The 56,878-nt window shown below is 40.2% G+C and overlaps 2 protein-coding genes and 2 long non-coding RNA genes across 9 annotated transcripts; 2 read left to right on the forward strand and 2 right to left on the reverse strand.

Moving 5' to 3' along the window:
* Positions 1-1,918: 1,918 nt before the first annotated feature.
* Positions 1,919-23,062, reverse strand: LOC143100699 (zinc-binding protein A33-like). Of its 2 annotated transcripts, none has more exons than XM_076264105.1 (7): positions 22,676-23,062; positions 6,912-7,352; positions 6,703-6,789; positions 4,177-4,407; positions 3,469-3,491; positions 3,265-3,383; positions 1,919-2,960 (listed from the first exon to the last, which is right to left on the reverse strand). In XM_076264105.1, exons 2-7 carry the CDS (start codon positions 7,311-7,313, stop codon positions 2,344-2,346), a joined length of 1,479 nt encoding a protein of 492 aa, XP_076120220.1. In that variant the 5' UTR covers positions 7,314-7,352; positions 22,676-23,062; the 3' UTR covers positions 1,919-2,343. The 2 variants fall into 2 exon arrangements, with proteins under 2 accessions (XP_076120220.1, XP_076120221.1); XM_076264106.1 differs by lacking the exon at positions 22,676-23,062 and adding an exon at positions 22,507-22,633.
* Positions 23,063-25,144: 2,082 nt separating this feature from the next.
* LOC143100700 (uncharacterized) lies at positions 25,145-29,733 on the reverse strand. Its single transcript, XR_012981921.1, has 6 exons — positions 29,620-29,733; positions 28,251-28,344; positions 27,637-27,709; positions 27,001-27,115; positions 26,033-26,124; positions 25,145-25,936 (listed from the first exon to the last, which is right to left on the reverse strand). It is a non-coding gene; the product is annotated as an uncharacterized LOC143100700 (long non-coding RNA).
* A 3,169-nt stretch (positions 29,734-32,902) lies between these two features.
* On the forward strand, positions 32,903-42,694 carry LOC143100702 (RLA class II histocompatibility antigen, DP beta chain-like). 5 transcript variants are annotated; one of them, XM_076264107.1, is made up of 6 exons: positions 32,903-33,152; positions 34,605-34,713; positions 34,944-35,274; positions 39,135-39,392; positions 39,488-39,769; positions 39,902-42,694. In XM_076264107.1, exons 3-6 carry the CDS (start codon positions 35,151-35,153, stop codon positions 40,225-40,227), a joined length of 990 nt encoding a protein of 329 aa, XP_076120222.1. In that variant the 5' UTR covers positions 32,903-33,152; positions 34,605-34,713; positions 34,944-35,150; the 3' UTR covers positions 40,228-42,694. The 5 variants fall into 5 exon arrangements, with proteins under 5 accessions (XP_076120222.1, XP_076120227.1, XP_076120224.1 ...); XM_076264112.1 differs by lacking the exon at positions 34,944-35,274; XM_076264109.1 differs by lacking the exon at positions 34,605-34,713.
* A 5,121-nt stretch (positions 42,695-47,815) lies between these two features.
* Positions 47,816-48,767, forward strand: LOC143099744 (uncharacterized). The gene is made up of 2 exons (XR_012981732.1): positions 47,816-47,976; positions 48,659-48,767. It is a non-coding gene; the product is annotated as an uncharacterized LOC143099744 (long non-coding RNA).
* The last annotated feature ends 8,111 nt before the right edge of the window (positions 48,768-56,878 follow it).

The following is a 56,878-nucleotide window of genomic DNA, read 5'->3' on the forward strand; positions in this document are numbered from 1 at the left end:
GCCGCATAGCAGCTAAAAGCTGCTTCACCATGTTTAGTTCTAGGTTTTTCACCTGGGACTGAGGACGAGAAGTTGTGTACTGCTGAAGCATGTCTGACAGGTATTTAGGTCCTGCTCCATTTCCTGATTTATAAACAAGCAATAGTGCTTTAAAGTCGATTGACTTACTGGAAGCCAGTGCAAGGACTTAAGAATTGGAGTAATGTGGTCAGTTCTTTTAGTTTTTGTTAGAATCCTATAGCTGCTGCATTTTGTATCACCTGAAGCTGTTTAATAGTCTTTTTTGGAAGGCCTATGAACAGTCCATTGCAGTAATCAACCCTGCTGGAGATAAATGCATGAATGACTTTTTCTAAGTCATGTTTTGACATCAGCCCTCTGAGTTTGGCAATATTTTTGAGGTGGTAAAAAGCTGATTTAGTTATCGCTTTCATGTGGCTGTTGAAATTTAGATCACTGTCAATTAATACACCAATATTTTTAACAGTATCCTTTGCCTTCAACCCTTTTGTGTCAAGGAGAGTGGCAACCCTAAGTCTTTCCTCCTTTTTACCAAATATAATTACTTTTTTATTTTTTTCTTTGTTCAGCTGAAGAAAATTTTGAGACACCCAGGTGTTGATTTGTTCTATACACTGACACATAGATTCAAGAGGACCATAGTTGTTTGGTGACAGAGCTAAGTAAATTTGTGATATTATGATTATGAAATCAAATTATTTTGGATGATTTGTCCAAGTGGGAGCATATAGAGGTTGAATAATAGTGGCCCCAAGATCGACCCTGGGGAACACCACAGGTCAAGGACGTTGGTGTTGAGGTACAGTTTCCGATGGCAACAAAGAAGCTCCTTTCTTGTAGATATGATTTTAGCCAGCTGATAACTATGCCTGTAAATCCAACCCAGTGTTCTAGTCTGTGTAGTAAAATATTGTGATCAACAGTGTCAAATGCTGCACTAAGGTCCAGTAGCACTAGGACTGATGTTTTACCTGAATCTGTGTTGAGGCGTATGTTATTGGAAACTTTAATGAGAGCTGTTTCAGTGCTGTGATTTGCCCGAAAACCAGAAGTGGCTTTACAACAGCTGTTTTCAGTGACTTAGGAAAAGTGCCAGACAGCCAGGCAGCAGTGACTAATCTGAAATAGTTCATTTATACATTAAATACATGGTCAGGCTGCTTTTGCACAGATTTCTGCATCAATGTGGCGCGGTATGTGGCACTGCTGAGGTGTTAATTCCCAGTTTGCAACAAGTATGCTAATATGGCTTCATAGTACATTTCTGAAACCACCTGAAATCTGAGAACAGCTGTCCTTTGTTATGGACAGATACCCCTCAAAGGAGTTGATAGTGAGTGCTGTCAAATGTACCTGTTGTGTCACTGCATCCCTGCTGGCCAGTCAGAGGCAGTCTGTTTTGCTCGAGATGGTTCCAATTGGAATGGAACAAACCATACATATGTAGTAATAAGAGCTGGTTGGATTCTCTACATGGTTATGGTATTTAGAAGACGTTTTTACAGTATTCCACCAACAGATGGCAGTAGATAGATAGATAGATGGATACTTTATTGATCCCCAAGAGGAAATTCAAGTATTCAGTATTTCAATATGTTGGAGGTGACTGCACCAGTGAGGAGTTATGTACCTGCATGAGTGAGTATACGTGTACCCTATGCGTGTGTGTGAGTGAGTATATGTGTGGGGTTGGATTTCATATGTTTGTTTCCCTTGGTGATGTTCATTCTATATCTGCAGGTTCTACCCATGGACCATCACGGGTGTACGACTACGACCACTTCATGTTAGTTAGTATTGCCTATATGTGATCATGACCATGATTAGTGTGGCTTCTGTAAGGCAGCCTACTGGAACATGGCTAACACCATATTGAAAGACATGTTTATTTCAGCAGTAATTGATGACTGGATATAGTCTCACATTTTTATATGAATATCAACATTTTTAAAAACATATTTTTAACAATTTTATTTAGTTTAATAATTGTGTGACATTTTAATAGTTGAAAAGTTGTGGGTTCAATTCCCGGCTTTCACTACTGTGTCCTTGATCAAGGCACTTAACCCGAGTTAGAATGGCCCTTGTAATAGAATTAACAAGTTCCTTTGGATAAAATCGTCTTCTAAATGAATAAATGTAATTGTATTTCTAAATACATAAATGACAAAGGTTCATAATTAAATAGCTCATTCAACATCATGTGAATATATCACTGTGATCTATGCTCATTAACACACTGGATAGAACAAAATTGGGCATAAGAATGAACGACCCTGTTATAGACTATAATAATGTGTGTGACATAACAGCATTTTGTAATCAGTAACCTTGACTCAGGGTGCCTTTGCCTTTGCCTTTGCGTTTTGCTTTTGTTGCTCTTTGTTGTGCCTTAGCCCCCAAAAGGTAGGGAACCTTTGCTTTAACAGACACCTTCACAGGTAAGATGGTCAGAGGAGTAACAGTACTGAGATATGGAAACACTTTCTCAGTGAAAGTGCGTGTAACAGTGTGTAGGTGTGTGTTATTATCAGGGTCAGAGAATGACAGCTCTCCTCTGTCCCAGTCCAGCTGCACTCTGATCCTCTGGGGTTTCTGCTTCACTCTCAGGAGAGTTGGGGCCTGTGGTGGAGCACGTGCTCTATATTTACCATCTTTATAACACAGAAACCACCGTCCACTCATGGAGGTAAAGTCTCCCTTCCTCTGGAGAGACTCTGTCATCACACCCACACTCCACTGTGTGTTCTCTCCAACTTCCACATCCCAGCAGTGAGTCCCTGAGTTAAAGCCCTCAGAGCCCAAGACATAGGCATAGAGATCAAATCTCTCTGGGTTATCAGGAAGCTGCTGCTCCTCATCACCTTGTCTCACACTAGTCAGATCCTCAGACAGGATGAGATTTGGGTGTGCAGTGTTGGGATCCAGAGTCACAGGAGCTGCACAGAGAAAGAACATGGTCTGAATAAAAAGAGAACGAGAACACACACACACACACACACACAAACACGCACACCACGCATGCACATCACACACATTTTAGTTATTGAAGTGAAGTGGTCATGTTCATGAAGAGTTATGGGCTGCCACCAAAAAATAATTACTTTATTCATTGTGTGTGTGTGTGTATACAAATATGTGTGTGTGTGTACAGGTGTGTGTATGTGAAAGAGTACATGTACCAGTGTGTTTGCATGCGGGTGTCCTCCACTCACTCACACAAACACACACACACACACTCACTGTACTGAGCAATCTCCTGCATCTTCTCCCAGACTCTGAACTTCAGGTTGCCCAGGTGCTTTGCCACATTGATCAGAGCTCCTGAAACCCTCTCTGGATCCTGCAGTGTGCACTGGGCTCTGGAATAACATTCAGGAGTCAGTGCTGCTGTGGATTTGGGTTCAGAACCACAGAGAAGAGAGAGACTGGAGGCAGATCACTCACCTTTCCACTGTGCTCTTGTAGTTCTGGAAAAATATAAAGAGTGAAATGTAATAAAGAAAAACTTTTCACAAAATGTTTCACATATAACTCTCTCTAGGTTTCTCATGGTCACCAAGTACTGTCCTTCAAAAAAACAAAAAAAACATGCTACCTAGCTCGAGCCTGCAGCCAACAGCTAGAGCATAATTTTGAAGATGCCTCCTACTGTAGCTGCCAGGTTGCTACAAAAAATTCTATGACACAGAGCTTAAACTAAAACATGTTTTTGTGACAAAACTGGGAGTAGAGAGCAAATATTTGGAACTATTTGTACCTATTAAGAAGTGTGTGAACAACCTTGATTTTTTTCAGCCAAATCTGTGACGGTCGAGTGGGGAGATTCGTACGCTTGGAATGACCCATTTGGTACATTCGGTACACATTTGTATTTAAGCCCTGTGCCTAAAGGGTATGAATATGTGTGCCTTTACACTCCTAACAGTATCTGGTTAAAACAATCAATCAGTGAGGCAAACAAGTCAGAAATAAGTGGACAGATCATATTGAATACAGTATGTGGTCAATAAAATGATGTGTAGAATAATGGCAAATAGACATATTGTTAGTGTGAGCAGGTCACATTAACAAATATAACCACACAACCATTACTGTAAATCAGTAATCAGATGTTTAGATCTAAGTCACTTCTTGACAGTGGATGGTTCTTACCTGCAGGAATGTGACGTCATCAGCTCCCATCTCCTCCTCTATAGCTCTGATTGTGTCTGAAAGAGATGAGATCTCTCTGGTCATCTTCTCAATCTTCTCCTTCATCAACTTAGTCTTCTGCTCCTCTTCCTCCCTCAGTGTAGCTATCCTGGCTGCCTCTTCATCTCGTAGAAACTGGTGAAGCTTCTCAAACTCCTCCTTGATCTGCCTCTCAGTGTGTAGGGCCTGAGTCTGAATAAAAACAATTCATGTTTTTTTATTTACAAAAAGCTTTTGTGTAGTGATTACCTGTGAGGTTGAATACACTCCAAGCAGCAGTGAGACAGGAGAAGCCATAAGCAAAACAATACAATTCCAACAATACAATTTCAGACAAACTGACATACAGTGTGGCATCAAAAGTGCGTAGAAGAGTACTGAAAATGATGCAAGTTCATGATAAAAGTCCCCACGATGGCCAATAGGATGGCAATGCGAAGAGAAGCTAACAGACCACTTGCAACATTTTATGAAAGACATGCATGAGTAGCACAAAATCTATTGCCAATGACAGCAATAGTTCAAGTTTTTGTACTGGTCAATATCAGACCTCAAAATACAAATCCTATCATTCCAGCTATCATTCCGACTTGGAACACTAAATTATTTTGTTCCAACTTGGAGCACTAAACCAGAGCATGTTTACGGCGAGTCTGTTCACCTCCTAATAAAGGTGCAGTCAGCGATTACGCATGACGTCACATTTGCTCATGTTAGCATAACCCTAGCAAAGGCCTTTAGAGGCTAATATGCATTCAAAGCTCTGCTGCTAGGATCCTGAAGTGTGAGAATACGAACACATCACCCCACGTCCTCCCCTCACTCCACTGGCTTCCCGCCTCTGCTGGGATTGTATATAAGGTCTCCCTTCTCACTCACCAGTGCATACACGGCAATTCACACACCTTAAAGATCTCCTCACCCCACTACACAACACTATCCCTCCGTACATAGCTTATTCTTTCACACGAATGTACAGGCTTTTGTGGGCGTTTGAGTGCAGTAACCAGGTACGCCATGCTGTTGGAGGTGCAAACAAACGCTGCATCGCCATTGAGATCACATAGTAAGGGATAGCTCAATGGTTATGAAAGTATTTTGTTGTGTTTAGTTGTATAATTAAAGCAGTTTTTATAGCTATCCATGTGTGTTCACTTCTGGCTCCTTAGCTATTTGAGGTCTTTAGAACACTAAACATATCAGAGGTGCAAAATGTTGAGTTACTCCAGTCTAGATTTTTTGATGTTAATCTCTCCTTGTCTATCCAGTTTGAAGTTAACTGATGGTCAAATCAACCAAAAATCCGATATTGTTTGCGCCTCCAAGTGGTCTGTGACGTAAGCTTATGTGAAAGAGCGACCCACATTTTCAGGTCGGTGTGGGTCTTTATTAGCCTGGCGAGCCAGACCCACATTAAAATGTAGGGTCTGGGCACTCACCGTTCGCAGTGCTCAGTCCGAGGGGCGGGATAATCAGTTGTCTTTCAAATTCCCTCTGCACGCAATAGGACGCAATAGGATATTTGTTTTCAAGTAGCAGGGAATTCAAGCCAAACCGTTGCAACTCTGCCATCAATCATTATGTTAAGCCCACCAAACGACTCTATACACGATTTCAATGCCTGATTAAGTTTCGATTTCTGGAGCTCACAAGCCAACGGAGAGTTGCTAGACTAGCCCTGGCAGCAAATGTAATTTGCTAGGGGCGCGTCTAGATTTCTAGGCTAGGTCTTTATTGCAGTTCCTTGAAAAACTAGCATCTTAGTATATTTATCACTTGATTAGCACACGTTATGGCAGAAAAATAGCCTGGCTGGCGCCACCACTTCTCAATGAGACGTGGTCTGGAAACCAAACGTTAATTTTCTCGTATTTGAAAAAAATGCCCAGATCCGTTTATTGGGTGCCACGGATGTCTATCAAATGCGTCTGTGCATAGCTCATCATCGTCTTGCTTTCCCCCTTGTTCTGTGATTGGTTCCCTATCTGAGGCAAAAATTAGGGCGGTAGTTTCCAGGCTGCCTTTGCAGCATGAATCAAATCGCGCGCAAGGCAGCATGGGAACACCCAGGCTAGCAGAAAAAGACTCCTTTGACTGTTTTTTTCTGCCAGCAGTTTTTTTAATCAAAAAATCCTGGCAAACTTTTCTTGTTAAAAAAAATAAGCCTAGTCTGAACATTTTCCAAGCATGTTTTGCCCTTTATAACATTACAAAAGAAAACATTTAATTAAACTATGTGAGTGGTAAGAAGAAAAAAGCCATTGATTTCAATAAATGGATTTTTCTGTAACATTTACGCAAGGACAAATACTATATGTTGGCTATGACTTGTGCACGTGGACAATGATTATAAAATGAATATCAACTGTAGTGAGCATAGGATATTATATTAAGAGTTGTTTTCTCATACTGCATTTGGGCAATTAATAGCAATTCCTCTGGACACGTGCTCACTTTGCCCAGGCGTTAATCTGTCTATGGTCTCACCTTGATGTGTTTTGCTATTTTATCACAGGTCCTTTTAGCCTCCTTGAAGTTGTTCAGTTTCTCCTCTAGTTTGATCTTGAGCTCCTCCTGGAATTAATAACAGACTTCACAGCAGAGAGCAGCATCTCTAAATGTATGTTACAGTAGCATTACTGTAAGTAAGGATTGGATCAGGAGATGGTGTTATATCATCAAGGAGAAAAACTTACCTTACGGTCCAGGGCTGCTTCATCAATAGGATGGAACTTATGGCCAGTGTGTTTTTTGGAGTCTCTACACACCAAACACACAGGCTGTTTATCATCCAGACAGAAGAGCTTGAGTTTCTCACTGTGCAGACTGCAGAGCACCTCAGACCCTGCTGAAGCTCTCTGACTTCTCTCCTTTAAGAAGATCTCACACAGGTTCCTTAAATGGAGGTTAAGAGGAGGATTATCATTTGATGATATCCTCCTGCAGAATGGGCATTCTCTGGATCCTTTGCTCTTCCAGAACTGCTGCAGACAGACTTCACAGAAGCTGTGACTGCATAACAGCAGCACAGGGTCCTTGAAGATGTCACAGCACACAGAACAGGTGAAGTCCTCTTCGGAGAAAGATTGAGATGCCATTCTTATCGGAAAATTCACTGTTTGAAGATCAGGTAATTTCTGAACAAGAAAACAAATCACAACATCCATAAGGGTAGCCTACGAAGGATAGGCCTACGGCTTCTTTTTCTGAGAAGAGTTGTGGGCTATAGACAACTTTTTCAGTTTGTTAAAACTCTGCCATCGTGTTCCAAAAGTAGGCTAGGCTAGCTGTCAAAAAACAGTGTGACGTAGTAGGGCGTTTACCGCTAGCAGTTAAACATTTCTCAACTTTAAAAACACCTCTGAGCTGTAGAAAAAGGCGATCGCGTTTTAAAAGAAGCCATGACTTTTTTGAAAACACGGTCTACTCCATAGGATTATAGCTAATTTAATAAGCACGCTGGCAGCTTTAATAAGCCTAGTCTGAATGTAGGCATTTAGGTCTCTGAAAGCAAGCCCAAAACAGGCGACCCCCCCCCCCCCCCCCTTCCGGCCCTCTAACTACAGTAGCCTAATATGAGTTTGTTACCCCTGGACTATGGTGTACAGTAGGCCTAGTCTACAGTTAGCCTACGAGTTGACACAGACGCTAAGGCTAAAATGTCCTGTCTACCCAGAGCGGTAGATAAAATAGAGTGGCGACACTCCATAGACCTCCATAACAATGGCGGAGCTTTTTCCAGGCTACTTCTGCGTTATGCTGAGCTCAAAAGTTCCTAACTTTGACATTCACGGTTTTAGCCCCATTCACTTCCATTGCTTTCTGATATTGTCAGTGGGTAGACGAAGGTACAACGTTTTTTTAATTGTCATATGTATTTCCTATACCAACTGCACTAGTACTGGTATTGTTCTTTGAAGTTTTTGTGCTGCTTGTTTAACTGATATTTAAATGTTGAACGAAATTTCAAAGCCAAAAGTTAGCCTGCAAACCTTGATGTGGAGAGAGGATAGCTTAAAGATAATACTCCTATGTCAATAATGAATTTCAGACAAAACACATTTGGTTAGCCTATTGTAGTAGGGCAACTTTAGATGATAGGTTGGTTGTCAACAGGTTTTTATTATGCTTATAATGTTATATTTTTCAAACCTGATTGCATTAGCTTACGTTAGCTAGTCAGCTCATTCACATACATAGTGTCAACGTTAGACATGCTATGAGGGGGAACACAAACTCATATTTACATTTCATTCAGCATGCAACTCTATATTTAGATGTGCTGGTTATCAATGGGTTTGTGATTAACGCTCTTCAGGTGAAAAATGGAGCAAATCTTTAAACCTGATATACTGTAGAATAGCTTGCTAGATGGCGAGTTTCATGGCGTTATGAAGTGAATCGTGGGCTGAACATGACATTAAGTAGGCTAGTGTCCACGGCTCGTGAACGAGGGGATTTCAGTTATGAATTTCAGGGGAAGTTGTTGTTGTTACTAGTACGTGGCTCTTGTGTCCCTTGCCAGCCCAGTCCTGTGCCACTGCCACTATCACTGTTCCAAACGGGAATGTGGCACGAGCGTGGTCATGGGACAGTGGCGTATGTATAGCAGCCTACAGTAGGAGTTTTTGCTCCAACTGATAAATGATTTCAGGTTTCAGTTCAGTTAGTTTTCAGTAATACATGTCATTTACATGTCGTGTTCTTGATGTAATCATTTTGATTGCTTTGTCTGCCAATTAATTTGTCAAATACATAGCGAGGGTTTACATGGAAGAGACTGATGTGACAAGGTCAGTGATCTTTTTAAGTAGGACAAATCTCTTTTTTTGGATAACTGAAAAGTGTAGTCAGGCTAATAGGGCATAGATCACTCTGAAAGTGATCCCCAACAAAATCATTCTTCATGTTGTTATTGTTATAGTTTTTGTGTGGACGTGTGGCACCCCCAACCAGCCTTGCATATGGTTGGCTGTGTATGGGTATGTAAAACTCTTGCTGGCCTCTTGCTGGAGATGGCCTCTTGCTTAGGTTTCTGCTAATGACTGAATGTGGCATGTGTGAATGTGTTGTCCCAAGTATACACTGAGTGTTACCTGCTCTGTTCTCTCCCTCCATTCTCCACTGTGCCTGTTCTGCTTATCCAGGACCAAGGATGCAGAGGACAAGAAGGGTGTGCGATATATGACTGGAATGGTCAGATAAGATAATTTTTTATGTTTGAGGTCCACACAATGGGGCCCTTACACAAAGGGAGGTGTGTTGATCCAGCATCTTCCACACCTCCCATAACACTCATGATTCCAGCCAAATGTGTTGCATTCTCCTTACCATGTCCCTCTTATAGGTGTACAGAGTATATGGAGACCCATCCCTTCCACATTGTGTCTTTTGTGTAGTTCGTCACAATTGTTGTTCAGACTTTGGAAACTGATTTTTATTTTATTTTTTGGAAACCTAAATGAGTGTCAGCCCTCCTTTTTATGTTGCAGTGTCACCATACCTTCCTCCCAGTCTTTTTTGCATTTGTTCATGTTCTTGTTTTAAACACACATTGAAAACTTCTTGAAACATGTATCAGTCATCCTTTTTATGCTGTAGTCTCACCAGCCGGCTGAAATAATAAGTTATAAGTGTTTTATTGAAACAGTTGATTGCTTATTGAGTTACAAGTGCGTTTTTTAAATAGTGGGTGTCTTATTGATCAAACTTTTCACATTTAAGTTGTTATTGATTCTTATTTGTTTATGTGTTTTTGGCATGTTTAAATGGCTTAGTCTACCAAGGCTGTGTAGTGGCCACCTTTATGCTATTGCTCCAAAATAACTGAACAGATTTAATGCATTGATCAAACTTTTACAATTTAGGCTGTTAGGCTACTGATGCTACTTATATTTATATTGATATATTTGATAGACGTTTAATGCTAGTCTTACAATGATCAAAGTTGTTTGGTAGAGGGGGAGGGGGGGCACCTTCATCTCACTAAACAAACTGAAAAGGACACTGGATCTACTGTCCATTTTCCAGGCTAATGTCCACACACAAAAAGAATACAAAATGCATAGCCTACATTTTGAGAATGTAAATAAAGTAGGCTATATGTAGCGTGATAGGCCTACAGGCAAATGTAGGAATCCGATGACAGCTCATGTCCAGCAAGGAAACAAACGTTCTTCAGAACTATCAAATATATTTTAGATCGATGTTGAGACCAATTATAGCCTACTCGCAATATGTAATTGACACTATAATGCAGTGGTCGCCAACCCGTCGATCGCGATCGACCAGTAGATCTTTAGGACTTGCCCAGTAGATCCCGAGAATAACAGGACAATTAAAAACAGTCACCAAATTCCCACATGTTCGCCAACGTTTGCAGGGCGTAGCCCATACCTGTCAACACTCCGGTTTTTCCCGGGTTTCTCCCGTATTTCAAGGTCATCTCCCAGCACCCTCCCGTTTTGTTATTTCGGAATGTCTGCTGAAAAACCGCAAAACTCCCGTAATTTGTATGGCCATCAAACTTCATTTTAAAATCATTGATCCATTCAGGTTGCCAGATTGTGTATGAAATACACCCTACACATACACGATCACTTAGTTTAAATTTCAACCGTTTTGTCATAGGCTAAAACCTGGCAACCCAAAACCCAAATAAGGAAGCGGGTGCCGACTGCGCAGCCTGAGTCTCGTCCTAAGCAAGCGGGCTAGTTGAATGGCCTACTCCAGAACTAGCTGTTGTGAAATTGTTGGGAATTTAATTGATTAACACATCACATAAACTGTTACTGAGTGTTGTTGATACACTGAACTTGTGCCCTATGAACCAAATCTGACAGCAAGCAGCTTTGGAGTTTTGGAAGTAGGCTGCAGGTGTTCCAGTTTAGATTGTGAGCAGGTTAACTTGTGATATTTGCATAAAATCCGTGAATATTCAACAAGACCCTGCCTACTTGTTAACAACGCTTTGCTCTGCCTCCGCCCTTCCAGTGCTGGAGATTCACTTTTCACAACCCTATGTGCGTGACAAAATATGAAGCAAGATCTTGCCGAAAACATGTGGGAATCGCTATGTATAATGCATGTCTGCTTAAGCATCCACACAAAATGTTGTGCAAACAGGAAATGTGTCAAAGTAAATCAGCGAAGGTTTTGTTGGGTTTCGAACATGAGTCTCACTGAGGCAAAATGTTCCAAGCAGTATAAGCACTATCACCACTACGCCACAGAGAGCAACGCTTGTCATTAGTGTATTAGACTAGTACTAGCTTACTAGCTATCCTGATGTCCAGGTTAACTGGTGATAGCCTATAACATGAGCAAACACAGCGAATGCATTCCTTGAATAATGCAGATTAATTTTGCCTCAGTAATTTTGCATCACAAAGAGTAACAAATGACCCCATCAGACGTTGCTCGTTTTTTGTGCAGAAACACACATCGTGATTATAATGCGCAAAAATTATGAAGATCACTTGGGCCTCGAACTGCTGACTAAAATAGCAAGCTAGCAGTAATAGTCCACCCTGCTAACCAATTGCACCACTGGTTATTTTGTATACATGCAATAGCATGGTGTTCCTATTAAATTAATGTAGGTCTATGTTGTCTTGTGACAGCTTATTTGTCAATCTATCCAGATATTCATTATAGCACACATCTAGGCTAAGTGAATGTTTTGCAACAGGCTGCTGAACGAGCAGTAAGTAGGCTAAACTATTTTCTAATTTAGGCTAGGTGGGAATCTGAAACAGCAACATCTGTCATCAAACTCTCCAGCTACATCAACGTTTTGTAATATATGCTACCATGATAACCATTTTGTGTCGTCAAATTAGGACCAACAAATTAAATAATATTTAACTCGGTGAAAATAAGTTTCATGTGTTCACTTCAAATCATTAGACAGCTCACTGCATAACTTCACCGAGACATGACACTAAGTTATGATAATTTTTGCACATGACTGACGTGTTTCATATTATTAACCCCCAAAACGGAATAAAGTGTTAGTGGGACATGCCAGTTTGTTGTAGTCAGTTAGGTTTTGGTATGTGAGGCAAAGATGAACCTATTTTGTTGTTTTGAGGCTTGCATATGCCCATGTTAAATTGTGATGGCACCAGTTAACATGGGCGTATATTTCTCACTTATGTTAACCTGTGTTAACTTTGACTAACAGTTCAATATATACATAGAAATCTGGCATTGATTTCAGCGGCTCGTAGTGTAGTGGTATAGATGATGTAGAATCTAATCCAATCAACTTTCTTGTCCATGCTTGGTTCGAATACCAGCTATATCGCTAGTTTTAATTTTTTCCATTCATTCAGTATGTGTCATATTTGTGGATAATGCTTAAACGGACATGTATTAGACATACACTGGTGATGTTTTCAGCGATGTCCGTTATATTGTCTCACTTGAAAACACTTCGTGAAAATGTAGCCTAATATAAATCTGCACTATCGGAGGCAGAGCAGATTAAGAAGTAGGCAGGGTCTTGTTGAATATTCACTGATTTTATGCAAATATCACCAGTTAAACTGCTCACCATCTAAACTGGAACACCGGCAGGCAGCTGGTGGATACATAACTGGCATGCGTAAGGTAATGGTAAGGTAAAAGCAGCGACCGAAATGCAGTGTTGAAACACATGTATGAAACGTATTAAATATGCAAACACAGATCCGGTATCACTGACCCCCCCCCCCCCCCCCCCGAAAAAATGTTGACAGGTATGTAGCCTACATTTCAGCGTGGGATAGGATAGCGCATGATTTATTCAAGACCTAGCCATCATAATGCGAGAAATTCCTGTATACATTTACAGTGCTGTCTGATAACGTTAATCTAATAATGGAGCAGCGTGAATGCGGGACCGGACGAACCAACTTCTGACTTGAACCGAACGTAACCCCATGCAGACACACACACGCGCACAGCACCACTTTGCAGGTGCGCTCTCTCTCTCTCTCTCTCTCTCTCTCTCGCAACAGGACTTGTCACCGCTGAAGTCAAATTATGTTAGGTGCTTCTATCAATTGCTAACTGACAGAAAACTAGATGTACCGCATAGCGGTACAAAATATGACCGCCGCTCAGTCCTGTACATCCGTTCCGCGAAAATAAATCACACTTCAATTTGTCTCCATATTTTACTCCATCCCCCACTCTTGAAACTTTTGTGTATGCTTGTTTGGCATGCCTGAGTGTGTGTGTGCGCGGCTGCACAGAGAGTAGCCTACTGGTGCTGAAAAGGTGAATAGATTGTAGAATAGCCAAAGAAGATGTAGCATTGTTATAAAACCTTCTCTAAACATCTCTAAACAATCACAAGTAGGGCAGTTCATCACAGTTCATCCATTGCAACTGGATTGATGAAAGGTCACTTACACCTGTAGGCTACATTGTATTTGGGAAAAGCAAAAGGTATCAGCATAATGTTATTTATTTATGTATTTATTTATTTATAAACAAAAACATCTCTGTCAGTTCCATGCCGTTTTCAACAGCTATCAAAAACAAAGGTCATTTTTGGATGGATGGACTTTTTGTGAATGTTTCTTCTTCTACATAAGATTTTAGTCATCTTTAGTTCATGTAATACTTTATTGTCAATGCACAAATTAAGTAACAGTAGTCTGAAACGTTATTGTTAATTCACAAATTAAGTAACAGTAGTCTGAAACGAAATGCTGTTTTACATCTAGTGGAAATAACTGACATGTCCAAATGGGCCTTGATGAAATGCGTCGCTAGACTGTTCATACACATTTTAACGGGCCAAAGTTGAAGAGCTGTTGTCCGTTATTGTTCGTGCAAATATAGGCTGATTCATGTTCCCTTGCATTGTGTAACTGAGGTCCATGGCTAGTCTGGCTTTCACCAGACCAACCTCAATCTTTTAAGAAATCAAAAAATAAATAGCGGGCAGATCACGCTGGGTTCACCAAGCCTATAGTCCATAGGCACCCGATATTGTTCACGCTCTGGCTATTCTAAATGCAAAAATGCATCAGGGAGTTATGACAAAACTGTAACTAGATCCTAATAGAAAGCTGTTAGCTTCCATAAGCTACAGGTAGGCTTATAAGGTAGGCCTATTTACAACATAAATTGTCAATAGGCTATGCTGGCGACACAAATAAAATCTCCTTTGGAAACCAATGGCTTACGCCTTACAGTATCAAGCGGACTTAAACTGCCATATCGTGGCGAAAAGTTGTAATAAAATTCACGCTCCATGAGTCACGCTCCATGAGTCAAGGAAAGCGCGAATGAAGTAGCCACTTCTAAATGGGACCCACTACACAGTAGCTTAAGGTGTGTTGCTAAAGCAGCCATAATGAAAATGAAGGTGTCATTGTTTGGATACTTCACACACACGTGCTTTTTAATTTCACAGACTACAACTACCAAGCTGGAATCAAAGCACATCGATTCCCCTCTCACACCCTGCACGGACTTATACACAAAATAAACAGGCGTCTCAGTCTCACGCATGTAGGCAAAACTGTATCAGACCGGTGTAACGTTGGTAAATCTTCCACTGCACAGAATGATTTTTGTAGCACATGCAACAAATGACAGTCGAAAGATACAATTACAGTGCTGCTATCAATTTGCTTGGTATAACCGCATTTATAGTTTTCTACAAATGCAATCAATCAAATTGGCCTCCATCACTCAACCAACGCTAACGGTAACATTACCTAGGTCCTTATTGATATTATAAGATTAACGTACCTGCAGTAAAAACCAAGCATGTCCGATAAACATCCTCAGATTTATTTCGGCTTCAAGAAGAAATGGGAATTACATTTCATGTGAACATCATCCTATCCTTATTAGACGTTCTCTGCGGTAAACTAGTCCTTGTAGGAAGTGTCCATTGTTATTCCAACCCACGTTTAACTTCCAACAAAATTACGTCTCACTGCAACGATGCGCCATCTAGTGGACAATGACTACTTATCGCCAATACTGGAAATGCAGCCATGATGATGAATATATATTTTGGCTTTCTTTTAATCCTACTGAATTTGTAATTATGTATCGGCCGTTCTAATACCGATAGTATGTGGGTGCCTGTGTGTGTGTGCATGTGTATATGTGTGCACCGCCATCTACAGGCCAATGAGTGTACAGTCACTAAATGTACACATAATCTATTTTTTTTAAGACCCCCCCATGGATGAAATTCTACGAAACTTGGCATACCCCCAGAGAATGCCAGGTCAATCATACAAATAAAATTTGGTGCAGTTCTGAACATCTTAACTGAAGATAGGGGCGATTAAAGCAGAATAATATTGCATTTTCATTTTTTACCGGGGGGGGGGTGCAAATCACAAATGAGTGATTATGGGCCAGATTGATGTGGGCCCTTGAGACCAACATACCATAAAAATTTCTTCATCCTCGGTGCCACGGTTCAGGTAGTTATTTAGGAAAAACTGCTTTTTTTGCGGTTCGGGGGCCCAGCACGGGGGGGGAGTGGACCCCGGGGACGAAACGAAATTTTTCCGTAAAAGTCTAGTGGGGCTACATACCCACCAAATTTCATGTGTCCCGGTGGTTCGGTGTCCCGGGTATCGTTGACCAAAAATTCAGGAAGTAGATGACGAAAAAAAAAAAAAAAAAAAAACTTTGACAATCCCTATATGACCGCTTCGCTAGCTTCGCTAGCGGCGGTCATAATAAAAAACAAAAGTTTAGCGATCAGGAATTTGTTCTCCATTTCAAGAATGTAATCGATTGCGGACGTGCACAGACACGGAGTGCATTGTAGGCCTAGACTTAGGTTACTTTCACTTTCTAGAGCAGTGTTTCCTAAAGTCTGGGTCGCGACCCACGGGTGGGTCGCAGAAGATTTTATTTGGGCACAATTTATGTTGTGTTATAGGCCTAACTGATACCATTTGTTATTTGATACCAGGAAAGCTAACAGTTTTCTATTAGGATGTAGTTTGTTAACCACAGTCACGGTTTTGTCATAAAAGCTCATGAAACTGGGGGACAAACGCATTGCAGAGGGGGTGCCAGCATGGATATCTACCTCTCAAATGAAACCGTTCTGTGGGGCGCCTGCCATGTACCTCGCAGTTGCAAACTGCAAGGGACATGAATCCGCCTATTTGCACGAACATTAACCAGCTCCTCAACTTTACAGATTAAAATCTAGTGACCGTGCTGTCAACTAAAGCAGACATCCATAAACTGGACATAAGGCCATTCAATTTGCATGTATAGTTTCGATTGCAGATGCAATCTTTAAAGTTAATAGCAACCTCCTCACATTCTTATTTCTGATTTAAAATGCACAACAGTGCATTACATTAGGCTACAATTTAAATGGACATTTTAAACACTATTCCTCTCGTCTACCTCGCTATAACTCCAAAGTCAAGGCGCATTCTTCCGGCTATTGCGCAAAAGCCTCTTGTTCTGATATAACGATTATACAATATAATATAATACAACAATACAATATAACGAGACAACGTGGGAGCTGTAGCGCTACAGGTATCCCTTGTATCCTCTGGTGCTCTTGGAAGGGTTAAAAGTTCATAAAGCATAAAGTGTTTTTTAATGGTTTGGCCCCTAATAATAAATGTTACATTTTTTGCATCCTACTGAGTGCCTGGACCTGGAATCTTTTTCCAAACTGCTTTAAATACAATATAACGACTTGAGTTATTTGCTGTTTACATCGGAATTGACGTCCACAGTGTTTGCAGTGTTTGCAGTTTGCAGTGTCTGCAATGCAACGTAGCCTCCAACCTTTTTTTAGAAATACAGGAACAGCTTACTATGCTGACGAATGACGACTGGGCAACATGCGAGAATTTCCCCAACTCTCGGATGCGCATTAAAACGTATCTTTTCAGTAGTCATTTCCAACTTTTCACGCTAATGGTGCTCAAAATGCAACACAACCGTGTTCAAAGCAGGATCTATCTAGATCATATAGCAATGTATGATTGGGGGAGGCATAGAGAAGTTGGAGAACCTGTGGCCTGGTGGTTGCAGGGTAGATTTGAAGTGAAATGGGTCGCGATGGTCTGTCATTTTTAAAAAGTGGGTCCCCAGAAAAAAAGTTTGGGAAACAGTGTTCTAGAGTACGCATTAATTACGTGAAAGATGCTTCATCCCCACTAACACAAAACGTCAAGGGAACGTTCGGGAACGTTAGTGTATGGTTCCCTAAAGGGTAGTTCGAACCAAACCAAAAACTAACGGTTAGGGAACGTTACCTAAGGGTTTCTTAACGTTCCTAAACGTTAAGGGAACCAACCAACCAAAACGTTCTCCTGTGGTTGCACAGTACCTTCACACAACGTTCCCGTTTAGTTGTTATTGGTTGTTTTTGGTTGTTCTGAGTGCACCCCCACGCCAGTAGGGGGAAGACGCCTGGTCTGCATTCAGAACCGATTGCAGTTTCACGTTGGATTAAACAAACAATAATACTTCGGTAAATAAAATATAACATATTTTTATAATAGTTTTCTGCTATCACTAGAATACATTCAGAACATGTTTCATTTGTTCCTGTAGCCTACCATTACCATTTTACATTCACACATTTTACATTATTTGCATTCGAGGCTTCTGATTAGGTGGCAATGACGTCAATGGTAATGCGTCTCTATTCATTCCAATTCCATGCCGTGTTAAATGTGTTATATGGCATTGTGTGATTGATTGCGCCTCTATCAGCTTTAGAAACTGGAGACTATAACAGCTATAGTCGATACTAACACAAGCTCCATTTCAGTTTTTGAAGTAACATACAAAATGTTTGCAGTCACTTGATTTAGATCCACTCAAATGATTGGTCTTATAAAATCTAAGTAAGGTAAACATCATATCAAGATAATATTTATTTTAGGCTAATATCAATTTTACTAAATAAAAAATATATACTTTTGTGCTTTTTTTTACGTATTAGGTGAACTTTAAACAAAAATCTATCAATAGAACACTTTTCACAACTAAGAAAATTCACTTCTTTCATTTCACAATTCACTTCAGTTCAATCAGACAGGCTCTCCCTTACACGTAGGCCTACCCCCACGCCAGTAGGGGGAAGACAGCGCCTCTGCTTTCAGGTGATCGATTGAAGTCTTGTCCTGACTTCCGTAAACGGGCTCTGTTTGAATTCCGTGATTCTTGAACGCCGCTGGAAGAAGTCTTGGAATGGATTACACTCGTCTTGAATTCGATCTCACGAAAGTAAGTGAAATATGTTACAGTTTCATGATGTAGGCCTAGTGGTTGTAATGCAAGAGTTTGAGGTTTAACCTTAAGTCCTTTCACTTGTAGGGCTTTGTTATATTCCGATTCTGCCAAGTTTGTAATTTACCAGAGCACATTGCTCGTTCGTCTTTGTTCTAGCTGTTCTCAACGTGTTATGTTTTGCAGCATTCTATGTTTTGTGTCATCGTGTTAACCTGCTCGCGTTGATGTTACAAATAATAGCACTAGGCTACCGTTTCTTTTAATTAGTTTTAGTGTACAGTCAGTCCTTTTAGGCAAGTCACTCGGCAGCAATGGTGTAGGCTAGTGGATATAGGCCTACTGTAAGTAGCTGGATCTAGGCTACTGTGATGTAGGCTAGTTAGCTGTAGTGGGTAGGCTATATTGTGATCAACCCCAAATTAATCCTAGTCTATTTTAAGTGGGTATACTGAGATGGTGATGCTTTTTAAGTTGGTATAACCTACTGAACAGTCCTGCATATGTAGGCTACACTAGAGCCATAGAGATGGCTATAGATAATGTCAGAGAATGTCTAATAATCTGACTCTGATAATGTATAGGCTACACTGTCGGCGGCCATTTTGTAACACAGTTGATCGGATAGACGATTCAAGTGAATAGACCTCTGAATTTTGCCTTCAAAAAGCTGAGATCCGGTAGCCTATCTTGCAATTTTTGCTATGGGAAAATAACATGGGGAGAGAATTATTGCACTCTCCCGGGGACGAAGAAGTCTGAAATGCAGACATTTTGCTCAACACACGTTTGTCCTCTGCCTTCGAGTGGTAGGCTAACTGTGATCTTCAACAGGCCTACGTTAAGACAGCAACTTAGATTTTTGCTACCCCAGACCTAACTTGCAATGTAACTTGTCATAGGTAGTTAGGTTAAATTAACACCCTGATCTCCTTATAGGCAAAGATGGCAGTTTTGGTTCCTTTTTGTAGGCGAACTTCAGAGGTCTGTTGGGAAGCATACAGGAAGGGGTGGAATGTGTGTAGTAGGCTGTACACAGCTGCCATACTGGCTTTACAAACTAAGCCCATGCATTTCTATGGATGCTGTGTCTCCCCATTAGAAATTCTCTGGGCTACAATACAAAAATCAAGTCAAAAGCTGGGCCAAATATCCAGTCAAGAAAATCTGGTTGTGTACAGATGACTGATTGCTGCAATACTATCAATAATAGTTTTCTCTATATGGAAATACTGCTTTGCTCTACTACTGGCTCACAAAAACGTTGTTCTCTTAACGTAGATTCATACACCAAAGCTATGGAAAAATGTCAGCGGCTGATGGACACTTCTAGCATTGAGGCGGAAGAAGATGCGAGCGTCCACAAAAGGCAGTGCATGGTCACGTGATGGTAAGACCTCTTAAATACAGACTACATTATTTGCACAATTCAAATATTCTTTTTGCAATCAGTGCAGATTGTATGGTCTTTTATTTCAGATGAATCCGTTCCGCAAGCAAGAAAGCATTCCAGGATGGTGCGTGTGCCTGGAAGCCCTGTCTGTAAGTTAACATTTATACATGTATTATTAAAGAAAACCAGTTGAGTCATATTTCCTACCATGGAACTACTGACATTCATGTTTATTAACCTAGTGCATATCATGTTACTGTTCTGATGTATTTGTCTCTTCCTGCCTTTTATTAGGTCAGCAGATGTCACTGCCTCCACCACCTGCATGTGAGTTTTTCTTTTTAGCGATTGTTTAATGTAACAGCATAGGTTTATCTTTTGCAAATGTCATGTGCAAGAAACCTACCATAAATTAACTGACCAATATTCATATTTACTTTCTTTTTAGATGAGTCAACACCACACAGGCAACCAGCTCATTGCCCAGAGCTGGATGGGTCTATTATAACGCCTGCCACTTCATCTTGGGACCCAGTTGAAGGTACAGTGTCTTTGAATTTTCCATTTCCACGTAAATACAATTTCATGACAAGGAACTTGAGAGTAAGTAACTTTTTTTTTGTTGTAAACAGCACAAGTGACTCATCACACAGAGGGAGGTGGCTTGGCCATGGAGACGGAAATAAGAGGTAAGAACACTCACTTAATTTGTTCACATATGCAGGTATATAATGTATTTAACAACTAAAACTAACACCATCCATTTTCCATAGCAATAAGGACAACCATTACCGCATGGCACAGCGAATGGACGCATTTGAGAAGATGGATGAGCTGCTCGTGCTCTTAAGGAGCTCCCAGTCACCTCCCTCTGCTCCAGTCGATGACATATTGCTGTCATCCTGCTCGACAGTCACTGAGCTGCAGGAGAGGAGGAACAAAATGCCCTCCCTCCAGGACTTGTACTCTGGGACCTAAGCGGGCAGAGACCATCACCAAAGACTCCACATATCCTGCACACACACTCTTTAACTTCCTCCCCTCTGGCAGGCGCTACAGATCCCTGCACACAAAAACAACCAGACACAAGAACAACTCTTTTCCCACTGCCGTCACTCTCCTGAACTGCAGATAAGTGGGGTCATCCCCACTTTGACCGTTTACCTGCCCATTACATACTTTATCATTCCAATATACGTCTTGCACTCTACATTTGCACTATTACTTTGCACTCAACAGCCCACTCCATGTGTACTTGTATTGGTATTATGTCTTTGTATATTGTGTTGGTATCTGCCACAATGTATATTGTTGTCTATTGTACAGTGTGTCTATTTGTTGAATGTAGCACCTACCAAAGTCAAATGCCTTATGTTAATATACTTAGCTAACACTAAGTCTAATTTTTATATATATATATATATATATACAGTGAGGCCTTTTATATTGTTTTTTTTGTCTTTTGATAATTTTATATTAAAGTTATAAGTTCCATCGATTTTGCCTGTTCATTCTTTCCTGCTAATATATAATAATGCATTCCTGCTCGTGCTGTTTAAAGTAATTGGTATGCAAAGGTTGCAATGTTAGGGGAGGGTTCCCTAAAGGTTGCAATATTTAGGCAAGGGAACGTTCCCTAAATGTTAGGGAACGTTATGGGAACAGTTAGGGAACGTTAGGGGAAGGTTTCTAAAGTTTGCAACGGTTAGGGAACGTTAGGGGAAGGTTTTTTAAAGTTTGCAACGGTTGGGGAACGTTAGGGGAAGGTTCTCTAAAGTTTGCAACCTTTAGATAACGTTAGGGGAACGTTCAGGGAACGTTTTATATAACCAAGCACTAACGTTTCCGGAACGTTCAGCAAACTTTCCATGGGAACCAAAACTTGCTCAAAAACTAACCTTAGGGTAACGTTTGGGAACCAAAAACTAACGTTTCCGAAACCAAAAACTATGGTTCCCAGAACGTTTTGGAAACCATAAATTGTTAGCTGGGATACCAAAACAGCGATCAAACATCAAATTCATGTAAGTAAAGACTATGTTAAAGTGTTGTTATCTCATTGACGCCTGTATAAGGGGGTGGAGGATGTGATATTTTTGACCTGATACATTTGCCTAAATAAAAGGCCTTAAATTGGAAGTATTTTAGCTTTGATTTTCTTTTGACGCTTCAAGGTAGATCTTGCCTTTGTTCAGGGCGAGGTTAAGGGATCTTGGGCTCAAAAAGGTTGGTGACCACTGATGTAGGCTACGCATGCTAACACGTAATAACACTCGTTTTTGGTTTGTTCTATCCCATTGAAATAACACAACACGCAGAGAGCTGTTTGGAACTGTTGAAACGACGTCAAAGAGTGTCGCAACTCTCTTTTTCTATGGCTCTGGGCCTACCTACCTACCAACCTGTAATGGATTATTTCAAGCGACTTTCGTTTATAATAAGCGGACTTGGCGACACAGACAACACTAGGCTACCCTGACGTCGTAGCCTACCGCAGAGTAGGCCTAGGCTACACCAGACGTGCTGTGCGTTCGAAAAAAATAGACTAGTCTTCTAAAACTATTTTTACAGTTGCAGACCCTGTAGGGCCTACAGGGTCCGCAACTGTAAAAATTACAAGTTACAGTGTAGGCCTATAGCCGGGTAATACTCACGTTTGCTCTAGCTGTTTAGGTCTACACAATTTGCTTTCACTTTCAAAATCAGATTGAGGATCCTGTTAGTTAACCTACTAAATCCACAAGGCTGACATTTCCATGTAGGCCATGCATTTGAAACATGTTTTTGATGTCAGTTGAATGTAAAGTCCAACTTGTAGCCTACCTGTTCAAAACTCACAACAATGTAGTCCTTCTGCCAGTTCGTCAGTTCTCCACTTCCTTGTTCAAGGGAGGGAATTTGAGTGCGGTAAAATTAGATTCAGATCGGATATTCAGCAGACATTCGGCTGAGTTGATTTTACTGTTACAAACGTAGGCTACGTTGTAAATCGTGTGTGGCGCATGAGATTCGGCTCCAATCCCGTTTACAAAGCTATTCATGTCACAGCCCACATTTTGTTAAAAGAAGACTTAATTTGGTGTTTGGAAGCAGCAATATCTCACTTGTAATAACACGCTAACGCAAAGCAGTAGAAACACACTGCACACATTATAAAGAATCTATTGCTATGGACTACCTTTCACAGCAGTTGGTTTTTCAAAATAAAAGTCCGACATCTCTATACAACAATTGACATAATTTTCCCATGCCAATATTGCAGGCTGTGGTGCACTTGTGGCCAAATAAATCACACCATTCTAACCCTCTTCTGGAGCTCTTCGTATCACAGCCCATATTTTTTTGGAAATAAGACTTCATTTGGTGTTTGGGGGCCCTTTGTAATATTTCACCTTCCGAGGCAACTTAGGTTGATTTATATATAGAAAAGTAGAACTTTTTTAACTAAAAAAAAACCTGTGTGAAAGGTACTGTGCAGGTATAGGTTCTTTGTCATATTTGTGCCACGCCTCAAGCCTGGGCATGTTATTACAAGTGAAATATTGCAAATGGCCATAAAGAACCACACAATTAAATTTTATAGAAGATATGTGATGTGACATGAAGATCTCTATGAGAGCGATAAAATGATGTGACCTATTTCCTGACACGTTTGACACGCTGAAATATTGGCATGTGAAAACTGTTGTTGAACAGAGAAGTAGGACTTTTACTATGAAAAACCAACTGCTGTGAAAGATATTCCATAACAATAGGTTCTCAATAACATATGGTGTGTTTCTACATTTTTGTGTTAGCGTGTTATTACAAGTAAAATATTACATATGGTCCCAAACACTAAATTAAGTTGTATTTCCAAAAAATATGGGCTGTTATACAAAGACCTCCAAAATAGGGTTAGAATGGTGTGATTTATTGAGCAACAAGTGCGCCACAGCCTGAAATATTGGCATTGGAAAATTATGTCAGTGGTTGTATAGAGAAATAGGACTTTTACTTTAAAAAAACAACTGCTGTGAAAGGTAGTCCATAGCAATAGTTTCTTTATAACATTTGCAGTGTGTTTCTACTGCTTTGCGTTAGCATGTTATTACAAGTGAAATATTTCAAGTGGTCCCTAAACACCAAATGAAGTCTTATTTCAAAACAATATGGGCTGTGATACGAAGAGCTCCAGAAGAGGGTTAGAATGGTGTGATTTATTTGGCCACAAGTGCACCACAGCCTGCAATATTGGCATGGGAAAATTATGTCAATTGTTGTATAGAGATGTCGGACTTTTATTTTGAAAAACCAACTGCTGTGAAAGGTAGTCCATAGCAATAGATTCTTTATAACGTTTGCGGCGTGTTTCTACTGTTTTGCATTAGCGTGTTATTACAAGTGAGATATTGCTGCTTCCAAACACCAAATTAAGTCTTCTTTTAACAAAATGTGGGCTGTGACATGAATAGCTCAGTAAACGAGATTGGAGCCTAGAATCTCATGCGCCACACATGACTAACAACGTACGTTTGTAACAGTAAAATCAACTCAGCCGAATGTCTGCTGAATATCCAATCTGAATCTAATTTTACCGCACTGGGAATTTGGCTGAAGAGGATTCTGATTGGCCAGTGTAGATTGAGAGAGCGAAACAGAGACAATCCTGTTGTGATGATTGACAGAGTTTCCTCACAGGCGGGATGATTTTGAATGGCCCTTAGTCTCAGGCCTACCTCTAAGTATTCTGCATGAATAAATTAACACAGTAGGCCCTACAGTTATCTGACAAGTGAAAGTGCAAAGTCCAGCCTAAACATGTGACAAAGGCTAGAGCAGACCGGACAGACCAGCTGCAGTCTGCCTGACGTGACTCGCGGGATAATTTTGTTTGCAATAAATACATTATAATGTTCATTCTTACTCATTAAAATGAGCATGATGACTGACGAAATAAATTGCTATGATGTAGGCTACACAGTAAATCGGCCAGTGTTAATTTTACTCTACGGGTGTTAATTTTAACACTATTCCAGAGTTTATATAATCCTCACTCATCAGTGTTAAAATAACACTTGCCATAGTGTTGCCATATTAACACTAGCCTAGTGTTTTATAATTAACTCTATCAGAGTTAAAATTAACTCTATTGGAGTGTATCATTAACTCCATCAGTGATTCATAATTAACTCTTATCAGAGTTTCAAAATTAACTCTATTGGAGTAATTAATTAATTAATTCGTTTCAAATATATTTATCAAAATAAACATATTAAACAAACCACAGCAAATTAATTACTTTTCTTTTTTTTATTAACATTTGCCATGATATGGCTCAAATCAATGCGCAGAGGTACAATATATATGTCAAAGTTTGGTCCATAAGCATTTTGTTGAGCAAAGGCCTTATACTCATACAAATCATTGACTAACAATAAAACAGTGTTCCTCACAATCCATAACCACATATGCATGAAAATGCTCTGCAACACTGAGTAAACATTTCATAAACAAGAAATAAAACAATATAATCAAGAGATTTTTTACAATTTGACAAACTTGTGTTTTGCTTCAAACCTATTACTAGAGATGTGCAATAATGGGCCAATTTTCCATAAGCAAGACAGATAATGCACCATGAAGTGATGTTACATGTGGGTATACCCAAAGTCCTTTTAGGCAAGTCCCTCCACTCAGCAGCCATATTGCAACACATTTTGGGCACTTATCGGGCATCTATTTCGGCAGGCTTCACAACACCAATCTTGCTCTAGCGGCAAGATCACAACACATGATTGGCACAATCAATGTCTTCACAACACACCACATGATTGGCTCAATGTATTCACATGTCCACGTTTTGTCACGGAGGGGGGTGTGATATATGTAAACAACACCATACGTTACAAACTAACCCCATGCATTTCTATGGAGGATTTTTTGAGTGCTGTCTCCTCATTAGAAAGTCTACCTCCTTAAAAAGCTCATGGTGTTCATGTATTCCAAGGCTCCCGAGCTGTTCTTGACCAAACGCTGCGACACTCGTTGCTTTAGGCGCCATGCCAGATAGCCTGTCCCTCTTCCAGCATCGTAGAAGTGTTCCTGCAAAATAATGTGGGCAAGAACTATGATTATCCAGATCAATAGTTGAACATTATTATTATATATAACCTTAAATGGAAATGAGTAAAATCTTACATAGCCATTGGTGGAGTAAGGATCCCTGAGATTAGGAAACAGTCACAATGCCGAGTGCATATCTTTTTCTTTGACTACGTACTGGTATCCTTCTAAAAACAATAGGAAAATTATATTAGATATATTCAGACAACATTACAAGCTATAAAATGGAAGAGTGATTAAACATGGATTATGGATAAAATATAGACTTAACGCTTCTTGCCACTAAAATATGCTTAAGTAATATTACATTACATTAGATTTGGCTCACATTTTTAACCAAAGCGACTAACATGGTAGCAGTTTAAGTTTTAAAGCAATTCTCTCAACAATTTAAAAACAGTAGAGTACAGTAAGAATAAGTGCATCAGTGAGTGCTGTTTTTAAACAGTTGAGTGTCAGTTCAAGACAGGTGGTAAGTACTAGGATCAGCAAGACTTGTTGTAAGTAGTGCTATGAGAGGAGATGTTCTCTAAAGAGCTGTGTCTTCAGGAGTTTTTTGAAAATGAAGCCACTGTGTAGTTGGTAATAGATATTCCTACAGCTAAGGTTCTGCCTTATAGCATTTATCAACCCCACAATCACCAGTTCAATGTTGTTTTTACATAGCAATTCTATTACCAAATACCTGGATTAAAAGACATCAATTTAGGGTTTTCTTGTCACTCTGCAGGCAGGTTGTGTGAGGCTATATGTGCACAATAATGATTTTTCATTTTATTACATTATTCACCCTATTACATGCACTCTATTTTTCTCACTCAAACAGTCAATTGTGATGTTATGTTACACTGTTCTCTCACTTTGAATGAATGGAACGATAACATTGGATCAATGTAAAAATGGCACTACCTAAGTCTGAGTAGGGATGTCCTGAGATAACCCCACCCATGGAATCCCTCTCGTTCAGTCAGAAAATAGTTCATAGTTTGACTGGACCTAACTGTTGTATACAATTAGATTAATTTATTCAAAACAAAACATACCCATGGACCAGGATATTCAGAAGATGCCTTCTTGTACAGTGTGTCAAGGTGCTCTACTATACTCCTCCATTATTTCCTCTCCCATTTAACTCTTCTCCAGAACCTCCTGGACCATCTATGCGTAAAAAAAGAAACAATAACAGTGATACACTTGTAAAGAGAAAACTTACATGCACCCTCTAAAAAGTGTAACTCCAGAGTACAAACAAGAAAGCTAAGGGGGCAGCTAGAACGTCAAAAAACAAACGCTATTTAATACCACTGTTAGTGCTCAAAATATAATTACACTTCTGTGGTTGTGTGATGAGGGTCTCTACAGACAAACAGAAGTATTGTAAACTTGTAAAGTGTACAGAGAGGTTATAACAAGACCTGTATCTGAAGGAAGCAAATTGCTTGGCTTCGTGTTCCAGTAGCATGAAATCAGTGGGATTTTGATCTTGCAGCACTAGATCTGCAAGCAGATCTGACTGAATCTAATAAACATACTTTACGTTCAGCCAGATCAGTGCAGAGCTGCAAGATTGAATGTGCCCACTGATGAGACACTACCGGAACACAAAGCTAGGCTTCTGCATTTTGGAGACGAGACAGACAAGGATTTCTCCTAGTGATATTTTAATTTTAAATGCTCACCTGTTTGGCCTTTTTCTGCTGAATCTCCTATGGCAGAGGTGTTCTCTTCTTTTGCACCAGTGGATTGATGTGCCTTGTTTGAAGAACAAGAAAAAAAAATTGGAATCTTAAAGGGCTGCTTTAAGAAATTCGGTCTCCGATTTTATTTCACTTAATTCACAAAAGACAAAATCTTTTTTTTTTTTAACCTTACCCACTTTATTTGGCGTGAACAACACGTTTCACAATTTTCTTCATCAGGTTTGAACGTGAACCTAAAGCCTTCACGCCAAATAAAGTCAACAAAATATACCCTTCAGTGTGCGATTTATACTAGTTTTTGACTTTTTAATAGTTATACTGCACACCATCAGCACCTGCAAAAGGGCTGTGCACAGGGATTTTGAACCTTGATTGATTTCAAATGTATTTCTTAAAAAGGATCATAAGGATCTGCATTAACTCCAGCCAGGATACAAAGTGTGCATGTGAAATCATTAAGAAACATGCCTATGGTCAAGCTGATTCATAGTCTAAACAAGCTAGAAAAAAGGGAAAAAAAAGCGTTGCAATATGGCCGCCGAGTGGAGGCACTTGCCTAAAAGGACTTTGGCTAAACTCACATAAAACCTCACCTTCTCGAATTAAACTTTGAAAAGAAAAACCAGGCTGCAGTTTGAGGTACTTTTTTCTCCATGGTACTGGACATTGATGAGCATTTTGCTGACCCTGTTAAAACAAAGAAAATGATTACATCAATACAAGAACAACAATGATTTGACTATCAGCAGTATATCAACTAACCAGCAAAGGACTTCTAAACTTTATTCTGACATTATTTACCACAGGTTACCAAATGTTTCAACCGCAAGTGTTTTTGTCTTAAAATATGTTTATATAATCCCTACTTTTTAAGCAACAGTAAGTTGTATTTAAGTAATAACTTAAACTCAAAACTCAACAGTAAGAAAGTATTTAAGTAATAACTTAAATAATTTTATTAGGCAGTAAACTCGTCTACATATTACCATATCCATAAAAAAACTGCTCATAATTTCAGAGAATTAACATTTCTTACTCTGCTCAGCTGTAACGTTATGCCTGATGGACTGAATATCTTTATGCACGTGCTTGCAAGCTAGTATTGAACCACAATTTCTACAAATATCTAAAATTAGTATAAGCTAGCTAACTTCTATACTCTTTGGCTTACCTGCACCCTTTATAAGTTAGGAAACAAAGAAATTGATCTAACCCAAATAAAGCCAACAGACTCTAACAGAAACGAATACCAGTGCCATACAGAGAATGGAGACTGCACCAAACCAACCAGGCTAACGGTTACCTTACACCTCTGTTTGGTAAAATGCCTAACAGTTAAACGAATGCCCTCGTGGTCTCAGCTAATGTTAGCTAGCAGCAATTTTTTTTATAAGCAAGCAATAGTGTTCAGTTCAACCAAACGTCAATGAGTCGACAGACTGTTATAATTAGTCAGTCAACAGATTCATTTGTGCCAGGTGAGCATTTGGCAGCACACTAACGTTAGATCGCTATGAACAGTGGAGTTCTGGCTGTAACTAGTTCTAATGTTAATCAGCTAGGCTACGTTAGCATGTTAGAGCTATTCCCTCAGTGGGTATTCAAATTCCAACCGCCTTTTCGAATTTCAGAAAGGACTTTAAGACGTTGTTGACTCCAATATTACATTAATGTCAGTTTACAGTTTAAGTATTACAAATTAACATAAACTTAACCATTTCAATTTGATAAGGTTATAACCCACCGAAGTTATGTTAGCTTGCTGGATGTTTTACCAATAATTTTCTGAGCTAGCTAGCGACCTTGCTACTAGCTAGCGACCAAGCTAACGTCACCAATATTTCATAGTAGGTAAAACACGTTGGTATGAAAACATATACCTGTGATGTGACATTACTTAATTGTGTATTTGTCGTAGTTTTCATGCTAGCTTACAGAAGTAGAGGGAACAAATGAATTTACCTTTTACTATCCCACGCTGTACTTCAATGGCGTCCATCTTCTTTTCAAAAATCTCAACTGAAGGACCGGAAGTGTAAATGACTCCACCCCAGAGTTCGTACATTCACACCCACTTAAAACACTTTGTTGTGAGTTTTAATTACACCGTGGGTGTACATGTTTGTTCAAACAACTCCCGAAGTTACACTAATTTACGGAAGCTTATTGCTGCCACACTAAAAGAAATAAAAAGGTTCAGTATTATGTAATTACGTGAAAAGTTTCTTGTTATAACAATATCTTTTTCATGTTTTAACAAGATATGTATCACGTTATTACATGAAATTATCACGTTATTTCATGATAATGATATTTTCACGTTATAACATGAAAATATCATGTTATTTCAAGATAGGATTTTTTCACGTTTTTACAAGATATTTATCACGTTTTTACATGAAATTATCACGTTATTTCAAAATAACAAAACTAAACGAAACAAGGCCACGAGAGCTCATGGCTGGCATAAATGATAACTAGTCGTGTCTATGAACTTGCACCCTGACTGCTATTACAGTGCTGCTTGATGAGTGTTTGTTTTTGTGCATGTGTGTATGAGTGTGTAGGCTGTGTGTGTGGTCAATTCCCAGCTGACTGAGGAGCAGCGAAGAGGGATGTGTGTGTATCGGCAGAGAGCTGCCGAAAAGGAGGCCGATAGAGAGGTTCTGTGCAGGATAGCCTGCTCACACCATAGACTGTATGGCTCACACAGCCTCATAGTTCTGCTTTATCTTCTTATCAACACAATAAATAAAACTTTCGCTAACTTGACGCAAGAGGGAGAAAGGGCTTTGATAAATATGCAAATCTTCACGCAATGTGGGTAAATGTATAGACCGCTCTGGCTCGGTAGCCTGCATGTCAGGTCATCGCTGTCATTTCTAAGGCTGTGGGGAAGGGTGAAAATATCAGTATCATATCAGTATCATGAAATAACGTGATAATTTCATGTAATAACGTGATAAATATCTTGTTAAAACGTAAAAATATCATATCTTGAAATAACATGATATTTTCATGTTATAACGTGAAAATATCAGTATCATGAAATAACATGATAATTTCATGTAATAACGTGATAAATATCTTGTTAAAACATGAAAAAGATATTGTTATAACAAGAAACTTTTCACGTAATTACATAATACTGAGACTTTTTATTTCTTTTAGTGTGGCAGCAATAAGCTTCCGTACTAATTAACACTAATGAACACTGAAAAATATGTCTCTGAAAAATTAACACTTAATAACACTGTCAATTTTACTGTGTAGTTTACAGTTTTTTTTCTGAATGCTTAAACACTAACCGTGATTCTTACAGCACAATTTATTAATTTGTATAGCAAAACCACTCACTGAGTTTGCAAAACTAAAAGCACAAACACTGCTTTGCACTCAGTTTGCAATTTTGTAACACACACTTTGTACAACTGTAGGTACAATCCACTGCACAGCACTTTTTTTGCGGAACTGTAAACACAACTCACTGCTTTACACTCAATTTCCAAATGATCAACACACTCCTAGCAAATCATGTATGGCTATTATTTACACTTTTTTGCCAACTCTGGCACACTTTCTCATGTGAAAACTGTTTTTAGATAATTAGTTCACTTTGCAATCAGCCTAAGCAGTATAAATAAGACACAGGTGATGTACAATGGGTACAATGGAGGGAGCAGGAAGAGTGAGAAGAGTAAGAATTAGAGGAGGCCAAAGAATAGGATGGTATGAATATAAAACACATCTGGCTTTTGCTTTCTCTGTGCACAAGGTAGGCTATGTCAGTTTGAGGTCATACTTTTGTTATAGTTGCACTTGAAATGGACTGCAACCAGAACAGTTATATCTCAAAGAAATAGAGGGTAGAGAACCCCAGGGATTGTGTGTGCATTGCAATTTTTCTTAAGATTTTCACAAGTTTTGCCAGGTTTAGCCTCAGTTATGAATTAAAATGTGTTTAATGCAATAAATATAAACTGTAGATATGCAACCTGGTCATTAAAATGATTACAAATGGGATTTTTCCCCAGTTTTTGTTTTCTTTTTCTCCCCCCGCCCCTTTGGCGGCCCTCAGTTAATGTTGGGTTCCAGAATTGGCCCTCACCAATCAAAACTTTGAGAACCCCTGGTGTAGACTGTCAATATGATGCAATTTGATTTAATTTCATGTTTTTTTTTAATTTTCATACTTGATCGTACAGACAAGTGCAAAGTCTCGTTGGAAAGCCCCACTTCCGCTATAAAGGTTTCATCTCGCTGCGATGAACAGTTGCGGAGCAATGTAATAGAGAAGAAAGGGTGTGTTTTTTGACGTACTTTGCGTCAATCAGGTTTTAATATTTCTTAAACTTACCGGTAACTTAAACAATTTCCTTGGAATTACTTGATCAAATTGAGTAACCACGGCATAAATCAATTTTGTAAACCGAAAGAGAAATGCTAGACTAATTCTAGACATTTCATAGAATGTGTAACCGATGTACACAATACAATCAAGTAAATCCAGTGGTTATTTTTTTCAGTGCGCACACACACACACACACACACACACACACACACACACACACACACAATGCAGCTGTAATATAGCACCACTCCTTCCCCACTCAAAGTAGAAAAACCAGTTGTCACTTGGCTTGCTGAGGTTGATTCAAGTAAACACTTCCTTGTACCCAGATCTTTGAAATGCTTGGCATTTTGTTTTATTTTTCTCTGGTAGTTTTCTGACATATGCTTAATATTGCCTTAATATTGCCTATTACTTACAGACATCCATCATTGTATCACATGTGTCATAACAATTTAGATTAGCACAGTGCAGTCAGCATTTGGATCAATTATCAGCATGTTATCATCAATCATAAGCACAATTCTGTTTGTAACCTGCCATTCCCTCTATTACATGTTAGAAAAATAATTTAGCCATTTCCCTCTTGAACTAAAACATTCATCGATCCAACAAAGGTTTATTTGTTTCCATAGATAAAGTCAAAACCCATCTCTGTTGTCAGCATGCTCTTTACATGTTAGGTAAAGTCAGAAGAAAAATCAACACCAAATGAAAGTAAACAAAATAAATCAGTGTTAAGAAAAACATCTCAACAGTTCAGGCTGAACCCAAGATCGACTTTGTAAAGCACAAAACAACACTTTCTTTTCACATCAGATGATGGCCATAGCTTTAAATTAGAATTTCACTCCACCCAGAGAGCTAACGAGAGTTTTCAGCCAATGAAATTTGTGAACTATCAGTGCAGACACACACACACACACCACACATAGTCAGACATGCAGACAGACACAAGAGGTTAAACACTTCAGACAATTCCTGACATGCTAGGACACATCTCAGATTTATTCTGGTTGTTCTTGGATGTCCGTGTGAGCCCCTATGTGTCAGGAGGCTTCTTCAGGGAAGAGGTCAACCCAGCGGACCCTGCTGTGGATAGGACTTTGCCTGCTCACCTCTCTGCCTCTCTGCTTTGGTTGCGGTGAGTTTGCACATACTGTAATACTACTAACAACAGCAGAACAGTCTTGGCCAAATACAAAGGGAAAGATTAATTAATGCATATGTTCTGATGCCGAAAGGATAAGGAAGTTAAATTTGTAGAAAAAATAATTACAATTACTACACGTTATGTATACAAAAAACAAAAACTGTTATCATACAGTTTTGCCAAATTGCTTTATTGCGATGCCAAAAGAAATAATTCAGCTAAATTTGTGTAAGAGACTTTGTTGTATTTGGGTGTAGGAGAACTTTGGAACGTTCTTTGTTCTTTGGAATTCAGTTTTTGGCTCAACAGGTTTGTGCACGTCATGTGATGAATGCACATATTTGCATGCAGCTGACCTGTGATATCTACAAGAGGAACTTCCTCAACTTCTTCATCAGGCTTTGTGCTTTAACTATGCAGCCCTTTGAATCAGTGTTGGTGCTAGTGCTGTGTTGTGTTTTATCTATGTGTTTTTGTCTACTGTGCTGTGTTTTGAATTCAGGTGAGCACTGAACGGGTTTGTCAGTGCTGATGTGGCACACGTACAGTACATTAAATGATTTGCCCTCAACTCCCCACTCTCCCTCAGTCCGCCTTGCTTTGCTTTCTTTCAATCAGTGATGAAGTGTGCTGCTCAGTTAATAGTTATTCTTGATATTATTTGATAATACATGTTATATGTAGGCCTAATTGCTCAATGCTTACTCAAATCTTACTGTCAATTGTTATTTAGTTTTATTAACCAATTGTATTTTTAAAAATGTACTTGCTTCCCTCTTCTGTTGCAAACCATCTATCAGTTTGTATCAATATTACCCTTTCCGTAACCATTTAGTTTTTAATGATAAAACATCAATGTGTACATGTAATTGATGTTTCCGGCAGCTCACTTAGCTATTTTTCTTCATCCTCAAACTCAGGGGCGATTCTAGATCTAGAGCTTTGCTGGGGCACAGGCCCCAACTCCCAATACATAAAAAAAAAAATGTGCGCACAATATGAAATAAATGGCCAGCCTACGGGTAGGCTACAAGCTTCAAAATCATTATTGTCACTGTCATACTGTAGGACCAGCACTCTCTCCCTCAATTGTTGTAGCAGCCACTATTCAGCAACATTCAAACACATAGGCATAAGTAGGCCTATACTCACTGCATGAATTTAATAGGCTTTCCTACTAACACAAGGGAAGCTTATTTTTAGTCAAAATTGAGATATACTTCCCTCCCAGGCAAGTGTCCTATAGGCTACTCTGATTCTGTGTAGATTATTATAGGCTACATTTGCAAATGCAGCAAACTTATTTAAGTTTGCCATTAAACCATAGATCAAATCACAGCACTGGCTACCAACATAAATGTTAATGTTACCGTTAATGAATGCAATTATCATACCTCCCTCATCCTCCTCATCTCTCCTCACTGTTCCTCTCCCTCTGTTCAGGAAGAATTTTCTGATGTCCATCTCTGAATAGTTTATCAGAAGGCTATGTTTAGTTTTACAGTAGGACAGCTTCACAAACAGTATGGCTACTTTTACAGGACTCTCTACAGTAAGTAAATCATTATTAATTCTCCGCATGTGTGCATGCAGCCTACACATGGTCTGAGTGTGTGTGTGAGGGAGAGAGCACAAGCTGGTAAACTGTTGCTAAATTTAGGCTACAATGACGCTAAGCATTGAAAATCAGATGCTAATTATGTGGGCAACATTCTCTAACAGCGATCAACTTGTCATTTTTTCTGTCAAACAAGTTGTGAATTTGTTGTAACATTAAAACAGGGGACGACTTACTCTGCGCTCAAAGTGATGTGATGAGCTCCAGGGGACGACTTACTCTGCGCTCAAAGTGATGTGATGAGCTCCAGGGGACGACTTACTCTGCACTCAAAGTGATGTGATGAGCTCCAGCGGTTTCCACTGTACAACGAAACACTCGGAAGAATCAACGATTTTCATTGGTTGTTGCGTTCAATCTTACCCAGCTGTATGGTGCATTCAGGGCACTTCGGAATGACAAGGACCGCCCCCGTGGCTACTTTGTTTTTCCGACAGCAAGTGTTCATGTGCTTTGCCGTCGGAATGTGTGACAAACATGGATGCCACAACAAAGGTTAAAACATACACTCACTAATCCTAAACAAACAACTGTATTTGCTTAAAATATAGTGTAAGACGCTTGTGAAAGAAAGATATGCAGCTTTCAAGTGACAAAAACGGCAAATTCCCAAGTTCACATTAAAACTGTTGGACATGAAAGGCCACATGGACTACAAACGAACTACAACGTGACGACAAAAGTGATGACGAGCCCCTAACGGGCCCCTTGGGGCAGCCGTGGCCTACTGGTTAGCACTCCCCGACCAGTGGGAACGGCTGAAGTGCCCTTGAGCAAGGCACCTAACCCCTCACTGCTCCCCGAGCGCCGCTGTTATAGCAGGCAGCTCACTGCGCCGGGATTAGTGTGTGCTTCACCTCACTGTGTGTTCACTGTGTGTTGAGTGTGTTTCACTAATTCACGGATTGGGATAAATACAGAGACCAAATTTCCCTCACGGGATCAAAAGAGTATACTTACTTACTTACTTACTTAACTGGGCAACTCTGTTAGCAAAATCTAGCCCCAGTTTCCGACCTCTGACTCACACATTACGTGACGTGAATGACGCGGAATGATGATGTTTTCACTGGGAAAAAGGTTTTTCCGAAGCCCATGAACGCTAGGACAGAGGTGCAGGGGCGGACTGGGACCAAAAATCGGCCCTGTCATATTTGGCCCAAGCGGCCCTCAAATCGGTCGGGCAACCTAATTAAACACACAATCTTTGCATTACCCTTAAATATGCATATATTTTCAACTGTCATGAAGCACTGAATGTGATGTAGGCCTCACTGGCTATCACCATGGCTATCACTCTGACCAATCAGAGGTAGCCATAGAGCACATGATCTCCAATGATATTCAAGTAGGCTATACAAGCAATTATTAAAGAAGAGTTTCTGCTTGAATTCAAAGTATCATTTCAAATTATTCAATAGGCTACATTTAAACTTGCTCAATTGGCAGCAGCACCAAACAATTACTGATGCCTATGTGTAAATAGTAGGGCTGTCAAAATAACTGATTAATTTCGATTAATTAATTTGAGAAAAAATAACTGATTAAAAAAATTAGTGCAGATTAATCGATTCCGTATGACCTTTGACCCCGAGCCGTTCTAGTCAGTAAAAATTAGACTGTAAAATAAAGGAGAGAGAAGAAAACGTGCTGCCTGGATCATTGATTGGAACATTTACTTTTAAAAAATGGCCTGATGGTGTTGATAAAAAATAAAGTGTTGAAAATAAAGTCCTCTGCAATGTCTGCAGCAAGGAATTTGCATATCACCGGAGTTCATCAACTCTATAGTCGCACATCAATGCGAAGAAATAAGTGTTGACATTGAGGGGAGTGTTAATTAATTTTCATTGTGTCCCCTAGGTTATATCTGTGGCCTGAACTGCCTTGTATGTGAAAAAAAAAACTTCTTCCCGAAGCACATTTGAATTTATTTCCTCAGCATATTAGGTCATATCATATATCATAGATTATTATGGCAATTATTTGAACAGTGAAAATAATAATAAAAGAGTTTTTGAACTTTAATGTCACTAATGCTGATTATTCCATGATTCATTTTAATTTAAATATTTAAAATACCTTCACAGCAAAAATTATATATGCGATTAATTTAGATTAATTAATCAATCACAGAGTATGTAATTAATTAGATTAATTTTTTTAATCGATTGACAGCCCTAGTAAATAGCTAAATTACCTTGTCGTAGACATTAATGTAATTTATACCAGCTATCAGGACAACTGAAACAACACAAAATAAACAGGGCTGTTGCTGGAAATATTTTATTCCTGTAGGCTATAGCCTACTACCTACCTACATTGCTGGTACATTTTGGAACAGTATAGCTACATGAACTAATGTCTTCCAGTAGCCTATAGGTTATATATAGCTTAGTTGGCTTGTGCATGAATAAGACTTGACGTTTTGCCTACATTTCCGTCAGTCAACAGTCTTTTAGCCCATCTTTACCATGATAACCCTTCCAAGATAGAACCTTTTCGACAGTCTACTTTGAGAGACCAACCACCACTCATGCCATCGATGTTGAATTTTGGGTGTCTGACGGAAACTGATCAATCTGACCAACAATTAATGTCCATTTGATACTCTTTTGCTGTCCGGGTTTGCAAATCATTAATTTAGAAAATTCATTAGCCTACCATATAATTACATTATCGCAATTAATATCTCATAATAATCATCATCGTCAGCATGGCATGTCACACATACCTGCTCCACCACTGAGTTCTTATCATGTAGCCTCAACTAGGCTCTCTCCACCACCTGCTCACTGTCCCTCTGCTCTGTATGCTTGCTTACATTCTCATTCAAACTCAACGAACTTCAACATGTTGCTGACATATGCTAGCCTACTTGCAATATTGTATTTTTGAAGATTCTACATTGATGTTACTTTTGCAAAATTGTCACTACCGGCACCCGCCGCAATTTCGTGTAGGCAACTTCGATTAACTTTTGATGCGCTCACAGAATTCTGGCTCTGAGCCAAAATGGGAGGGGTGGGGCCTGACATGAGCTGTTATTGGATTAGTCGAGTGTCAATATGGAAATGTAACCAATGGGCCGCTGATTGTCCTTCCTTTGGGCCGATCATTGGCCAAAATGATGAAATTATATATATATATATAGCCTATTCTATCGGCCCAAAAGATGCGTCGGCCCACCGGGAAAATGCCCGGTATGCCAGATGGCCAGTCCGCCCATGCAGAGGTGCTATTTCCTGATTGGCTTTTATGGCCCCTTTCTTTTTTTCGTTGTTTATTTTTATTGGCTGGTAAGTGACAGGCTCGAGTCATGACTAAAGTAGGCACGGAGATGCACTCATGAATGCCGTTTCCAGCGGGAGCAGCACTAGAATTTTACTGGGGCACTAGAGACTTTTACTAAGGCACGTGCCCCAGTGAATAAGGTCTAGTGACGCCCCTGCTCAAACTGATGTTTAAATATTAAGATTGGAGGACCAAGTGAATGTAAAATGACTTAAAACTTAAAACTTTCATATTTCACATTTGCAGAGAGACTTTTGACAGTATCTAGAGTACATCTACTGTCAGTGTTCAGCTCATTGTCACCTACAGACAGTTCCCTTTCAATTCAGGAAACAACTACTGGTATTGATAGACAGATACAATAGCGCCTGCAGGAATGAATGCTATGGTACGCACACCCATCGTTCATGCATTGGTCACCTAAAAAGTAGTACAACATCCACATGCAATATCTTTACAACAACAATGCCTAATAATGACCTACTGTATTCATTTGGACAATTTTATACAGCCCTATAAAGTTACCTTTAGTTTTGTTCTAGTTTACAGCTGTGTATGGTTTAGCATGTGCACTTTAACATCAGTAAGCATTATAATCAGCTGTAATGCTAACATTTTGACAAGCACACCAATTTTGCCTACCGTGTTCTTGGCCATCTGAAATAACTCCTCTAGCTTTGCTGCCTCCATCCTTTCATTGTTTACAAAAAACGTTTTATATCCATGATGGCCTTGAAGTCTTGAGTTAGTGAATTAGCTTAATATTGTGTGTTGATAACCAGCAAGATAGTAAAAGAAAGCAACAAGTACTTTACAGAACATTGTAAATAGCCTACTGTCATGCAGTTATTGGGATACTGTGCAGAGTAGGGAAGTTATGGTAGGCCAAATTCTCTCTCGTTGAGTTGCCTGATGGTATGCACAGTGCGTACGGCTGTACACTATGGAGTGACAGCATCCATAAATACCCCTAAAACAGCTCCAGCAGACTGATTCCAGTCGAGCAACAGGCACAGGTGGTCTCCTGAGCTTATCTGTAGGTCCTGCTCTGTCCCCTGCAGAAGTGCAGTCCCTGGAGTTCCAGTACACAGTTCTACGTGATTCTCACAGGCAGCTGCAGTTTCACCAGACGACTTTGTTAGACGGAGACGTCCTCTTCCACTGTGAGAGTCCCACACTGACAGACCAGCCGCGACACGACTTGGTCACACACACACACACCACTGAGGACCTTCAGCAAAAACATGAGGCCTGTAAGGGAGAGTACGTACAGCACCTGCGAAGCTTCAAGATGATAAACAAAACAGCTGGTTGGACAGGTGAGAGCAATTGGGACTAACTAGGAATCAATAATAATCAATTGTCTGTTTTACAAACATCTGATATATTCACTTAAATGACCAAATACAAACAGAAATTCTCCAAAGACGTCGGGGTTGCAAGGTGAATGGCTCAGAGACCTTTGTCTTTGATAAGTGGGGTGTCAACGGAGAAGATTTCTTGACCTTTGACCCCAAAACTCTGAGATGGACGCCTCACTCTGACCTTGCGGTGCCTGTAGCAGAGATGTGGAATCAGGAGAACAACAGGAATAATGTCCGCAATCACGTCTACGGAGTTTTCCTCCAGGACAAGTGTTGGGATGCCCTTAATAAAACTGCAAGAGGGAGAATGGCGCAATCCGAGTCTCACAAAGGTGGGTTAAGGGATTAAACAGATCAAGTATTTAAGGGATTAAACAGTACTACAAATAACATTGATTTGATTAGGAATGTTAATAACGAACACTGTAACAAACACTGTTCAAATGGTTGATGATTTCTGACAGGGCTGGAGGTGTACATGTTTGCCAAACCCAGGCAAGGAATCACAGGAATTACTGGCACGTACCTAATGTGTCATGTGACAAGCTCCGACCTATCAGGAGTCAGGATCCAGTTAACTAAAGCTGGAGTTCCTCAGGCCGGTGGGGTGAATCTGACTGGACCGCGCCCCAATGGGGACGGAACAGTTCAGATGAGGGTCCAGGTTCAACTGGAACGTAAAGATGCGGAAGAATTTCAGTGTCAAGTCCAGACTGACAAAACACACAGATGTCTCCAGTGGGGTAAAATTCATATCAAAACACAGAGCTTTGGTCAGTGGCAAGTCTGACTATCAATGTGATAGAGAGTGTTTTTTCTCCCTCTATTTGCATAGTTCTTTTTTGTTGTACCCAAAGGTGACACTAAAAACAGCTGGGGGAAGGATGTCACAAACCCCTCGAGCAAACAAGTGGCCAATCAGAGATTTCAAACAAACGAGGGAACAACATGTCACAATGCAAAAGCACCGTTTTCCCTTGATTCCCACATCTCTCCTTTGGCTGGAGTTTTCAGAAATAATTGTGTAAATGCCAAACCGCATGGAAATATCACTGTAAAATATTACCTGAAAAATACAGCCAAATTCTGACAGTACGGTACCGTAATTTCGAAATTCAGTAAACAACTGTAAATCTTTATAATTTTTACGGCAATGTACCATTATTCTTATGATTCATTATTATGGTGATCATACTTATTTTCTTTACCCATTTAATTTCTTCAGAATTTTTACAATACTCACAATAGAAGACTACAAACTGATTGCGCATGTGTGAAATCACCACACTCATGACTTTCAAAATCTGTAGAATTTATATTCACAATCACATCAATGCAAACTATGGTTATGTACATTTGTTCCCTCCTTCAGCACAAACAACACTTTAACCCTTTGCAGACTGCACGTCATCAGCACTGGGGCGCTGAAATTAGAGCATGTGGTCTGCAAAGGGCTAAGCTCTATGCACAGGATTAAGGTGTTGTCGATGGTCATCTACTTGATGGTTTGTGGCACCAATAAACAATTACATGATAAACATGACAACAACCATATAGCCTTTAGGGTCACTGTCATTTAGTTGTATTTTTATTTCAAGATTAATTTTCAGTAAGGCTTTATATGTGATATCTTTAAGAATATGTTGACTGGGGCTGTTGCATACTGGGATCTGGCATTTCACTGTGATTTACTGTGAAATAGTACCGGTAAATTACTATGATATTACTGTGAAAGCAATGCAATTAGTAGCCAGCAATTTGCTGTGAATTTACAGTTAATTTTTTTACAGTGCTGTTATTCTACAGCTACCGTAATCTACAACAGTTTATAACTGTAACAAATGTTACGGTAGTGTACTGTACAGAATATAAATGTAACAGTATGATATTGTCACATTTTTACAGCTATAAACTGTTGTTGTAGATTGACAGTACCATGCTGGCAACTGTAGCTGTCAGTAGTTTACTGTAAATTAAGAGGGAAATATTTTACAGTGTGGCTCACTTTATTTTTCTCCTGCAATATTACAATTATATACAAAGTTATAATGAAATGTGGATGGAAGTCTGTTTTGTGAAGATGTATATGATATTACTACTTTAGTTGTTGGTGTATTGTACTCTTTAACTGATTATGTTACGTATGGAATAAATGTCAATATGAACACTATGCATATGGAAGGTATAGAACACATGTCTATATAACACTGGAAGTGTTTACAATGCTTAGATGATCACTATGGTTGCAACTGCTTTCAGAAAATATAGAAATGTGGAAAAACTCAACAATGGTGTGATCATTTTTTCCTATAACTAGCTATGAATCTGTGTTTTGGATTCTTTAATTTTTACATCACATCTCAGATGTTAAGTTTACTGTAGAACTGCCTGAAATGTGTCAAGTTAGAACTAGAAAACCTATAACATAAAATAAATAGAAACATATAACATCATTCGCCTTATTCACCCGGCGGCCAGAACAAGGCTAAAGGGTACACTTGCCATTACACTTCAGTCCAGCAGATGGAGGTAATGTACTCCATTTGCAAACTGTCCTCTAGTCTAGTTTGCAAAAAATGTCCTCTAGTCCAAGTCACTGGGGGAAATATCTTCTGGAATGCCGTATGATCCAGCCCTGACATGATGCCTGGTCAATATCCCCACATGTCTCCTCCATTGCCTGTAAAAGGGCTATGCGTTGATGGCGATGACGATCATAGACCTTCCAGCGCCAGGCAGACAAGAACTCTTCAATTGGTGTTTGATCTGTAAACCAGTTGCAGACCAAAGCAGCCGTATGGAAACATTGTCCCATATGATGACGTATCTGGTCTGCTCTGGTCTCTGAACATTAGTGAGCATGTCATGTAAGGTGTCCATGAATGTAATGTGTGTAGTGTTATATACGCCTAGGGATGCATGATGGTGAACACCACTATTTCTTACTCTTCTTCCCCTTCCTTTCCCCCCCTCCTCGTCCTCCTCTTGCTCCTCCTTGTCCTTATCCTCTAACTTCACCTCCTTGTCCTTGTCATCCTCTCCCTCTCGCTTCTTCACCTCCGCGTCCTCTTCCTCCTACTCTTCCTCCTACTTTTTCACCTCCACATCCTCTTCTTCGGCCTCCTCTAATTCTTACTCTTCTCATTCTTCCTGCTCCCTCCATTGTAGGCCCATTGTACATTACCTGTGCCTTATTTATAGGCTGATTGCAAAGTGAACTTATTAGTCACTTCAAAAATAAAACTGACTTGACTTGACTTGACTATTATCTAAAACTGACCGATGTGTCGGTTAATTTCCGATTAATTAATTAATACATTAGAGTATGGAATAAGGAGGCAGCTGAATCTTTAAGGGGCTGTTTTGAATGAACAGACTGGGATTTGTTTCTTAACGATAGTGACAATGATTTTAACTTTTTAACAGACCTACTCACCTCCTACATTTTATTCTGTGAGGATACTGTAACACGCATCAATAAGCATCTTCCCAAACAATAAAAAATGGGTTAACAAGGACATGAAAATCTGCCTGGTCCAGAAGAAGGCCTTTCTGGAAGGAGATAAGCTCAGGGTGAGGGAACTGGAGAAGGAGATAAGCTCAGGGTGAGGGAACTGGAGAAGGAGTTTAGGAGGAAGGCCAAGCTGGCTAAGGTTGACTATAAGAACAAGGTGGAGCAGAAGTAGATTTCTGGGAATGCGAGGGAAGCATGGCATGGCTTGAACATCATGATGGGCAGAACTCCCAAGCCTGCAGGGGCTGCCTGCCCAGACCCAACTCTGGCAGAGAAATTGAACTTCTTCTTCACCCGTTTCAATGTGGGCCGCACAACACCCACCTGGGCCCCCTCAACCCCCAGCTCCAACCTCCAGCCCCTCCTTATTGATGAGCAGCTGGTGACCTCCACACTGCGCAGAGTCAACCCACACAAGGCCTCTGGCCCTGACAGGCTTAGAGGCAGGGTGCTGAAAGAATGCTCCACTCAGCTAAGTGGCGTTCTCACCAGGCTGTTACAACACAGACAAGCTGGACCCATTCCAGTTGAGGATGCAAGCCTCACACTTTTAGACACTGTCACCAAGAACCTGGGGCCTCATTTATAAAGCGTTCTTACACACAGATTTGATCTTAGACCGTGTGTACGCTCAAATCCATGCCAACGCTCAGATTTATAAAAAAACGTCTTTGACGTGGAAAAGTGCTTATCTCCACGTCAGGTTCAAACTTGACGTACGACCATTTCCTTCTGGTAATGCCGGGGTACTGCAAGTAATCTGAGGTGTAAGTGCAATGCATTTTTTTAAAATTCCAAGACCAACGATCTAATATCTTTCTTTGCCATATCATGCATGATCAATATCAGAAGATTTTTAAAGACGTTTTTGGACGCAGCTTAATGTTTCATGGTTTGGCATAAAACTGCTAATGAGAACTATAGCCCACTTAAGAAAGTGAAAAACGTTACTTTTTTCATAATATCTAAAAAAAAACACCAAGACCTACAGTATAGAATGATTGAAACATTCTTACAGGTGATCTAGTATATTAAGTGTTCTCACCAATCTAATATTGACCATAAAATGTCCAATTGCCCTCGTTTAGGAGAGGACAAGTACATTTGTGCCAGGGAGTAGTGGTAAAATAAGAGGTGGGTGAACTATGAATTCTGCAATCTCGGTGAGGTGGACTGCGCCATGCGGTAGTCCTATCGGATTTTTAAAAAAGGCTTGAATGTTATGAATGTTAAAAGTGAATAAGCTCTTTTGAGAGGTGGATAGACTCTAATAAGAGGTGGGTAGGCCTAAACTCTATTTCTGAAATTTCAGAGGTGGATAAACTGCGTTTACTTGCGTTTAGCCTCCACTACATCCTAATTCGTGCTCATAGGCCTATTTCCAGCTCCGTAACAGAAAGGTAATATTTGAATGTAAGCTATACAATGTAGGCTATAGATATTTTATATCATATATAGCCTACACAACCAAGGGACGAAACTTATCCTCTGAAAGCAGGGCATCTTCATTTAGTGTTGCGGCAGAGTTGCATAAAGAGGTGCAGAGCGCTCACCTGTTTGCTTTTTTTTGACTGGCGGTGCCCAAGATCAGATGACAATACGTGAGTTGGATTATGTAGGCTAAAATATAAAGGTAGGCCTAAAGCAAACAATAAAGGACAATGTTTAAGCCATTGGACATTATTGAAAGAAAACGATCGCAAATATATGCAGAATGAATAATGACCGGCGAACTATAGGCTACTTTTTCAGCAAAAACATAGCCTATCCTAAAAGAAACGTTAAGCCTACATGACATATCACGCTTATAATTTAGTCCTCTGTTTTGTAGGCTAAATCAGCATATTACCCTGGGTCATATTGGAAACGTACAGTAGCCTAGCCTACTGTACCATAACGTACAGGATTATGCTGTAGGCCTAGAGCTCTTTCCTTCATAGGCCTACCCAATTTTTTTTCTACAAAGTATGCCTAAACATACTAAATGTTGATTATTCACATTACTGCAAGCAAAAGGAATGAAAGCGATCAGAGGACAATCGACATGTCAGCCTAGCATAGATAATTGAATCGGATTAGACCATTAGCATCTCACCTGCTAGTATCACGTTTAAAAGTTACTAAGATTTCCGGTAATTTCACTATTTAAAAGTTGTCTCCTCTCAAGTTAGAAAGTGTAACAAGACTAACGGAAAATGAAACGTGCCGATTTTCTAGGCTGATTTGATATGGAACTATACTGGTTAACTCAAGGGGAGGTATAAAAGGAGTGTAATTCCCCAAATGGTGGAATATCCCTCTACACTCTACATTCCTCTTTGACATTGTACTACTCTGCTATAATATCTAAGCAAACAAGGGAATATGTAATACAACACACACACATGCACACACACACAGAGACACACACTCACACACAGACACACACACACACACACACCAGTGTTTCTCTGTGTACCTCATTATTCGTTCACCTGGTCTTCATTGTGTTACAAACAGAACATGTCATCACACATGGTTCCACAGGCCCACAACACACCAGCAACACACTCACTCATAAAGATCAAAGAAACACACATGCCAGAAATGGCATATGGAAGGAACTATCTTCTCCTGAACCCGAAGACAAAAGAGATGGTGATTCTTTACTGCATTTACACCAGTGAACATTCAGGGAGTGGAGCTTGAGGCTGTACCAGTCTACAGAGACGATACCTCACCAAGAAACTGGACTAGTCATACAAAACAGATGCATACATTATTTTATTGTAAGGCCCCCCATGAACGAAAGTACACAAAACTTGGCATGCATTTGGAGGGTGTCATAATGATCCTACTCTTTTAATTTCGTGCAGTTTTGACCTTGTCAGCCAGATATATTGTGATGAAAACACCTAATTTTTTGCTTTTTAATTTTTAACTAGGTGGCGCTATACATGAAATAAGTGGTAATGGGATGGGTTGACATGCCCCCTTAAGACCAACTTACATAAAAAAGGTGGACCTCCTAGGCCCTACGGTTCTCGAGATATTCACAGAAAACTGTCTCCGGCCACCTACAGGCCAGTTGGTGTATAGTAACATAAATTAATTTATTGTGTGGCCCCCCATGAACGGAATTCCACGAAACTTGGCTTGCATACAGAGGGTGTCATAAGGATCCTACACTTCCAATTTCGTGCAGTTTTGACTATGTTAGGTCACAGATACCTGCGATTACAACACCTCATTTTTACTTTTTTGTGTTTAACTAGGTGGCGCTATACATGAAATGAGTGGTTATGGAATGTGTTGACATGGCCCCTTGAGATCAACATACAAAAAAAAAATGGTCCTCCTAAACCCTACGGTTCTCGAGATATTCACAGAAAACTGTGTCTGCCCTACCCTCCTTTCGGGGGTCCAGTCCAGCGGGGGGGCTACAGATCAAAACGAAAAACGATGGTTCCATGCTATCCATGTGGGGTTACATGCCCACCAAGTTTCGTGTACCCCGGTCTTTCAGTGTCCCGGGAATCATTGACGGAAATTTGGGCATGCGAAAAAGAAAAAAAGAAAAAAAAAAGAAAAAAAGAAAAATCTGACTAAACCTATATGACCGCCGCTTCGCTGCGCGGCGGTCATAATAAGTCCCGACAGGGCGAACGCGACTTGTTCCGGCCTGAAGGGACTTATTTCCCCAATAATGACCGGCGTTCTATACATTAACCCGCTTATTATACGGCTACTTGCCAAAACGAAATAATAAACTCCCCACGATATGACTTTAGCCTACATAGCCTAGCCTATTTGTTACCGTTCATCGTGGCATTTGCTGAAAAAAACAAATAGTTCCCAACAACACACGCTGCTGAACTTGAATCAAACATTCTTTAGAACACAGCTGATCAACCGTCTGCTTTCAGGTTTGAATGAAGTTCCAGTCCTTGCGTAGTGATATGAAAGACGTATCAGAAGCACAAAACCCGTTGCCATTGACAGCGGTAATTATATGTTTGCAGCGGTAATTACGTAAGGGATAACGGCCGCCGAGGAGTCCTGTTATACGGAATTAATGGACGAGGGCGAGGGGCAAAAACTCCCCGACGCGCAGCGGAGTCCATTAATTCCGTATAACTGGACACACCTCGAAGGCCGTTATCCTGCTTATCACCCGGTTGCCACTGTAAACACTGGAAACACGCGGTTCTGTTTAAAAAGAAGCTCACTAGGTCAGCTTGTTGTACAACTTTAGCATGGTCAGTTAGCTTGTTTACAGTTGATTCCATTGTTTGGAAGCCTGCAACCAAAAGATTCTAGAGCGCTGCAACCGTCGTCCTACTATGGTTGTTATAGTTACCATTCATAAGCATTGATATGGAACGGTGTCCTGTTATTCAGAATTAAAGGCCACCCGCCAGCCAATCAGAAAAGAGTATTTCTTCTCTCCGGGTGATAAGTAAGGGATAACGGCCTCCGAAGTGTCCTGTTATACGGAATTAATGGACGAGGGCGAGGGGCAAAAACTCCCCGACGCGCCTCCGCCCAAGTCCATTAATTCCGTATAACTGGACACACCTCGAAGGCCGTTATCCTGCTCATCACCCGGTTGCCACTGTAAACACGCGGTTCTGTTTAAAAAGAAGCTCACTAGTTCAGCTTGTTGTACAACTTTAGCATGGACAGTTAGTGTTACGTCAAACTGGATTTAGGGTGCAGTTTGAGATTAATGGGAGAAAGCTGCCGGGGAAAAAAAAAAAAAAAACAGTGGTGGCGATTTCACTTTCTGACGGGTTAGCAGAGGAATCAGCTGAAGTCAATCAAGCCTCTTTCCATCGCCTCAGCCTGCAACGTCACGCGGGCGACGCATCTCCAAGACAGGTGGCTAATTAAGTACAAAGCGGGAGTGAGTAATGGAGGCACGACAGTAAACGCTAGAGCAGACGCTAGCAAATGCTGAAGCAAACTGCAAAGGATTACCTGCGTAGGTAGGCTACACGAAGTTCTGTGCAATTCTGGGACATCTAAAAGCTGGAGAGACTGACGGTAAGGGATTTATACCACTTTGAACAATGATTGTGCTCGAATCAAATGCACGCTTTAACTGGCTTGGGACACGAACGTCTGTGGAGTTGCGGTTCCACCTGCTGTCCATGCTTTTAAGTAAATGCACAAATTGTTATTGCATATGCCTAGCGATTTAAGCAATGTTTGCTAATAGAGGGTGCTAATGGGCCTGTGAAATTTTAAGCTACTGTTTGCTTTAGGATGATTGTGGGGTTCTACTGTATGTCATGTAATATGGGCTATATGTGTTTTCTACTGGTTTCACTTCAATATATTTTTCTACTCGTAGATATATTTTTCTACTCATAGATATATTTTTCTATTAAATTAGGGATATTTTTCTACTCGTAGATGTATTTTTATTAAATTAGTTTGTAGTTGAACATTCATTGCCTATTTAAACGTCTGGTTATCCATGCTTATTTACTGCTATGTTTGGAACTGCCATTTCAATCTATTTTTCTATTGAGTAATTCCCGAATGTTACACTTGGAAATTTTGAAGTAGTATTTATTATATTTAGATATCAAATGCTGTTGAAAGATGTGTAATTTTCTGTATTTCTCATGGAATGTTGCACGTGTTTAAATGTTTACTGTTGGATGTATGGCCTCATCTCATATACTTTCTGTTCTCCATTTTTTTTGTCTGTCTTTTAAAGGTTTTTCACCTGGTGAAAAATGACTGTTCATAACGGCTGAATGTGAAGTAACTGCATATGCCTGCCTCTGAATTCAAAGAAAATAAAAGAAACAAAAAGAGGAAACAAAGCACAGTTTATTTCTCAAGTCATTGAGTGGAATCCAGCATTCTTAATCTCCATAGATGTCCTTCCGTTTTTCAAGTTGAGGAATTTGCACAAAACACTGGGCAGAAAGGCTAGGCAATCAAGAACATGGGTAGATAGATGGAGGAGAAATAAAAAATAATAAATAAAAAGTTCTATGGAGATGTGCAAAAGTTGGAGAAAGTCAGATGTGTGTGTGTGTGTGTGTTTTGACGTGTGATGAAATAAGAAAATAAATAAAAGGTCTGTAGCATAGGGAGAGGGATGTAAAAGTGCTAAAAGTCATGTAGGTGTGTGTGCGTGGGGGGTACTATACGACAGTTTTGGGAAACAGTCGTAACTTACCACGTTAGTAAAGAGCTAACCTCCGTAGTTGTACGGGAAACGCACTCCAGATTGGCAGATAGTGGACCGCTGGTGGTATGCCGTCGGTGGAGTGCCACTTGTGGTCCGCCATTGGACCACCATCTCTTTAAATTGAACTTGTCATAAATATTACGAAAAATTAATCAAATGAAATATGGAGTATAACTGAACAAATGAAAAAGATTCTAGGCCAATAGTGGCAAAATATTGTAGCCTGATGAGCCAGACCCACATTAAAATGTAGGGTCTGGGCACTCACCGTTCGAAGTGCTCAGTCCGAGGGGCGAGATAATCGGTTGTCTTTCAAATTCCCTCTGCACGCAATAGGACAGCACTGAGTCCCATGCGTTTTCCCACCAGCGGAGCTAGTTGGCTAGTTCAATCTTTTGCCATCTTAAAACAAGCTTAACTCGTGCCACACTGTTGGCCAACAGCAAGATCCATCTTCTTTGTTTTCAAGGAATTCAAGCCAAACCGTTGCAACTCTGCCATCAATCATTATGTTAAGCCCGCCTAACACCTCTATACACGATTTGATTGGCCTGATAGAAGTTTAATTTTTCGAGCTCACAAGCCAACGGAGAGTTGCTAGACTAGCCCTGGAAGCAAATGTAATTTGCTGCCGCTAGGGTGCGTCTAGATTTTTAGGCTAAAAATATTGGACAATTTGTCTGCAACCCGCCAGAGAACCGATGAGCAAAATGCCAGTGGACCGCTAGCTATGCCCCCAATCAGTGGCATCATGCCCACGTGTGCCCCCTCAGATTTTTCCTCCCTGGTACATTTTTTGATCATAACTTTGTTCCTATTATGCTCCATGATAAGCCAGAGCCTATAACGACTCAAAGGTCTTCGGTCTTCAGTTTGGGCAGCTGACTATCATATTGGTGTATGTGCCTGGTCCTTACAACAAAGAGGCAGCCGAGCGCATATTACACTGTTTCAATAACGCGCTCTCCCGATCAGCTGACCAACCCGTTTTCATTTTAGGGGACTTTAACACACTCTCCCTGTCAGCTTATCTCCCAACTCTACAACAATACATAAGACTGCCCAACTCGCGCATCTAACATCCTGGACCACTGTTATGGCAACATAGAGCATGCTTACAAAGCGAGATGCCGCCCACCCATAGGGAAATTAGATCACAACGTTATACACCTGTTGCCAAAGTACAGACAGCTAGTGAAGCGCGAAAGGCCCACCATAAAAACAGTACAAGTATGGAATGGGGAGACATTGGACAAGTTAAAATGCTGTTTTGAAGTTGGGACTTATTCTTCGACTCATGCAGAGACCTCAATGAGCTAACAGACTGTATCACCTCATACATACAGTTCTGTGAGGAATCTGCAATTGAAACCAAAAGAATAGTTATATTTCCGAATAATAAGCCCTGGCTGTCAAAAGACCTGAACATGGTCTCCAAACATTTGCAAAACACCAATACTTGTACGGATTTTATTTGTTGATTTTACTGCTACCTTCAACACAATGCAAATTCACATACTCCTGCAACGACTTATTGACTTGGGGGTGGATGGGGGGTTGGTGCACTGGATCAAGCACTTCCTAACTGACCGCCCACAGTGAGTGTGTGCCAGGGACATGACCTCTAATGAAATAGTACTTAATACAGGGGCCCCTCAAGGATGTGTTCTTTCTCCTGTCCTGTTTTCTGTGTATACAAATGAAATGACACTACATCATAGTACTTTTAAATTATTCAAATATGCAGATGATATGGCACTGGTGGGACTGTTTCACAAGGACGACAGTATATCTGATTATGTTGAACATGTTTTCAAGCTAGAACAGTGGTGTAAGACCAGCTCACTTTTACTCAATGCAGGTAAAACAAAGGAGCTAATTCTTAATCAAACAGGTTCTCCAACACCACTGACATTAACCAATCAAACTGTTGAAATTGTTAACTGTTTTAAGTATTTGGGAACATACATTGATGATAAGTTGAATTATACTGAAAATGCTGACGCTATAAGCAAAAAGGCCAGCCAAAGACTGTTTTTAATTAGGAAATTGAAGGGATTTGGAGTCAGCTGTAATATTCTTGAGAGGATATATGTCAGTTTAGTGGAGAGCATCCTTACTTATAACATTTCTGTCTGGTATGTTCACTTGACTTTACACAATAAGAACAAGCTGTCCAGAATTGTTAAAATGGCAGGGAAAATCATAGGGCGACCTCAAAAAACACCAGATAATCTATACAGCACTGCAGTACACAGAAAAGCCATGAACATACTAGATGATGACACACACCCCCTCCATTCTGAATTTGAGCTGCTCCCTCTAGGGCGGCGCTACAGAGTACACATGGCAAGGAAAAATATATACAAAAACTCTTTTATTCCAAATGCAATTTCCATGGTCAATAAACAATGGAAAAACTAGACAGAAGGGAGGTGTAGCCAAGAGCACTACAAATGGGCTGGAACTGGTGCTTTTTGCCTTGTATCTGATGTGTATGCATGTGTGTGTGGGCTAGAGGGAGGGGATACATGTGATGTGCTGTGTTCATCCTGTGGCTATATGTCTGTGTGTAATGGAATAAATGTGTCTACTCTATGTTTCCTATGTGTTTTATACTATTCCTATCAGTGAGACCAAATTACAATTTTCATGCAGGCATGACAATAAAGTATATTCTATTCTATTCTATTCTATTCTATTCTGGATGTGTAATAAATCGTACCAAAATAGTTGAAGACCGATCAGCATCAGCCCTTTTCCTAAAATTGGTGTCTGTGTATGTTCCCATAGCAACTCTTACAGTTAACTTTAGGCTACAGTTTGAACAGTTGGCATGTTACAGTTACAGTTTAAACAGTTACAATGGTGTTGAAGTGGTAGGTAGGCTAAGCAATAAAAAGTAGTGGAATTATTTGTGGTTGACCTGGAAATTTTGACTTGGTGATCAAAAAGTTAGAACATGGATTTGATGTTAGCTGCGAATTCAGAGCATTACGTTAATGTTAGCCTACATTGTGTCAGTGTAACGTAGCCTAGGCTACTCTTACAAATATCACAATTATTTGGCTAACAGACATCTGCAGTAACTACAAAATCCAACCAATATAGCCTAGGCCTATAGGCATCGCGTTTATGTTTCTCCACTTCTTGTTTTCTTCAAGTATCTGTCAGCTAATTCATGTAGTGAAAAGGGATAGGCTATCAAAAGGAGGCCTAGTTGTTTTATATAAATAGGATCGCTATGACCGTGATGTAGAGGGCAAGAAAGTATAATAGCAGTCTCTCTCATGTGCTCAAAAATTATCAGATCAACATTTCTCATCAGGGGCCGAGCCAGAGGGGTGGCTCCGGGTGGCACAGGCCACCCTTAAGATTCGATTGGCCACCCCAGGTGCCACCCCTAAATCCTAGTCTACGATTGGCCATTAACATGGTCTAAGGCGGGACCTTTCTTGATGCACTTGCAGCAGTTTGAAGTGTCAGACGTCAGAAATGTAAGTGGCAAACACGCTTGCCTTTATTGGCCTACAGGCTACTGCTTGTGCTAACATGCAAAGATATCTATTTACCTATTGCATCTGCCAGTGCCTATTTATCTAATCACACACTTAAGTCGCCGACATTTGCTAGGTCATTAAGTGTTAACTGTAGGCTAGGCCTATACTTTTGTAAAAGTGTTTAATGGCAATAATGTCCTAATGTAATGTTAAGAAAACTTTTCATTTATGGTTCATCAAGCTTAGGCCTACTCACTAAACACTCATCGCATCTAGGCTACATATTCTGAGCATTTGTTGTAAAATATTGAAATTATGGGAAGTTTACATAGCTTAGGCTAAACTGTTTCTTTCGTCCCCCATGCCTGTTTTATTCGCCCCGATCAGGAGGGATAAATGAAAAATTGCACACGTTCCACTTAAATAAATAATTCCTGAACGCAGGGCTGGACTGGCCATCTGGCATATTTTTTTTTTTTTTTTTTCTAAAGTTCATTTTCCATAGTAGCGCGTGACAACAAAATCATATGCCTGCGTTCTGTTCACAGAGCTTTCTCTATCTATGATCTGCAGCGTTTCTCAAATTATGAGCCTCCTTGACGAGTAGATTGCTGGTCTACGGAGCCATGAATTTAAATTACGCCCCCGCTTCTGTCTGTTAATTTGCGGCGCAATTGAATGATATTATAGAACCGCGGACCGAAAGGTTTCCCCGATCAGGAAATACTCCTTAATTCGCAACTTTGTGTAGGCCTAACAGAGGTAGCCTAAATATCGTGCCTATGGCGATGACAGCTTTAAAAACAAAAAAAAACCAAAATATTTATTTCACTTGTCTTGCTGGATTGAACGCAGAATGTGGGCTGTTGCGCAAATAGATGAATGACAGAGGGAGATTCCGTTAACAAAAACCTAAAGTTTTGCTAACATTCTCTCCATTATTATCGTAAAATATGTCTCCATGCAGGGCAGGGCTGGTTCTAACCTAGGCTAGGCTACTATATTTGGGTGGGCTGGTAGAAATTTGGGTGGGCAACATAGCAAAGCTGTCAAATTGGATCAAAACCAACAAACACAAAACAAACACAAAACAATCAGTACTACCTAGCTTGAGTTGCTGTAGCCAACAGCCAGGGATAGGCAGTATGTCTGATACATGTATTTAAAATATATAAAAGTATGTTGTCATTTGTATTTTATTTAGTTGGAAAAAATGGCATCATATTTTGTTTCAAAATACTTTATAGGTTTGTAGTTTAAAAATACTGCCAAATACTTTTGGTAAAACCAATAACCTACTTTTGGTGATTATAAAAGTGGAAAACAATGAATGCAGCACTGGTGCTGACTTGAAATTTGCCCAGAGTTGTTGTGATCAGAATATTGAGATTCAGGCAGATAAGTAACATGTAGGTTGCTCACACACACAATACACTTCCTCATACCAACCTCAAGTTTCTTGAGAACTTTAGTCATCCAATTCAAACACATGGAACCGGTTATGCCACATATTTGCCCCATGTATTGCCTAAATCAACACGTTACGCAACATTTTATTTGATTAATAGTTTGCCCAGACTTGTGATCATAATATTGAGATTCAGTGCAAGATGATCCAGTGCAAGATGAGTAGCTTGTCGGTTGCTCACACACACACAATACTACGGAGCCCGGGAGAGGTCACTTTAAGTGATATTTTTTCTGGTCGTGATAATTTGTGAGCACGTTTTCCTTTAATTGAGCCCTCAAATTAATAAAATGTTAACCTGAACTGGGAACTTCCCAGCTTGAAGTGGGGGCTTTGGGAGTGCTCCCAGGAGAATGTTTTGACGTCACTCAATATAGTGAATGCTCTCACTTCGAAAGTAGGGAGTTTAGAAGTGGGAACCTTCCCACTTCCCAGTTGCATGAACGCACTATAAACTCACATGGGGGCCACGGCAGCCATTTAAAAAAATGGCTGACAAATATGGCTTTTGTTAGATGAAAAAGGGATTGAAAGCAACTAATACAGTTACATATTTGACCATAAATCTTTGTCATTCTTCACACACTCATAAACATTCAATATTATTTAAATATTATTTATATATTTAAATGATTAAAAATAACAAATGTATACAATATATCTTCAACCTCAAGTATGCAGCTAATAAGGAAATAGAATTGTTATTTAGACAAGGTGAACTTCTCCCCACTGGAATGTAGAAATGTAGATGCAAACACACCCAACAATTGACCATCTGTTGATGTGATTGTGGTTCATTGGCATACAGTATGTCATTTCTTTCTATTAAGGATTGGCATAGAGGCTGTAGGTACCCGATTAATGCTGCTGAAGCACATCTTCAACTGGAGTCTACGTCTCGGACAAGTTCCAACACTGTGGAAGACATCATGTCTCACCCCCGTTCCCAAGAAACCACACCCCAGCGAGCTTAATGACTTCAGGCCTGTCGCTTTAACATCACATGTGATGAAAACAATGGAGCGGCTGGTCTTAGGTATGCTCAGACCCCAGGTACGCCATGCACTAGACCCTTTACAGTTTGCATACCAGGAGAAAGTGGGCGTGGACGATGCCATCACTTATCTTCTACACAGGACACATTCTCACCTACAAGGGGAAAAGTGCTGTGAGAATCATGTTCTTTGATTTCTCAAGTGTTTTTAACACCATCCAACCCCTCAGACTGGGAGACAAGCTCTTGCAGATGGGTGTGGACGCTCACCTGGTAACCTGGATTTCAGATTACCTGACCGAGCGACCTCAGTTCGTCAGACTGAAGAACTGCCTCTCTGACACTGTGATCAGCAGCACCGGAGCGCCACAGGGAACTGTGCTCTCTCCAGTCCTGTTCACCCTGTACACATTTGACTTCCGCTACAACACCGAGTCATGCCACATGCAGAAGTTTTCTGATGATACTGCAATTGTGGGGTGTGTCAGGGACGAGCAAGAGGAGGAATACAGGAGCCTGGTGGAGGACTTTGTGCATTGGTGCAAACTCGATCACCTTCAACTTAACACTTCAAAGACCAAGGAGATGGTGGTGGATTTCCGAAGGTCTAAGCCCGCTCTGCTACCAGTCTCCATTGATGGGGTCAAAGTGGAGGTGGTAAGCACCTACAAGTATCTGGGTCTCCACCTGGACAATAAACTGGACTGGTCAGCCAACACTGACGCACTCTACAAGAAAGGGCAGAGCAGGCTGTACTTCCTGCAGGCTGCGGTCCTTCAATGTGTGCAGCAAGCTCCTCAGGATGTTCTATCAGTCTGTTGTGGCCAGCGCCCTCTTCTATGCAGTGGTATGCTGGGGAGGAAGCACAAAGAAGAAGAATGCTGGGCGACTTGACAGGCTGGTAATGAAGGCTGGCTCTGTAGTGGGAGCTAAACTGGAGTGCATCACTTCAATATCTGACAAAAGGACCCTAAACAAACTGATCAACATCTTGGACAATGAATGTCATCCGCTCTACAGCACTATCAAAAACCAAAAGAGCTTGATCAGCTGGAGACTTCGCTCACTGCCATGCACAACTGAAAGGCTGAGGAAGTCATTTGTTCCTAGGGCCATTGAACTGTTCAATGCCTCACTAAAGGGAAGAGGAGAGATAGACTTCTCTGCTTAGTCTGTCTGCCTCTCCACCCTCTCCATGTCCATGTTTTTTGAGTACTGACTGCCCACTACTGCTTACTACTGTTTTACTATTGTACACAGCCTAATGTCTTCACTACTGTTTTACTGCTACACTATTACCTCAACCTGTTCTTGCACTGAAATAGTTTTTTATTTTACCTTGTCTACATTACACTTTACTCTCCTATTTGTATATATTATTTATGCTGGTCTCTAGACCTTACTGTTGTATTGTTGGACTAATTTTGGACTACTTTTTGCACCTTCACAATGACACCCACTCTCTTGAGCACCTTGCCAGGCACACACAACTAAGGACTATGGTTGGACTACTGTTTGCACCTTCACCATGACACTCACTCCCTTTAGCACCTCACCAGTCCTGGCCCTGTCAGTACAAGCGTCTTATGCTTGATCACCCTCAAGCACATTGGACTTTCTTAATTTAACTTATATAGTGTATTTAGTATTTAGTTTTGTTAGTTTCTTATCTTATCTTCTACTGTCTTTATTGTACAGTGGAGTTTAGTTATGTTTATACTTATACTAATGTTTACCATTTCTGTTGTAAGTGCATGTTGTGTGTTATGTCTGTA

This window comes from Alosa pseudoharengus, unplaced genomic scaffold (genome assembly GCF_046254945.1).
Source record: "Alosa pseudoharengus isolate Yale_2024_CS ecotype anadromous, Long Island Sound unplaced genomic scaffold, YU_APseudo_1.1 YU_APseudo_1.1_scf_3, whole genome shotgun sequence".
NCBI lineage: Eukaryota > Metazoa > Chordata > Actinopteri > Clupeiformes > Clupeidae > Alosa > Alosa pseudoharengus.

Excerpts from the sequence above, each read along its gene's own strand:
- LOC143100699 (XM_076264105.1), bottom strand. The coding sequence starts at position 7,313 with ATGGCATCTCAATCTTTCTCCGAAGAGGACTTCACCTGTTCTGTGTGC. Across the intron at positions 6,790-6,911 it reads AAGCAGCCCTGGACCGTAAG|GAGGAGCTCAAGATCAAACT; the intron begins GTAAGTTTTTCT and ends TATTAATTCCAG. Across the intron at positions 3,384-3,468 it reads TACAAGAGCACAGTGGAAAG|AGCCCAGTGCACACTGCAGG; the intron begins GTGAGTGATCTG and ends ATGTTATTCCAG.
- LOC143100702 (XM_076264107.1), top strand. The coding sequence starts at position 35,151 with ATGGTGCATTCAGGGCACTTCGGAATGACAAGGACCGCCCCCGTGGCT. Across the intron at positions 35,275-39,134 it reads ACATGGATGCCACAACAAAG|AAGTGCAGTCCCTGGAGTTC; the intron begins GTTAAAACATAC and ends TGTCCCCTGCAG. Across the intron at positions 39,393-39,487 it reads CAAAACAGCTGGTTGGACAG|AAATTCTCCAAAGACGTCGG; the intron begins GTGAGAGCAATT and ends AAATACAAACAG.